Genomic DNA, 66713 nt, shown 5'->3' with positions numbered 1-66713 from the left:
TGGTGGCATGAACTGAGTTTTTCAGGGCACTTGACCTGAGACACCCATTGTCACTCCCTGTCTTGTGAGCAGAGGTTTTGTTTGCTCACAATTTCTATGTTCCACCCACTTATCTTCAATGAATATCTTGGAACAAGAAGGACAACAAGCTACTTGGTGATTACTCTGGGTCTAGTCCCAGCTCTGTCCCTGGCTAGCACTGGAAAAGTCCTTTATTTATTTATTTTTTCTGGATTTTGGCTTTCTAATTTATACAATATATGATGGGGAAGGGGAGAGGTGGATTAGCCAAGGTATGTTTTGTTTCTAATTGTATGTATGTATCCACATCTGATAAATCACTTTCACAAAGCAAACTGTTTAGGAGTTTCTTTTTCTATATTTGAAATACCACACATTCCAGGATCTCCCAGGCTCAAAGAAGTCAAATCAGCTGCCAAAGTTTTCCCCTGTTAGTAAGCTGTGAGCCAAGACAAAAAACTAACATCTGTCTCCAAAAGCAATTTGTATTTTCTGATTCCCCATTGCTCAGATTTAAAACGTTGGTTAAAAATAACTTAAACAAGTTAGTGAAAGTAGTTAACGTGACCCAAATTAAATAAACTCAGCACCCAAATTAAATAAGTTGCTTAAGTAACTTAATGTATTTCTTTCTGGTCCAAATCATAAAAGCCGAATTATTTTAGCCTGGAAATTTTTTCTCTATGAAATCATCAACTTGCATGCAGTGATAAATATTTATAAAACCACAGTGGTTCTTTCACTTCTTCCACAGTATTATGAAACTTAAATTAGAGATGAAATACATATTATTATTTTTTGTTTTTATTCTTATCAAATAATGCAGGGTCCTAATATCATATTAAGTTAATTGATTAAACTAAAACGAATTGAGAAATGCTGAAATCCATGACCACACAACATTTTGAAAACTGTCTTGTTTGGTTTTACATGGTAAGACGCTGGGAACACTTTTTAGAAGAGCATGTAGCCCCCATCCCTAGCATGGAATGTACGTCCCAGACAGCAACCATGGTAAGCAATTTCTTGTGTATTCTCACAGAAATGTTCTACCAACAAAACCGTTTGGATAAACAGATTTTAAAATCCATATCAGTTATATCCAAACGTAATGTTAGCTTTTTACTTATATTTTACATATAAGTAATAGAAGTTATGATTGTTGTGTTTTTTTTTTTTACAAAATAGTATGTGTACAAACCATTCTGCAATGAAAATAACAAGTATAACCAGAAAGTAACTTTTATTAGCCCATTATCTTCTGACAAGTGTTTTAAAGAAAACTACTTAAGAAAATTAACCATGTGTTTATTTCCTATCTACCTACCTACCTACCTACCTATATATCATCTATCAAACCTTTACACCCAACATGGGGCTTGAACCCATGACCCAGAGGTCAGGAGTCACAAGCTCCACCAACTGAGCCAGCCAGATGCTCCTATTTCTACTTTTAAAGTATAAAAGAGCAAAGACCATGAAATATTTACCTTGACATGCAAAAAAAAAAAAAAAAAAAAGAAAAAAGAAAAAAAAGAAAAGAAAAAAAAGGAAAAAAGGAAAGAAAAAAAAGAAAAAATTCTTTGGCTATGTTTCTGAATGTATTAAGTATGTTGTTAAAAATGCATATAAAGGAAACTATATAAGAAAATATCAAGAGGTGTTATATTGGAGTTGATTTAATGCTAGGTTGAACTCAAAAAGACCAGGATTCTGGTCTTATTTTATCTTATGTTTTGTTTTGTTTTGTTTTGTTTTGTTTTGTTTGTTTTTACAGGACATATATTCTCTCTGCCTCTGTTTTGTTAGTGTAAATAAACTAGGTTATTTCCCAAATTCTGCTCTTCTGGAATTTATAAAGTTCATGATGACTGTTTAGGCCATTAAAATGATGGTTTCTTTAAGGAACATATTTAACAAATATTTGATGCACTTGGTTCATTTTATTTTACTTCAACTTATTATAACAATCCCACGGAAAATTTCACAACTGACCCATTCAACTGTGTGCATAAGCTTCCTTTTCTAGATGGAGATAATATGAAGTAAGAGAATGACCTGTGTCTCATGCTCCAATTATCCTTTTTATTTTTTATTTTTCTGAGAGACAGAGAGTGAGCACACTTGAGTGCACTGGGGAGGGACAAAGGGACAGAGAATCTTAAGCAGGCTTCATACCTAGCTTGGAGACAGTCATGGGCCTCGATCTCATGATCTGAGATCACGACCTGAGTCAAAATCTAGGGGTGCCTTGGTGGCTCAGTCCATTGAGCCTCAGACTCTTGATTTCAGTTCAGGTCATGATCTCATGGTTTGTGAGATCAAGCCCCACCTTGGGCTCTGCGCTGATAGCTCACAGCCTGCTTGGGATTCTCTCCCTCCTTCTTTACCCCGGCCCTGTTCGTGCTCTCTCTCTCTCAAAAATAAAAATTAAAAAAAAAAAAGACTCAGATGCTTAATCGACTGAGCCACCCAGGTGCCCCTAATGCTCCAACTATCTTAACAACTACTTATAATTCATATCAAATATGATTTATCAATTGTGCTTATACAAGACTTTAATTTCCATTTAACTGGTCATTCTTATTACTCATTTTACTGTTTTCCTCATGTTAATATTGTTTTAAGAATTTAGGAAGTTTGATATTAGCCTTGTTTTCAAATCTGGCTCAAATCAAATCAATCCAAATTAGAATAACTGGTTTTTTTTTTTCTTGCTAAAGCTTAAACTCACTTATGTGTACAAAATACCCTCAAAGTGCACGTATCTCAAATGGTATATACTGCAGTATGTATACTTAACTCATTCTCACTACTGGTACGAGGAAGTTTTGTTGAAGAGCCAAATGCTAAGGCTATGCCAGGAGTCTCTTTTGTTTCCCTGTAATCTTACCTCATTCCTTTTTACCTAGTAATCCATGGTCCTGAAATAACAACTTCTGGAAAGAAAAAAAAAAAAAAAAAAAAGGTCACTCACTGTTGTAGCTGTATAGCCTGTGGAACAGTCATGATTATCACATCCTTCTTCCTAAACCATCTTTCTCTGTCACTCCTTTCTATGATTTTTATCTTATTCCAACTTCTGCAGATAATCTGTATTTTTTTAAGTTTATTTATTTATTTTCAGAGAGAAAGAGTGCAAGTGGGGGAAGGGGCAGAGAGAGAAGGAGACAGAGAATCTCAAGCAGGTCTGCACTGCCAGCACCAAGCCTGACGTGGGGCTCGAACTCATGAAACCATGAGATGATGACCTGAGCCAAAACCAAGAGTCGGACACTTAACCAACTGAGCCACCCAGGTGTGCTGACAATCTGTATTTTTAAGCAACACGAATGTTACCCTACTGTCAATTTATTCCTCAATTAAGCTAATAAGAATTCTGAATTATCCAATATAAAAAGTATTACCCTTTCCTGCTTTTAATTGAACACTTAGTCAATTAAATTGTAGAGACAATTTATTAGTTGGTATGGCAGTTTCAATAATAAACAGAGCGTCTGGCTTGGGGAATTTACAATACAGAATTGAGATCAAGACAACCATACCAACTGTAATAAGAGAAAGCAAAGCGATGTTAAATGAGTTAAAAGATTTACAGAATACTCTTGGGATGGCGTGAGGGACAGAGAAGATAGTTTTTAGTGAGTCTCAGAAAGGAGTAGGATTCAAAAGGCTGAAGTGAGTTAGAGAAGAGGACATTTCAGGTGGAGAGATCAATACGACTAAAACTGCAGAAGGTGGGGAAATGGGGTGTCATGTCAGTGGTCATTTAATAGTTAAGTTTGTTGGCTACAGGAAGTCTCCAAGGTTTATTATAATAGAGGACATTTGCTCATTTGCTCATCTCTATTCTAAGTGATTTTAAATTTTCATATAAGAATCCATCCTATGCTCTCATTTTATACATGAAAAAAACTCATGATGTTCAAAGAGTTGAAGTAGAAAGTGGACAAACCAAAGCTTTAACTTAGAATTATCTGGCTCTCAGATCTATTTCCAATTGTTAGAGATGTTAGTTAGGACCATGCATGTAGAGATGTTGGTTAGGATCATGCGTGTTACTAAGTGCCATAGCAAGGACTCTGTATTTTTTTAATCAGGGGGGAAAATATAAATGGAACACTTAATAAACATTAATTTGCATCAAACTGCACATGGAAAAACCCTTGAGATGGACCACAATTAAACAAGTAAAACAAGTAAAATATATAGTATGCTAGATGGTGGTGGGAGCTATGGAAGAAAATAGAGTGGAACACAAAGACAGGCAGTGCTGAAGGGGTGCTTGGAAAGGAGTTTTATAATTTTAAACAGGGGAAAAGAGCTTCTGCTGAGGAAAGGGTAGTTTATCCAATAGTTTATCCTGGAATCCCTTAATACCGAAAGCATGTCTATATGTGATAGAGTGTGTTGTTAACCATGCAGCCAGAGATCCGGAGTCTGGACCTGAGAAACTTGCCAATTCACTTCTCTGAGCCTGGATTTCCTCTATTTCAAAATGAAAGGGTTGAGCAGGAGTCAGCAGATCTTTGCTGAGCATTTACTACCACCAGAGTAGGAAACCACTGTGCTAGGAGCCAAACTTGGGACCACATTGACATTCCCTTCCAGACCAAATAAAGATAATTCTTACCTTGTTTTTAAAATGGATGACAGGGGTGCTTGGGTGGCTCATTCAGTTGTGTGTCTGATTTTGGCTCAGGTCATGATCTCAGTGTCCGTGAGTTCAAGCCTCGCGTTGGGCTCTGTGCCGACAGCTCAGAGCCTAAAGCCTGCTTCAGATTCTATGTCTCCCTTTCTCTCTGCCCTTCCCCTGCTTGTGCTCTCTCTCTGTAACTCAAAAATAAATGAGTATTTTTTTAAAAATTTTCAAAAAATGGATGACAATCAGTGTGCCTGGGTGGCTCAGTCAGTTGAGTGTCCAAATCTTGATTTCGGCTCAGGTCGTGATCCCAGGGTCCTTGGATCAAGCCTCATGTCAGGCTCTATGCTGTGCATGGAGCCCGCTTAAGATTCTCTCTCTTTCTCTCTCTCCCTGCCACTCTCCCTCTCCCATAAGTAATTAAAATAAAACAAAAAGAACAACAATTAGCATTTCCTTGTATTCTGATCACTGACATATCCAAAAATAGCACTGTACGTGTGGGATAGGATAAGGAAACAGTAACAACAAAAGTAGTTTCCAAGTTGGGGTAATTAACACTCATCATTTGTTACAGAAACAGAGGCAAATTATCTTAGTCATTAGCACAAAGGTAGTGAGATTTGGCTTATGTCAACTCAATAAGATGCCAGGAGGAAACTGATTAGGAAGATGATGCAGAACAAAGCTATTTTTCTACCATTTTGCTCTTACGCTGCTATAGGAAAAAGGACCGTATTGGTGACAGTCTTCTTAGAGATGGGATGGAATAGCACGTATCTTAAAGGATTCTGGATATGCATCTAGTTCCTTTCTCAGTAACACTAGTTAACACTTATTGGGTCTTACTGTGTGTCAAGTGGTACACTAAACGCCGTAATCACTCTAGTGTAATATTTAACCCCAAGTAAAAGGGGATAGAACCATTATTCTTTCTTTCCTACAGCAGAAGAAACTGAGATTTAAAAAGATTAAGTAACTTATCCAAAGTCAGAGAGGCAGTGAAGTGCCAGGGCCAGAACTTTCTGGCTTCTTATGACCTTTCCTCAGGAACTGCGCTGCGAGATCATGATCTGAGACCGTCACTTACCCGACTGAACCACCCAGGCGCCCCATGAAACAGTAGGTATCGTTAAAGGAAAAGGTCAATCAAAATTCACTGTACTAAACAGTTGAAGAAAAACAGATTTATACATTATCACATCCCAGTTTTTATTTAAAGTTTATATTTATAAATTTAAAGCTTTACATACATGCTTAATAGAATTCTTATATATGACCAAAAACTAGTACTGTCATTAAAGCTCAAGATATTCCAAGGATTTTTTTTTTTTTCTTATGAAATCACACAGCCTCCTTTGAGCTCCTTGAAGGGATTTTTGTCCTCTGGGATACCCTTTACTAGTGGATCTTCGCCAGATCTTTCTTCAACATAATCCCTTACTTCTTCACAACATTTGGAGACCTTAAAGGAGAAGAGAAAGAAATGACACATTTGGTTCAATACAAATGCTGCAGAATCCAAGAATGTATTTATTATAATTTTTGTGTTCTTTTAAATGTGGTTCTGCTTTCCGCCAATGTGTATGTACTTTCTAGGAGAGAAGAAGGAATAGTTGTTCACCAGAGAGAACACTGATTGAATATTTTTCCTCCTTCCAAAAATGTGACCTGTAAAGGTGGAAGGGAATGAATAATTGTTAAATTCCAGGCTTATCACTGCTCCTGGATTCTCAGAAGTACACACATGTAATGTTATTTTAAATTTTTTTTTCAACGTTTATTTATTTTTGGGACAGAGAGAGACAGAGCATGAACGGGGGAGGGGCAGAGAGAGAGGGAGACACAGAATCGGAAACAGGCTCCAGGCTCCGAGCCATCAGCCCAGAGCCTGACGCGGGGCTCGAACTCCCGGACCGCGAGATCGTGACCTGGCTGAAGTCGGACGCTTAACCGACTGCGCCACCCAGGCGCCCCTGTAATGTTATTTTAAACTCATTTACAATGATTGATGATGACAGTGCATTAGAAGGTGACCTCCAAAAGGTCAGGGACCTTTGGCTGATTTGTTCACATGTATCGAGAACACAGACTGCATTTAGTTGGTGCTCCATAAATAAGTATTTGTTGAACTGAGTTTTTTTTTTTATGAGATTGATCTTCCCTCATATGCACTATTATAATAATGAGTTCATGAAAAATCAGGCTTTAGTACTTTAATGGGCTCAGCCAGAGCCTGAATGATCCATGTAACATTTAACCCACTTTTTAGAAAGAGTCAATGTTCTATAACATATATAAATACAAATGTGTGTGTGTGTGTGTGTGTGTGTGTGCATATGCATGCATATATACACAGGATCAAGTTATCATTCCTTTTAACTTTCAGCTTGTTTCCTTTTCACTTAATACATCATTCATGAAATTAACATGAAACTACTTCATTTCCGGCAGCCCATTAGGTGGCCATTCCATAAGCTATCTAGGTATTGTGTTTTTTTAATAAAATATTTATGCTATTTTTATATGAAAATTTCCAGCAACATTAGATATAAGACTTAAGATTACTTTTTAACTCTGTAAACTCATTATGTACATACTAGAAAACATCATTCCTAACTGAGGCAAGACCTTGGTCAGATGGCTCCTTCAATTGGAGTTTATATACAATTTTAAAATATGCAGTAATTCAAATTCATATTTGTTCTTTCTCAAAACTAAGATTTAGATTCACTTTATATATATATATATTTTTTTAATTTTATTTTTTAATTTTTTAAAATTTATATCCAAGTTAGTTAGCATATAGTGCAACAATGATTTCAGGAATAGATTCCTTAGTGTCCCTTACCCATTTAGCTCATCCCCCCTCCCACAACCCTTCCAGTAACCCTCAGTTTGTTCTCCATATTTGAGTCTCTTCTGTTTTGTCCCCCTCCCTGTTTTTATATTATTTTTGTTTCCCTTCCCTTACGTTCATCTGTTTTGTCTCTTAAAGTCCTCATATGAGTGAAGTCATATGATTTTTGTCTTTCTCTGAATAATTTCACTTAGCATAATACCCTCCAGTTTCATCCACATAGCTGCAAATGGCAAGGTTTCATTCTTTTTGATTGCCAAGTAATACTCCATTGTATATATATATACCACATCTTCTTTATCCATTCATCCATCGATGGACCTTTGGGCTCTTTCCATACTTTGGCTATTGTTGATAGTGCTGCTATAAACACGGGGGTGCATGTAGATTCACTTTTTTTATACTTCTCCGAACACCAGCTTTTGGGCCTCAATCAGATGTCAGGAATAGAGGTTTAACTGCTGTCCTAATTCTGGAGTCAGTGAGGGGTTGGTTTTGACAATGTCTAACTAGGATCTGGGGCTACAAGGATCAATAAATTACCCAAAACCCATGTGAGTGTGTTGTTCAAAATGTATTTCAGTGAAGCTTATTATAAGTATAGATAGTTTAATATAGGATTATATGGCATTGTGGAAAGCATGGACTCGATTCGGGCCACTGAATTTTGGCTCTACCCACTTACCCACAATAGACCCTTAGTTAGGAGAGTTCACCCAAGGTTTAGTTACTTCATCTACGAAATAGGAACAGCAACACTAGTTCCATTAAGTTCCCAGCATACAACAGATTCTCAATCAAATGGCAGCTATTTTTAGCTATTACCACAAAGATTATCTTCAATCTTTGCCCATTGAATCGACATATAGTCATTGCAAATCTGTCCTCTAAAAGTGGATGCAAGCAGTTGTCTTATTCTGACAATAGTGCCTTGATAGCAAAAGAGGTTGAGGCATATTATGAACTAGTCTGGGTCTCAGACTTCAATAATAATTTAAAAAGTAGTAATAATAGCAGAAAAAACTTGCTATGTCCTGGGTATTGTTTTCAGAGCTTTATATATATTATCCCACCCATTTATTCCTCCCAATTGTCCTCTGAATTAGATTTTGTTACTATTCCCATTTTACAGAAAATGTCTCAGGTAAGTGTTCCACAGAGAGAAAGCTGTGGAGCCAGAATCTGAGCCAGGGATATGGTTCCAGTATCTATCCACTGGACCATACTATAAGGATGCTATACCATCCTATTTCAGAAATGTCGGTTCAGGACCTAAAATTTCTGTGTGTGTGTGTGTGTGTGTGTGTGTGTGTGTGTGTGTGTGTAGGTTGTGGGTAGGTGTGTGTGGTTTGGGCAGTGTGGTATTAAATTAGTTTGACTTCCAAGAGCGAGGAGACATTGAGTAGTAGGGAAAAGGAACCCCCAAACCTGACAGATGGTAAGATGTATGTGATGTTTACCCAAAATTAAAAAAAATAAAAATTCCCAGGTGAGCTTGCCATAAGTGAATAATAAACATGAACACAACCAAATTGCCTTCAAAACAATAATCCTGAAGATATAAGTAATCAAACAGCTTTTGGATGTTTCAAGTAAGAAAAAAGAACTTTCCTTTATGCCAAAAGTTTATGTTTCCTAAATTATAAAGATTTTAACTTTTTTGTTGTGAGTTCCAAGCTTTTCATGATATTTATAAATTTAATTTTTTTTACAACAAAATATGTCTTGCCTGTATGGAAAGGGCAACAGGGGAGTTTGAGACAATTATAAAGGGGAAAAAAACCCAAATTCCCATATTTATTGGGAGTAAGAGTTTTGAGCAAAGTACAAAGATAATGCAAACTACTCCCCCTTTTTTTGCTCTGGCTTGATAAAACAAATGTTTGAAAAATATAAAATATACTCTTATTACTCATGGAGGAGTTTTTGTTCTACTTACTTTCCTAAAATGAAGAGATCTAAAATACATATCTACATCTTCCAAGCTTCAGTCACTGTTTGTTTGGAGGAAACTTTTATTCCTTTGCCATTTCTGGTCCTTTTAACAGCAGAGAACTCTTGGTAACCATTTCCAAGATCTGTCAGATGTTTTCAGGAGGAACGAGTGAGTTCTTGTGCTTGAACTCATTTTTGTTTGCAAAGAGGAATAGAATGTACTCCTTCATTACTAGCCATGACAGTGCTGGAGGGGATGAGGTTTTGGCTAAAAGTATTTAAACATCAAACTATTGCATTAAATAAAGAGAAGCTTATCAATTTAGAAAAGTAAAAAATAAAATGCCTATATGTATTGCTTCACTTACTGCTTAACTGAATATGGCCTCTGTCTCATCTTCTTTCTTTCTGCCTCTTTCTCTTCTTTCTTTCTTTCTTTCTTTCTTGTCTTCTTTCTTTCTTTCTTTCTTTCTTTCTTTCTTTTCTTTCTTTCTTCTTTCTTTCTTTTCCTTCCTTCCTTCCTTCCTTCCTTCCTTCCTTCCTTCCTTCCTTCCTTCCTTTCTTTCATTTTTAAAACAACTCTATAAAAATGGTAAAAAAAACATTTTTAGCTTAGTGGTCATACTAAAACAGGCTAAGGCTGGATTTGGGCCCATGAAAATAGTTTGCCAAATCTTTGATTTATAGTCTAATCAAGAGATAATTATGATTACTAGCTTTCTTAATCTCTGATGACTTTTTACCCAAACGATTTATTTTTAACTACATTGAGCTTCTCCAGTAAATGGTGTGGGGAGGACAAATAATTTCCCCTCTACTCTTTTAGGTTCTTGGCTGAGACACCCCTATAATAAAAAAAAGGCAGATTGACAGGATAAAAACGCACAGAATTTAATAACGTGTACCTCCGTGTATATATGGGAGAGACCCAGGAGAATGAATAACCTCTCCAAAATGACCTAAGATACCCCCTTAAATACCACCCTCCAGCTGAAGACAAAAGATGTTGGGGGATATGGGGAGCAGGCCAGTTATGGGAGGTTTCCAGGAAAAGCAGTCATCCAAAACCCACTTAAATCAAGTGGACTTAAGTCCTTGCCTTCTCTACTGATATGAGTTTCTAGAGATTTAGAGTCTTCTCTAAATCCTAAGTCTCTAAATGCCTTCTCAGAAGAAGACACCCTTACAAATGGAGAGTTCTCTTATAACTGTAAACGCTCTTACAAAGGGCAGCTTTTACTTGGTTCCAGAGCTTCTCTACTATCTGCTGTTTCTTAAAATAATCAGCCTAAAATAATGCTTATGCCAAGGAACATATTTGGGGTGGCAAATTCTGCTCCCCTGCAATGGTTTCTGACCCAGTATTCCTACTATATCTACAGTTTAAAATAAAATTCAAAAGAGAACAGCAGTTTACCAGCATTCTTTCCAGTGTTACTTCTTTCTTGAGCTGGTCGACTTCCATCTTCAATTTGTCCTTTTCCGTCAGGTCCTCAATATTGATCACTGGCATCTTTTGCCTGCTGAAAAAATAGATAGTTCGTGCATCTGAATTGCTGGCCTTTGTTTAAAGCCAATGTTAGCCAACACTTCCCTCCACTCTTAACTTACTAAGTGAATTCTTTCTTTGTTTAGTTTTCTGTGATAATGGATTTCTTATGAACGCTCTCTGACAATTCTAGCACTACACGCTAGCCTTGCAATTTAAAGCTCCTTATAATCTTCACTAATATGATTAAACCAAGCATTGGACTCTAAACACCTGCATAGTAGGTTTGTGGGGAGAGGTCAGTTTAATCATATGTAATCTTCAACACCAAAAGCCTCTCTTTTCCCCTGTTTTTTTTTTTGACACAATTTAAAAATTTGGGTTTCCAACCTTCTTCTCCAACACCAAAGCCCTCCATCTATGATTTATGCCATTTAAATTAGTTTGAGGTCATTTTGAGGACTGCCCATTAATCCCCTAAATCGCTAGAGTACTTAATCTGGTATTAACAGAGAACCGTACAAAAACTGTTTATGAGTTCTTTATAATAATAGATTGAACTATGAACCAATAGAGTAGAAATACAGCAAACAATCTTATTCAAAAATAAACTAGCATGTTACTCTAAACAATACTTGGAAGTGGGTAATAACTGTCAATGCATTGGATAACAACGATGAGCAAATGGAGCAGGTTAAAGGTAGCACAGTGGGTCTGATCTACTGATGCTCATCATAGAAGAAGGATCTTTTGCACTCTCAGAAATCTCTTCTCCTTGATTTTATCAGTGGGCAAAGGGGAAGATAAGCAACTGTCCAGTTGCTGGAACTGTCCAGTTCCATATGCAACTGTCTGGAAAATATTTCATTGTAGCCAAGTGGCATCACTTATAATCTCTCCTTTTTTGGTCCTCTCTTTTTCTCCTTTGTCTCCCTGGTCCAATTTTTATAATGATATGTTTTTATTAAAGTAGACACAATCAGGTCACATGCTATTTCAGCAAACATTGTACATCTACATAAAAATATTCTGCTAATAATTATCAGAAATTAACTTATTTCCCTGTGCTTACACAGTGTTATCATTTCTAAAACCTTTGAGGAAACATTATTTCCTTTCTCAGTCTTATAATAGACTGTTGTTCTCTGGGAAATTGACATTTTATTTATTTTTTAAGTTTCAGTTTTTATTTATTTGAGAGAGAAACAGCATGAGTGGGGTTGAGTCAGAGAGAGGGAGAGAGAATCCTAAGCAGGCTCTGCACTGCCAGCACAGAGCCAAACGTGGGGCTCAAACTCATGAAACCACGAGATCATGACCTGATTCAAAACCAAGAGTCCAATGCTTAACTGAGGGAGCCACACAGGCACCCCAGAAATAGACATTTTAGTAAGTTTTTAGGAATAAATGCCAGCACAAATATAGAAAAAAACACTCTATCAGTACCCAAAGTTAATGTTTCCTATACTTTTTTTGCTATTTGTTCCTATTTTAAGAAACAATGACGACAAAAAGTTGTTCCTTCCTAGGTAATTATTGCCTCATATTCAAGAGCCCATGCTCTAGTTTATTCTCCCCTTCCTTCTCACTACCTTTAGACTGTCTATAACCATTCACAAGTGTATCTATCTCTGCTGATCATTTTCAGCTGTTGACATTGGCCTTTGCACAACTTTTCTCCATTTTGGAAAACTAATTCCATTTGGTAATGGCTCTGACACTTCAATGTGTGTAAAAATCACTTTAGGACCTGTTAAAATATGAATCCAATCTAAGAGGTTTTGATTTGGAACAGGGTTTAGAATTTAATTTTCTCTGTTCTAGAGAATCCCTACCATATTTTTGCCAATGAAATAGTCACTCATTGGCTCTTGATAGGTGTGTGGCCCTGATCATGTTACTTAACTTCTCTGTGCCCCAGTTTACTAGGAAATAGAAGCAATATTATTACTTACATTGTAGATTTCTTGAGAGGAATAAAGGTTACATAGAGTATGTAGTACAGAGCTAGTGCTCAGTACATGTTAGCTGGGTACCTCCAGGTTTTCAGACTGTGTTATCCTACATGTCATTTGCTGATAGGTAGCTTTATAAGTGCTTTTAAAGGATATCATGTGGACATAATTTCACTCATTTAATATCATGCATAGCAGACACTGTTGGTACCCTGCCTAGATCTCCCTTTCCAGGGTGGGGTATTCATCTCCCCAACACCTGCAGGTGTTGACTGCCAAGGGTAAGCCTTCCGCGTAAGTTTGTTCTTGGCTGATGGAAAGCACTTCAGCTGGTGATGTCTGGGAGATTATGCTTTCAGCTGGCCCGTGTAGCACATGGCTGGCTGAAGTGGGGTTCTAATAGCTCAGACCACTTGCCTCTGGGCAGAACAACCTTATGATTGAGAACCTTCCAGAGCCCCCCATGGGATCAGGATCAGCTAGACATCTGAAACTACAACTTTGCTTAACTTCTGCTTCATCATGCTTTCCACCCTCCTTCAGAGGTTTCTCCTGAGAGCCCACCCTTGATAAGTCACTTGAACAAGGAAAGCCTTAGGCTCTGCTTCTAAAAAATCTAAGGCACAATGGGTTGTAAGGACCTTTATAAGAGCATTCATATCTTTCATAACTTTTATGTCCTTTCTCCTGAATCGTTCAATACATAAAAGAGGATCTTGAAGTTGAAAAAGTCACTTGCAACCTATGTCATGAAAATTCACCTAGACACAGAGAAAAGTGCAAAGTTCTAACATTATTAACAAATGATCTCCCAACTCTAAAACGCTGTGATTCACGATATTCAATAATATTTTAAGTAAAACACATTTCCTTTGATGGAGGTGAATCTTAGAAGATGTGAGAATGCTTGCCAAATTTGATGCCACAGGACTTGCATGAGAAAACTCAAAGAGTGAATATCAAAACTCGAACCTCCCTCAAGGACACCCCAACACACAGAGAAGGGCAGTGTATATTGTCTGCATGGAGACCAAAGGCTCAGAGTTGCACTGAGAGGTTAGAATGAATTTAGATGTGGCATCATCTAATCATGCCTTATCCCATTTTACAAATGAAGCAAATGCAGTCCAGAGATTGAAGTGCCCCAAATCATACAATGGGTGGCAAACGAGCTGGGGTTATAACACAAGTGTTTGTTTTCTGGTCTGGGGTATTTTCGACTCCAGCATACTTATCTTTGTTTTTGTTTTCAGCACACTGTTACCCTTCTTCAAATTAGTGTAAAAGAATAGATTTGTTTTTTCATACTCTAGAATTACACAGAAAGAAAGCACAAAATTGAAAACAAAGGGCATTAAGCCCACTCTGCCATACCCCCCTCTCCTTCCCCCCCCCCCCCCCCCCCCGCCCATACCTGGGTCACTTATATTTAAAGCTTCCAAGTTGACTCACCTGTCTATGGAAAGTCCTAAGAGGGGCTAGATCTTATAACTGCCCCTGCCCCTATTACCAAGCTCACCTATTACTCTCCCCATCTTTACCAGAATATAAAAGGGAAGGACAGAAGACACAAAGCAACAAGCTAAGGTAGCAATTTATGGCTAACTCAGGGGAGAAACATACCCTAGTAGAAGATATTTGCCTTTTACTTCTTCTTCATCCTTCACTACCATCAGAAGAAATAAGGTCCAAACCAGCAAAGGGAAGAGAAGAGGAAGGAAGTATCTCAGAGTTGTGCCCATCAATACAGCAGTGTTCTCAGTGGGGCAATACTGCCCCCTCCAGGGCCTTTTGAAAATATGTTAGGTTGTTAATGCTTTTCGTTGGTTTTGTGGGTGTGGGGAGGGATGTAGGGAGGATAAATCTGTGTAGAGTAACTTAAGTGTCTCACGCTTAATATCTTCAGCGTTTCCATTAGGATTCTTGCTGATTATTCTAGAATTAAAGTGGGCTAGTATAAAGTTCAAAATCTACCTGTTTCTGTTTGTTTTTACACATTATAGATAAGCATATTTTGAAGTAAGGGATCCTGATAAAATATTTTACTTATGGGGAGCCTGGGTGGGTAAGTCAGTTAAGCATCCACTCTTGGGTTTCGGCTCAGGTCACGATCTCACAATTCGTGAGTTTGAGCCCCACATCTGGCTCTGCACTGACAGTGCGGAGCCTGCTTGGGATTCTCCCTCTCTCTCTCTCTCTCTCTCTCTCTCTCTGCCCCATTCCTGCTCTCTCTCTCTCCCTCTCCTCTCTCCCTCCCTCTCTCTCTCTCACACACACACACACACACTCCTCTCCTCTCTCTCTCAAAAAAAAAACTTAAAAAGTAAAAAAAATACAATAAAATATTTAACTTATAAGGGCTATATTAGGGGGAATTATTGAAATTACTTATAGAAGTCCCCCATTTGATAGAGGACCAATCGCACATTCTTTGAAATAGAAATATTGCTAGCACACTTTAATATTTTTGACTTATAAACATTGAATTTGACACTTTTTCAGAAACAAATCCACTGTATTATGTACAAACAAATTTGTAATCATATGGCTATAAATTTCTTATCTTGTACTATTCTTTTTTGTCCTGACATTATACTTGGGAACTATAAAAATAGCTAACATTTATTCATTCATCAGCAAATATTTACTGAGTGCTATTATGTGCCAGATGCTTGAGGGGTAGAGCAGAGAAAAATATAGAAGACACTGCCCATGAGGAATGTACATTCTAATGAGGGAGAAAGACGATAAACAAGATAAAATGTACCATATATTAGATTGTGATAAGTGCTAGGGGAGGTATAATAAGTAATTTGTTTATTTCACAGACATTTATAAGCTCCTACTTTATAAGTCTTGCTCTTAGCACTGGGATGCAATGGTGCATACAACAGGTAAGTTCCCTGCTGTTGCAGAGCTTAGATATAATGAAAAGACAAGTAAAACAAAAGGAACCAACATAGTGATATCAGATAATAAAGGCTATAGGTTATGATAAAGAGTGACCGCTATGTGAAGCAACATCATATAGAATGGTTAGAGGTAGTGTCAGTGGGACCAAGACTGTCAAGAAGAGCCAGTAAAGATAAGGAGATGAGCATTCATGCAAGGAGAAGGCTAAGCAGAAGGAAGATCTCATGCAAAGGACCTGAGGTGAAAAAATTTGTTGTACTAGGAGAATAGAGAACACAGTGTAACTTGAGGGAGATTCGATGGAGAGTGAGGGGGTGGAGGTCAGTAAGGGAGATAGCAGTCAGATCACATACGTCACTCAGAGGAATGGTGAGGAATAAATGAGAAGCTAATGAAGGGCTTTTAGATTTATCTTGAAGTGAGGTATTGTGACATGCTCTGATATGTTAAAAATACCCTGCTGTGTGGGGCTGAGTGGGGAACAAAAGTGGAAACTGGGAATTTATGTAAGAACTTAACACAATGGTCCCTTAAGAACAAATAGATTTGAACCAAATTGGTGGCCATGGATATAAAGAAATATGGGCAGATTAAAAATGTGACTTACAGGTAGAACCGACAGGACTATTGATGGGTTGGGTGATGAAGACACGGCATGTCAAGAGTAATTCCAGTTTTGGGCTTGAAGTCTACATAGAAGTGTCATTGACAGAAAGAAGGAAGATCAAGGTTATGACTAAGACTTCAGTTTAAGAACACATAATATTTGAGATGTCTATTAGACATCCAAATACAGATATTAAGTAGAGGTAAGTGTTTGGAATTCAGAGGTGAGATCAAGGCTATACACAAATACGTATATGGTGTGTGGGTGTGTGTGTTGTGTGTGTGTGTGTGTGTGTGTATGAATATACATTTTGAAAAAACGTACAGTTAGAGAAGAGTTCTCAAGGTTGAGCTTTGGAGTCACCCCAACCTTTAATGGCAGGGCAGAGGAGAAGGACAGATTGAGAAGGAATACCAAGTAAATAGGGGAAAAACCAGAGAATGTGGTGTCATAAAAACTAAAAGAAAAGCATTTCAAGGATGAGGAAAGATTTGAAATTGTTAAACATTGTTGAGACAAAAGGTAAATGGAAAAAATGTGGTCCTTGGTGACCTTAGGGGCAGCTGTTTTGGTTGTCATATGAATTGAGAGGTCCAGTAAGATGTGGAAACATAATGAGGTGCCCTTGACAGGAGTACTTCCTGTTCTTCTTCTTCTTCCCGAAATGGAAGTTAATTGGGAGTGCAATGTGGAAAGACAGGAAGATAAGGAATTGGAGCAGATAGTGAAGAAAACATTTCTGGTAAGTTTTGCTGGAAAGGGAAGCAGTGAAATAAGGCTCTAACTGAAAGGGATAGAGAGTTAAATATGAACTTTAAGTTTGGGATGAAAACAGTCTGGGATGAAGCACCGTTGTTACAGAAAAAGTGACAGGAGTCAAGTCCTTGAGAAGGCAAGAGGGGAAAAGACCCAGAGCAGTTGCTAAGGGGCTGGTATCTGATTGGACCAGGGCATAACTTCTATTGTAAGAGACAGGAAGACAGAGAATGCCGGAGATCCCATTGACCTGTAGGAACAACTCACACTTCTCTGGCTCCTTCAGTAGACCTGGTCCGTGCCATTCTACTCAACTCCCTCCTAATACAGACCTTTCAGTTTGACTCAGTGTTTTCCTTGGCTAATAGTCAAGAAAGAAAAAAAAAATTAGTAAGGAGTCTAGGAGATGTATTGCCCTTTCAAGCTGCAACTACCCGCCCCCCCTCCCCCACCCCCAAATGGCAGGTTGTCCTTCCTGTGTGATTTAAGAATACAAAAGCTTTTCCACACAAACCAGAACAAATGAACATTTGAAGGGTTATGGCATTTTAGTAAGTAATGTGTAACTAACATGAGATTTGGGTTAGAGCATAAAATGACATATTGTTGTAAGAAAGAGTTGTCTTTATACTAGAAAGGTCAAGGTCCATTACTTTCTGCTAAATATAACCCTTAAAATAAGGACTTTAGTGAATTAACTCTCTCAATCCTCTAATCTGATTACTAACTTTGGCAGATGTTTCTCTTAGAGCATTACAGCAATGTATTAAATTGTATCTATTTGTATTTAAGTAATCTATTGTTTTCAGTGATAAACTTTATGTTTGAGTAAAAGGAAATCTGAGATAAACTTGCCCAGGTACTGAACTAAGGTCATGAGGAAGTGTTATATATGATAAGCCTGACATGGGTCCCCACTACTATGTAAGAAAAAGAAAAGTGCACACAGTGAGTAAGAACATGGGATCGGGATTCAGACTGCCTGAGCTAGCTGTATAGCTTTGGCCAACACACATATTCACCTGAAGTTTCAGTGCTCATTTGCAGAGTGAGGAGAGAATAAAGTATTTCCCTCAGTGGTTACTGTGGGAGATTTAATGAGCTAATGTATGCAAAATACAATGTATACTCTCAATAAACATCACATTCATCATTATAGTTATTGCTATTGAGGTTCCCACATGATATTCAGGAGTTAGAGACAATTTTCTCTGTCTTCCCCACTTCCTGACATGCCACTCTCTGATGGATTGGTAGCCCAGGCTAGAGTTTTGGACAGATGGTGAGACTGTACTGTGCCTGAAACATCTTGGATGAAATAGTCCCAAATTTGTCCCAACCTTCTAGATGCCCTACATAGTTAAATATGTAGCACCCTGAGCAAGAGAAAAGATGGTCTGCTCCTAGATAGGCATGATAGCTGAGGGAACATACATCTGGGTAGAAGAGAAAGGGGGTTTCTGAGATTCTACCTTCCTACAGAAGGCAACGCTTTGCTAGAGCCACAGCATCTTTAAAAACCAACCAAAAAAGCTAGCTGTTGAAAGAATGAGTCTCTGTGTCCCATAGGCATAGAAGATACAATGTTTAGATGTTTATATGGATTGCCTATTATTTTGAATTGAGCTCTTGCTAAAATGTTTATTTCCCTCCTCTATGATCCCATAAAACCTAGTACATAATTCAATATTGTACCAAAAATACTATATTGCAATTTGGTTATGTGATATTCATCTGGTCTACCCTATTATGCTATGAGATCCCTAATGTGTTCGTCTTTGTATCCCAAACACCTAGCACAAGGTTTGGCACATGTTAAATATTAATTCTGCTTATTTTAAAAATAGGTGAATGCGGGGCGCCTGGGTGGCGCAGTCGGTTAAGCGTCCGACTTCAGCCAGGTCACGATCTCGCGGTCCGGGAGTTCGAGCCCCGCGTCAGGCTCTGGGCTGATGGCTCGGAGCCTGGAGCCTGTTTCCGATTCTGTGTCTCCCTCTCTCTCTGCCCCTCTCCCGTTCATGCTCTGTCTCTCTCTGTCCCAAAAAATAAAAAAAAAAAATAATAATAAAATAAAAAATAAAAATAAAAAAATAAAAATAGGTGAATGAAAAAATGACCATGGTACAAGACATATTAAATACTCCATTATCTCGTTCTCCCTAAGGAGAACAAGAATAATAAAATTAGGCATAGGGAAGGTTTCATCCGCTTATGTGGCTCCATCTTATTATAGAAGACTCACAGATGCACTCTATGTCCGACAGAGGGCGCAATAGAGTAAACATTTCGTATGTGGTCCAACTCTCGAGAAAAACGCCTTCTTGGTGGAGGAGTTGCCTAAACCTTTAACAAATCCTCGTGATCCCTAATCTCTCAGAAAAGATTAACTGCCTTTCTTATCAAATGTGTAAACTTCTTGTTAGAGCCAGCTGGATTCATTTCAGATTTTATTTGTGAGGGCTTAAGCTAAAAGACAGCAAGAATTTTGTTTACTAAGGAGTTATCAGTGTAATTCCTTAAGTGACTATGGTATATAATACATATCCCCCAAATCACTGGACTCAATTAATTCTCCTCATTCCTTCATGAGCTAACCATGCCACCTCTCTCTAAGGTGTCTGACAGAGAGGAGGACCATCTGCCTCAATCCTTTCCTAAAATTCATGATGACAGTCCAAGCATGTGTGGCTCTCAAAAGACAGAACATCATACTTCAGGACTGGGAATTCTAGGAGCTAATGTGTTCCAAATCAACTTCATATCCATTTTTACGGGGTCGGGGGTTGGTGGTGGTGGTGAGAAAGAACAGAAGCAAGGATCTGACACATGCACAGTTGCTCCTGAAGTCACTGTAGCTTCTATGTGCTTCAATTCTGGTTTTTGGTGTTTTCCTCCAATGCCTTGTACAGTAGAAAGAGCCCATGTATGGGCTTAGAAAGAATACAGGGCTGCGTATCAGAACTTGGATTCTAGTCTCTGCCAACAACTAAGGTAAATAAACATGACCAGCCATTTTCTCTCTCCAGGTCTCAATTTATAATTCTGTGAAGTGAAAATAGTGGAATAGATGATATTGATAGTTCCTTTTAGCATTCAAATGATAAGAATTCCATGCCTTATTTTACAGAACTCCAACTATTTTGAACCTCTACTTTTTGGCCACAGCTACTAAAGCTATTACTTGGTATAACAATGACAAATCAATTTGGGTGACTGTTCTTCCCGTTCCTCCAGCCTTGCACTTCCTGTTGACTTTGGATAAAGGAATTCTTTTCCTTTGCTATGTGGTAACCCTTGGCCTAGATACTAGTTTAAGGATATAGAAGTAATATGACGTCCCTATGGAGGCTGATTGTCGTAGTCATTGGCCCTTCCACATGGTCCTAAGTATAAATTCATTAATTTAAGTAGTCCCAGGAAATTTAGATTCCCCTTATATTGGAAGGTATCTTTTTCATGGATATAAAAGTACTGAAGTGTTTTGCAATTAAGAGGAGTAATTTCCTTCCTGATAACCTGGCTTGAAAAATCTCAAACTTCTACTGTCTTCACTTGTTCAATTCTCCTTCCCTGTCTCTGCTCAGTGGTCACAGGGGTGTTAAAGATGCATCCTATGGGGCGCCTGGGGGCTCATTCAGTTAAACATCTGACTCTTAATTGTGGCTCAGGTCATGATCTCAAGGTTGTGAGATTGAGCCCTGCCCTGAGTAGGGCCTTGCTGATAGCATGGAGACTGCTTGGGATTCTTTCTCTCCCTCTCACTCTGCCCCTTCTCTGCTTGTTGCTTGCTCGCTCTCTCTCTCTCTCTCTCTCTCAAAATAAATAAATAAACTTAAAAAAAAATAAGAGATGCACCCTACAGCACACAGAATAAAGGAAGGAATTAACATTTCTAGAATACCTCTGAACTCGAATTTTGACCTGTGTCCACAGACTCTACACCACAGAGGGGTAAAAGCCTGGTTTTGGCCCTTTCCCCTTCCCCTCCATGTGTTTGTAACACAGCATGTCTGAGTACTTAGCAGGACTAAGTACACTGCTCTGGCTGAAAGAATCCTGAGGCTCATTTCCCCAGAAGAAACCATCATGGATAGATGCCTGATTGTGTGACACCTTCCCAGGCAGAGGGGTAGCCTCTGAACTCAGCCAAGAGGAGAGCTGGTGGGAAACAATGTCACAGGTTTCAGTCTTACAAGGCCAGTTTTCTGATTGTATTGCTGTTTTGTCTCATCATGTTGCTGTTTCCTGATTATGGTTGATACTCGATCTTAAAGTTTTGTGCCAAGGTTTTCTATGGGAGTCCTGGGCCTGTGTGTGAGAAAGCTGAAGCACATCTCTTTGCGTGCCTACACACTTGCCTTTAATCCTTATAACACACATGTAAACAAGAATAGTCATTTTACCCATTTTACAGATAAGGAAACTGAGGCTCAGAGAGTTTATGTGACTTGTCTGAAGGAGCAAGGAATAAAATTCATTTTCCCATTGCAGCATGCAATTTCCCAAACAATCTGCCCTAATCCAAAAGATTCCTCATTTATATGAAGCAAAAGATGATCAAAAAGTACCAGCACCTGAGAACAAAGAACAGACGTGACACAGCCTTGCTGAATGACAAGTTTGAATCAGTCCTTCAATTTAGTTTAGTCCACGTGTGAGATCTATGTAATCATACTCAGAAGAATGAAAATAGATAGATTTGAAGTTGAATTTTCCCCTGGATGTGATACTGGCTGTTTGGTAAAATTTCTGTCTCCTATTAACATTTGAGAGGTACAGAGAGGGTCTAATCTGCTTCTCCTAGAAATGTGTCTTTTTCCCAAACCAGCTGGCTATTTCAGTAGTTGGTGTGCTAAAGCCAGTTCACACTGGCTCTGGTGGGTTGACTGTACCTATCTATTTCCAACTCTGGTAGTCTGAAACTGGCCATGATGGGAGCATTATACCATGGAAATCAGTAACTATACACACCAAAAACACCCCCCCCGCCCACCCCTCCCGGTATTCCCCTTCCTGAGAGCTGGTTGTTAAACATTTATCTTTATATCTTGAACTGTCAGTCTTAATTAATCACAGATATTTGGTAATCTGACAGCATCAGTAACACTGAATATTTCCAGAAGAGGCTAGTTTTCTTAAGAATATGATCCTATGGGGCGCCTGGGTGGCGCAGTCGGTTGGGCGTCCGACTTCAGCCAGGTCACGATCTCGCGGTCGTGAGTTCGAGCCCCGCGTCGGGCTTGGGCTGATGGCTCAGAGCCTGGAGCCTGTTTTCCGATGCTGTGTCTCCCTCTCTCTCTGCCCCTCCCCCGTTTCATGCTCTGTCTCTTCTCTGTCCCAAAAATAAATAAACGTTGAAAAAAAAAATTTTAAAAAAACAAAAAAAAAGAATATGATCCTATGCTGTGACATCAGGATAAATGAAACTGGCACGAGGGATTAGTGTGCAAAATGTCCCAGACTGTTAAGTGTGAGCATAGTGTTTCTCAGAAACTGAAGAGAACTCCCGTAAACTCCGTCCAGACCCTCAGGAGAAGCCAGATAATTATTCTCTTGAAAATATTAAATACAACAAGAGGAAAAAGGGGAGGAAGGGAAGACACATTCATCAAGAGAACCATTAAAATATTCTCCAAAAATATCTTTCACGTTTTATGTGAAAACCGAATGTGAATAATTGTTTTGTGTAAATAAAAGGTTAGACTGGGGCTAACATGTTAAAGGAGCAGTGAACTTTAATAAAGACGCACTGACAATTAGGAAATGTGCAGGAAGGGGCGAATCTGTGATCCCCTAAGCCCCACTTCTCTTTGGACTTCGATGTTCCAGCTCAAAAACATAGCTACAATACTTACACGTGGCTGGGGGGGGGGGTATAAAATGGTATATCAATTTGGAAAGTGGCAGTTTTTAACATTCATAAATATTTACCCGAGAGTAACAAAAGCTGTGTGTGCACACAAAGTAGCTTTATTCCTAACAGTCCCAAACTAGAAACAACACAAATGTCCACTAACAGGACATCTGTAATATATTCAAACATTGGAAGAATGGACTCAGCATTTAAAAGGAATGAACTATCAATAACATGGTGTGTCTTAAAAACAGTAGTGGAATCCGGATGGCCAACAGGCACATGAAAGATGCTCAACGTCGCTCCTTATCAGGGAAATACAAATCAAAACCACACTCAGATACCACCTCACGCCAGAGTGGCCAAAATGAACAAATCAGGAGACTATAGATGCTGGAGAGGAGGTGGAGAGAACGGGAACCCTCTTGCACTGTTGGTGGGAATGCAATTGGTGCAGCCGCTCTGGAAAACAGTGTGGAGGTTCCTCAGAAAATTAAAAATAGACCTACCCTATGACCCAGCAATAGCACTGCTAGGAATTTACCCAAGGGATACAGGAGTACTGATGCATAGGGGCACTTGTACCCCAATGTTTATAGCAGCACTCTCAACAATAGCCAAATATGGAAAGAGCCTACATGTCCATCAACTGATGAATGGATAAGAAATTGTGGTTTATATACGCAATGGAATACTACTGGCAATGAGAAAGAATGAAATATGGCCCTTTGTAGCAACATGGATGGAACTGGAGAGTGTGATGCTAAGTGAAATAAGCCATACAGAGAAAGACAGATACCATATGGTTTCACTCTTATGTGGATCCTGAGAAACTTAACAGAAACCCATGGGGGAGGGGAAGGAAAAAAAAAGAGGTTAGAGTGGGAGAGAGCCAAAGCATAAGAGACTCTTAAAAACTGAGAACAAACTGAGGGTTGATGGGGGGTGGGAGGGAGGGGAGGGTGGGTGATGGGTATTGAGGAGGGCACCTTTTGGGATGAGCACTGGGTGTTGTATGGAAACCAATTTGACAATAAACTTCATATATTGAAAAAAAACAGTAGTGGAGCCAAAGAAGTACAAAACTTTATAACGTACATACTTTAGGATTCCATTTGCATGTGATTGAAGAACAGGCAAAACAGACCTCTGTGGATCAGAAGTGGTTGTCCCTGCCTGGGATGGGAAGGACTGACTGGGAAAGGGTATGAGAGAATGCTCTGGGGTGCTGTAAATGTTCGAATTCTTGATTTGGAATAGTGCTGTACACTTGAGATATTATGAGCCTTTTATTAAATGGAGATTAGATCTTGACTGAAATGTGTACATACATATAAATGTAAATAAATATACATACTCAAATTTCTAATCTAATGAAGGAATCTATTGCAATGAGCCAGGCTCCCCTCAGCCCAAAGAATTTCACACTCTCTTTCTGCCCTTGCAGTACTTGGATTTCGAGCTTTCAGAACATGGACTCAGGCTTCAGGGTGATGCTGCAAGTTGGAAACTTGTGCAATCACCCCCAGGTCATTTCCCTCTAGCTTGCCGACTTCCCATCACTGACACAATGCCACACTCTGGCCACCCCCGCCAGGGCCGCGAGAGGAGAAAGTTTGGGAGAGGCAGGTTCAACCTGGTGGGGAATTCCTCTCACCCCGCACACTTTCCAGCGCCCTGCTGTGGCGGGTCACACCCAGCCCAGTAGGGCATGAATCAGCCTCCCTTCCAGGCTCCGCATAGGCACGCTCCGCCCCGTCCGGGTCGGAGGCGGCTCACCCTACTACATAAAGCAAGCAACCCAGCACCGTCGGCAACCAGGCCGCCTAGAGGCTGGACTCTGTGCACCCTTTTCCAACGGGAACTTTCAAGGAACGCCTCGCCCCGAGGGCCAATTGAACCGGACACCATGGACCCTACTGGACTCTCGGGCTGTTACTTCTGCCGTTGCTCCTGATGGGGACCGTGCTGGGAGATGGTGTTCAGGAGGCACCAGGTATGGGCTGGTCTGGGACACCCCCTCTTTGCGCCGGGCTTCCGCTCAGGTAGGCAGTGAGGGCGCTGCGGCAGTGGGGCCCCCAGCACCCGCCCTCTCCACCCGGATTTCCCCGGGCCCCTGCCGCACAGGGAGTCTAGAGCCGGGGAAGAGGCACTCCCGCCGAAGTTTGTACTTTCTCTCCTGCAAACCCCCCCTCTGCTCGGAAACAGAACTCCCCCGGGAAGCCTCTACCTTCCCGGGAGACGGGAGACGTGGCTGACCTCCTTCCCTCTTCTCAGGCTCTCCTTTTGACCCTCCTGTAGGAAACAATGCGGAGATCTGCCTCCTGCCCCCGGACGAAGGGCCTGCCGGGCCCGGATCCCCAGTTACTACTACGACAGGTACACACAGAGCTGCCGCAAGTTCATGTACGGGGGCTGCGAGGGCAACGACAACAATTTCGAAACTTGGGAGGCCTGCGATGAAGCTTGCTGGAGGATAGAGAGTAAGTTGTTGCACGCAAGCTCAGAAACTCTTGCGCGCTCCTTGCAGGGAAGGGCTGGTGGTAATTTAATTTTATGCCTCCTTGAAGACACTGTTTCCTCATGTCGATCATCCATCAATCTGAAATACTTTCACCGGATTTTATTATTAAAGTATGATTTAGCTAACTATAAATTTTCCTTTTGTCCCTGGATGCCCAAACATGTTTTGGCTTGTACAGGGATATTGTGGAGATTCATGGTAAGTTTTCTATTTTACTTTAATTATATTTATTGTATCTGTTAAGGCCAGTAACAGAACATGGGACTTTGCAATTCAGGGAAGTAAGCCAAAGGAAAATACCCATCCGTGTGAATAAGTTTAATTAACTTCATGTGTAGAAAAATCAGAACACCCTGTGAGAACAGAGAATTCCCACTACGTTTGGCTGACTCAGGTCTGGAGCCACTGTTACAAAAAAAAAAAAAAAAAAAAAAAAAAAAGCAAGCTAAAATAACTGGATTAATGAAAAGTCTCTTGGGGATTTACTATCCCAGTACTAAATGTGATGCTGTTTTTCTCCCCAGTTGTTTCTGAAAATATAGTAAAGTTTTGATGTAATACTAAGATAATTTTTGACTAACCACTGTTTTATGCCCTCCTTTTCCTAGAAGTTCCCAAAATTTGCAGGTTGGAAGTCAGTGAGGGGCAGTGTGGAGAGCCCAGAGAACAGTATTTCTTCAATCTCAGTTCCATGACATGTGAAAAATTCCTATCTGGCGGGTGTCACAGCAATGAGAACAGGTTCCCAGATGAGGCTACCTGTATGGGCTTCTGTGCACCAAAAAAAGTAAATACTACTTTTATGGTGTTTCTATTTTGTTTCTTTATTAAGACTTTAGGAGTAAAAAATCAACAATTTGATGTGGAATTCACATGGCTTGTGTTCTGGTGATTTCACATATAGTATGATATCGATCTTCACACAATGCCCTGTGAGGAAGTAGAATTATTCCCATTTTTACATATGAGAGGACAGGCTACCAGAAGTCATGACTTGCCAAGTTCTCAGGGCTGGAAAGTCACAAAGCCATGCATGATTTTAGTTTTTGCTTCCTCTTCTGGATTGTTTCTTTAGAACTATTTCTTATCTACTTAATTTACACATAAAAATTACAGTATTCTGAATGTCATGACCTCAGGTTTGGATTCACTTATTATAGGAGACAGTGGAATATATACAGACTTAAGATGGTGAAACTCAAATTACTATCTAAAGTTTTTGGCTAGATTTCTGTATCCTTTAGTAATTGCAAATTGCAGGACAAAGAGATTTCTATCCTTCTTTGTTACCCTTCTTTGTTCTTACCTACATCCTCACCCCCTCACTCCCTAAAAATGATGTGTTACTAGGGCAGCATTTTGTAGAGAGAGACAATACAGGCATTTTCCCTCGGCATAGCAGACATACACAAATATATACAAACTTAACAAACAAGGAAAACTTGCTTTGGCAGAGATTTGAGGGAGCTCTATAGCTATTTGCTGTGTTCAAAATGTAAATCTTGAGTTAATGGACAGATGGTGGTTGCTGGTGTTTCCTTAAATTTTTTGTGTAAATGTAAATGTTCCAGTGGCTACTTGGGAAATAGATACATGCATTCTTGATTAATAGTGGAAGGAGAGCTGATAAAAACATTTAAAATAAACCTACCAACACAAGAAACTTTACTAAAGCATGACATATATCAGCCCTTGAAACATAGCCCATTTCTACCAGACCATATCTGTTCTTTGGGTTTAATTTTTTTACACGTTCAAATGATACAACGACATAGCTTCAGAAGAAATTCTCTCCAGTTTATGAAAATTTTAGATTTAGCAAAGTATAGCATGTAAGCTTTCTTGAAAATTGAGACACGCTTTTTAAATGGTTTAGTATAATATTTTGGATTCAGAATGAAGCTTCTATGGGATTAGATTTTTCTTCAGTTACTTCAGTAATCACAGCTTATTAATTCTGGTATTACTGCATTTCTAATTTTATTTTCTTTTTTATAAAGGTCCATCATTTTGCTATAGTCCAAAAGATGAAGGACTATGCTCGGCTAACGTGACTCGCTATTATTTTAATCCGAGACACAAAGCTTGTGAGGCCTTCACCTATACTGGCTGTGGAGGGAATGAGAATAACTTTATTAACATGAAGGACTGCAAACATGTTTGTGTAAAAGGTAGTGATTTTTTTCTTCATTCCATTTTTTAAACTAATTTTATAAATAATTTATAAGCAAATTTATATTTTTATGTATCCATTTTCCTAATAGCATATTGACATTTCAAGACTACGTCTACATAAATAGCATTTTAGTACTGGTCAGTTTTGTCAAATGCTAATGCTGTCTAGCTACAATAGACAGTAGCTGTATCCTTGCATTTTAAAGGTAGAAAGTTACTAACTTCAGTGGATAGTGAGTAAAACTGACTTTATAATCATTAAAAACAGTTGAGGTGAGCTGGTAAGCATGTCGGCACTGTTGATTTAAAGTGAGTGTATGGGCTGGAGATATATGATATTTATTTTTACTTTGTTGACTTTAGCTTTGAAGAAGGAAAAGAATAAGAAGATGCCAAAAACTTTTCTTTGCTAACAGACGGCTGAAGATTTGGAAGAGGCAATTTTAACTTTTTTTTTCTATATTTCATTTTGTGAATGCTACTGCCTTTACGGTTATATCTGAATAATATATGATAACATGGGTAAATGAATCATTAATGATTTACTTGCCAGTTTTTATTGCTACAGGTTACTTTTTTTGTATATTTTTATACATAACCAGCTGCTATTCAAATGTGAATCTATTATTTTTAAGTTACTGTTCACCTATATGAGGTTGAATTCTTACTGTGCGTAAGATATAAAAGCAAATATGACTCACCCAGTTCTTGGGGTTGTTCTTCCTGAAATCAGAAGGTGATAGCAATTGAAAAGCAGAAGACAGTATAATCGTGTTGTCTTAATACACATGATCATAAAAAGGACCAGCAAATACATTTCATTTTGCATTTAAAAGTTGAATTATAGTTTTAGGTCCAAGGAAACAAACCTGCGGATTTATCAACACTTGAGAAAAATATACAAGTGCTGTTAGGTAGACATGATTAACTTCTATTTCTATTGTGTCATTTAAAGATAATAAAATAACTTTTTTGACTGAATAAAAAGTTTGCAAATTATTAAATCAGAAATGTTTTCTTCTGGGGATAAAAGTCTCTCTCTCTTTAACTGTGTTTCCATCCATCATCCCCATTCACATGTATATATGTTTATACATATAGAATAGATGGCTTTTAATAATCTATCGTTACCTACTTCCTAAGACATAATAAACTGGAGACCACTAAAATTGTTAAATTTTTAACTGTTCAAGGTGTTTATTTATATTAAACCAGAGAGCATGCATGAATTTAATAATTTAAGTTCCACTAATGAAATATCTTGATAAATATGATCATTCCAGTTTTAAACAGTTTTTTTTTTTCTGTAATGACTTTTTTTTTTAATTCCTACATTTTCATGGCAAGATTAATATGTTTAAAAGTATTCCCCTAATCTAGCAAAATTATAAATGCATTTGCCCTTTGCTTGAACAATTCCTCTTTTAAAATTCTAGCCCAGGGGACCTGGGTGACCCAGGGGTCACAGTTGATCATCCCACTCTTGATTTCAGCTCAGGTCATGATCCCAGGGTCATGGGATCAAACCCCTTATCAGGCTCTGCGTGAGCATGGGGCCCTGCTTAAGATTCTCTCTCTCTCTCTCTCTCTCTCTCTCTCTCTCCTCTCTCTCTCTCTTCTCTTCTCTTCTCTTCTCTCTCTCCCTCTGCCTCTCTCTCACTCAAATAAAATCAAAACAAACAAATCTATCCCAAAGGTATTGTGAGAAAAGTACAAAATGGTATAAGCCTGAGGACATTCATTGATGTATTATTCGGAACAACTGAAACTGGAAACAAACCAGATAATCATCAATAGGGATTGGTTGAAGAACTTATGGATGAAAAAATGAGCAAAATATCTATATATGGGTATCATCTATCCTCCGAATACATTTAAAAACAGGGTCTAGAACAATATGAATAAAATACACACATCACAGAGGACATAAGTATATTAAAAATAGTTGCCTATACCAGGAAGGAGGAAACAGAGGATGGGACAGGTATGGAGATATTATGTAGTTTTGATCTTATACCACGCAAACACTGCATAATTTAAAACCAAAATTAAAAAGAATAGAAAGCATTCCTTCTGCAATTAGAAATAAACTAAAACAATTGAACCCAAATGAATATCAGATGGTGGCATAACTATACAAAGAATATGTAATTGTTTCCGGTGACTTTCAAAGCCAGTATTTTGACTATATGTCTTTTAAAGGCTATGATCTAAGGGTCATATAAATTCTGAAGAAATCTGAAAATGCAGATTAGTAGTCATTAGTAATATTGATACTGTTATTTTGAACCTATCATATATAGAAAATATATTTCTTTAGAAGTCAAGATTTTCAGTGTTAAGAGAAAAAGAAGTATGAAATTAAGAAATTAAGAAAAGCCTTTAACTTTTAAATTGGAATTACAAATATTAGTATGAATTGAAAGTATATTTTCTCTTTTAAAAAATAAAAGTGTTTTCCATTTAAAAGTCCTTGAAGCAATGATAATCCAGTGGCAGTAAGTACACCTACCAGGGTTCTGAGGAGAAATCACCAACTCCACGTCTAGAACTGGAAATATGTAAGATGAATTTAGGCCATCTTATTCCAGATAGCGAGGAAGCTATCAAAGACTAATGAATCAGGGGCACCTTGGTGGCTCAGTTGGTTAAGCATCCAACTTTGGCTCAGGTCATGATCTCACAGTGTGTGGGTTTGAGCCCCACATGGGGCTCTGTGCTGACAGCTCAGAGACTAGAGCCTGCATTGGATTCTGTGAATCCCTCTCTCTCTATTCCTCCCTCACTCAGACTCTGTCTCTCTCTCTCCCAAAAATAAAAGAAACATTAAAAACCATTTAAAAAGAAGACTAATGAATCATATCATAAAAACAGGAGGGTAACAACAAGGGCCTTTCAATGATCTAAATAAGGCAATATGAACATCAAAACAAATAATGACCACAATATATATAAATATATAAAAATGAATTCATAATTACACACACATGCACGCCTCCTTGGTCACATTTGGAGACTGCTAGGGCACTCTCCCATTACTTTGAAAACTGATAAGTTAACAGAAAGAATAAAGTATTTATCCTTTTTTATTTATCCTTAAATTTATACCACCGGGAAACTAAATAGTGTATAAAAGTTATTCATAGAAGAGTCTCACCTTATACATGCATGAAGATGTTAGAAGATACCTCTAATGAAAGTATGCATCTGGGTAATGATCATCTGTGGATGCCGAAGCCGTGGCTCAAAAGGATGGAGGAATTAGGCTTATGTCTCTGAATCCATGGATAATTTCAGTGGCAACAGACATTCTTTGCTTCTTGATATGATGAAGTAGCACACACCTCCTCCCCATGAAGAAATCTTGAAGAAAGAAAAAAAATTGAACCCGAAGTTAATCAAACCTCTAGATCTATCATTCATGAGGCAATATTGGGGATAAAGGAACAAGTTGGAAGAAACCAGGGGAAGTCAACCAGCCAAATCCATAATGTTGGCCACCCTACAGGAAAAATACCTTACGTTTTCCAACAAACCAATGAACTTTTTAAAAGGAGCGAGAGGAGGAGCCAATGCTTTTATAGCTTTTATATGGGATGCAGCATGTCATTAAAGGTTTTGGTGGAATAAGACCTGTATTTGTGACTACTCTTGGTGGTTTTTGAGAATGATCAGAGCAAAAGGGTCTTATGTACTGAGGATCTTATGTACAGAACCTTTGGGAATTCTGGGGATTCCGAGTGCTACAGGGAAGCTTGATTTGGTATTTGCTGCCTTTAACTCCCCTGCAGCCAGAGCCCTCAGGAGATGGCTCAGCCTACATTCAGCTACAGCTGCAGCTTTCTGTCCAGCTTGGGTAGGAATTTTGAAAACAATTTTCTAATACGCCAAAACCTCTGCCATTTTATTTTAATGAAGAAGTATATAAAGCTGTTGTAGGTCATCCTGCAGTCTAAGTGAAATTCCTTCTCGCCACAGCCTGAAGACAAGTCACTGCTGTGGTTTCACCAGACAGCCTGATTAAAAGGAATGTCTCGTTCTAGGTACAAAAAGACACAAAATAGAACAGGCTGGCTTTAAATAACATAGTCTTTTATTGAAAAAAAAATTATTCTGGACCGCCACTCATTCCTGCTCTATGCACACACACTGTCACATGTTTAACCATACAAACTGCAGTGGAGCCTTTAAAACTGCCTGGATCACAGCATCTCTAGATATACGTGCTATCTCTGCCAACAGTCTTGTAGACATTTAGCTAATGATGTAACTCCGTAATGTTCTTTGGAGTATCTGTTCCTGTATTGTAATAGTGGCTCCAGTAAAATATGGGTCTTGTGATAAAAACAAGGAAAGGTGGAAAAGTGGAGTTTGTAGTTTTAAGAGATTCTTCGTCTAGGTATTTAAGCCTAGAATGAAGGCAAGCAAATGTGGGCATTGGAACCATCCAAAATATTTTGTCTTCACTCAGTATTCAATTGGTAACCAAGTATATCTGTTCAAGTCTATTCTAGTGCTGCTTATCTTATTCCAGGAAAACTAAAACATTTTCCCAAATTTCCACCCAGCCTGTCTGCTCCCTATCCAATCATCCACACTGATGCCAGGGTAATCTTTTTGAAAAAAAATCTTATCAAGATTTACTCCTTTTAAACTCTTCAGATGTTTGCTGTTGAATCTTCATGTTAACTGCCCAAGCCCCTAGTGTGTCATTTAAGGCTTCTTAAAAGTGGGCCATGACATTCCTCTCCAGATGTATCTCCCCCATTCCAACATCACCAGTAAGCTACAACTCAGTTGCACTAAATTATGTTCAGTTTCCAAAGAATGTGATACTGCTTTGGCTTTTTTGGTAACGTAATTAACGAATTTTGCACATGAGAACCATCCAGGGAGCCAGTTATATGGCAGGCTCCTATGCCCAATGACTGGGGGTTTTGATTTAGTGGGTTTGAGTTAGCAAAGATGTACATGACAGACAATGACTCCAGATGATTAGAAGGTACACTTGCGCACACTTTGAGGAACACTATTTTATGCCTCAGTGTAAGTTTTTGTTTTCTTTGAAATGAATAGCCTTCCCTCTTTACTAACCGCTTGGTAAGCTGAATCTTCTTATTGGCGGCATTCCTTGAGTTACCTCAACCAGGTTTAATCATTTGTCCTGTGGCTTCGCTATATCTAATACAACTTCCTAGTTGCACTAAGATAGCATTTAGTTATTTTCCTAGGATTTTTGTTGTTAGGGTGTTCAAGTTTTTCATGCAAAACTAATAGGTTATATTTTGATTTTAAAATATGTTATTATACTCACTGTATACTATATAGAAAATTAAAAGTATCTATAAAGATAAGAATAAAAATAGTCCAAAATTTCATCACTAATTAACAACCACTCTTCTGTTCCCTTGAAGTGGAAGTAACTTAGTCAAGAGGTATGAACATGTTAATGCTCTCAGTATATGCTGACAAATTACATTACAAAGTTCTATCAGTTTATCTCCATCTAAGAATCTAAGAATGTATGCAAATGCCCAACACTCTGGGTTTTAAACGAGCAGAAAAATAAATTCACTTCTTTGTCATAATAAAATTATATCTCATCATTATTTTAATTGGTATTTCCAGGATTATTACTAAGGTTGAACCTTTACAAATTTTATACATTTTCTTTCATTAAAGGTTAATACTTCCTTTAAACTCAGCTCAAAATTTTTAACATAAAAATAGAGCTTAAATTTTACAATTTAATTTTAATCATGAAAGGTTTCAACTGTACAGAAAATTACAGAAAACTAGTATAATTGACCCAGTTTAGAAAAGATGTCAGATTTGTTTCAGGAGCTTTTTCTATTTTAATGGAGCTCAATATTCAAAATGCACCTCATCCTATTTTCCTCTCTCATGAGAAGTAACTGCTCTCCTGATATTGGAGTGTATACATTCTCTGCATATTTCTTTTTAATTTTTTTAATGTTTATTTTTTGAGAGACAGAGCACGAGTGGGGGAGGGGCAGAGAGAGGGAGACACAGAATCTGAAGCAGGTTCCAGGCTCTGAGCTGTCAGCACAGAGCCCAACGCTGGGCTCAAACTCATGAACCACGAGATCATTACCAGAGCCAAAGTCAGATACTTAACCACCTGAGCCATTAAGGTGCCACAATTATCTACATATTTTAATGCTTGTATTATAAATATAATAACTCATAGCAACATGAAGTATTGTTCTATGTGCTTTAAAATTACTCATATGGTGTCACACCATATATATCCATTGTCATCATGCATTTTTACTATTGTTTTGGATATACCCTCTAAATCCATTTTGTTTTATGAAGATCTGCTTCATTTATTTTTACTACTCTATAGTATTCCATTACATAAATATAGCACGGTGTGTTCATTTCCCTGTTGATGGATATTTACTTTATTCCCAAATTTTGGTTATTATAAACAATAATGAATATTTATGTACATATCTCATTACACACATATATTTGCATAAAAGTGAAATTGTCAAAGACAAGTTCATTCAACCTATTAGATTTTGCCAAATTGCTCTCCAAATACTTGTAGCCAGCAATGTATACAAATTTATATTTCTTCAAGTTTTTGCAACATTGTGCATCAATGATGTCTTTATTGACATTCATATAAGTGAGAAGTTATACCTCATTATTGTTTTCATTTTTATTTTCTGATTAGTAATGGGATTGAAAATTATTTTTTCACATTTTATTGGCTATTCTTCTATAAATTGCCTCTTTATACTCTTTTCCCATTTTTCCATTTGACTTTGTGTCTTTTATAATTAACATATTTTTTATGCATTCTGGGTAAGAATTCCTTGTTAGTTATATAATATAGAGATACCTTCTTCCAATTTGTGTAAACAGTGATGTTGTTTTATTTTCCCTTTGCCTGTTGGATTATGATGTTACATTATTGCATAAAATGTCAGAAATCTGGGTTAATTTAGCACTTTCTCAACTTTTAAATTGATTATGTAGCCTCATTACAAGAAAGCAGGAAGTATGATGTTTGTGCCAAAGCCCAGATCATGTGCTACTTCCTTAGTAAAACAGTAACATTTGAACAAAGAGATAAGAAAGGTTTTATGTATTATAAGAAGTATTATATTGCATATAAAAAGAAATATTGGAAGAAATATTGGCTAGGAATTTCCCCAAACTAATTAAAGACATGACTATACATTCAAGAAGCTCTGTGTACCCCACATAGAAAATAAAACAAAACAAACAAAACCAACTAAGCACATCACAGTCCAACTTCTGAATGCTAAAAACAAACTGACAATCTTCATATACCTAGAAAAACAGAGATAATACCTCCAAATGAGCATCAAAAAGGCTGATGATTGACATTTCCACAGAAATTATGGAAGTCAGAAAATGACAGATTAACATTTTAAAGTGCTAAAGAAAAACAAACAAACCCTGCAAACCAATATTCTATATCCAGCAAAAAATCCTTCAGAATCGAAGGATAAGTAAAGATGTTTACAGTTAAACACAGCTGAGAGGATTTGCTGCCAGCAGATTTGCACTACAAGTAACATTATTGGGAATTCTGAAGGAAAATGATTCCAGATGGAAGCACATAACTGCAAAATGGAATGAGAACACTAGAAGATGTAAACATCAAAAACTATAAATGAGCCCATCTCTGCTGCTGCTCTCACAGTGCGGAGCTGGGACACATAGCTGTGTTGGAGATGCCACCCTCAGGCCGCAGGAAGCCACACCTGGAGAAGCTGCTGTGGGGGATCACTTGAAGCCTAGAGTCACCCCCAGGTGTGACAGAAAGTCACCTGCTGAACATCATATGGGTTTCTCCATGGGAACAAAATAATAACTGCATGCTGAGGATGTGAAGAAATTTTTTCCTGATGACCAGTGGCTGCCACATGACATGAGTGTGAAGCTGGACGAGCACACCATTCCAGTGGGCAGCATGGCACCTAACAGCATCTCCAAGCCAACTTGACTCAACCAGTCTTCCATACATTCACTCCCTAATGCACCACCTTGTCAGGCCTGGAGGATTGATGCACTTGAAGCCAGTGAGAATGTCCAGAGAAGCCTCACTTTGATTCTTACAGTGTGATATTGAGTTGGATCCTTGCAATGGGAAGGGAAGGTTTGCCTTGCCTACAAAAGGGGGAAGCCAGCAATAGCACAAGATGCTGAAATTTGGCTACTAGATAGAGAGTTATACAGGCATTTTCTTTTTTCTTTTAATTTTTTTTTAATGTGTATTCTTGAGAGAGAGAGAGAGAGAGAGAGAGAGAGTTGGGGAGGGGCAGAGTGTGAGAGGGAGACACAGAACTGAAACAGTCTCTAGGCTCCAAGCTGTAGCCCGATGGGGGGCTTGAACCCAAGAACTGCTGGATCATGACCTGAACCAGAGGTGGATGCCCAACTGACTGAGCCACCCAGGCGCCCCTATACTCGCATTTTCTCACAGATACCTTTACCACTTACTATGTCCTGCTCCTCATGTATCTGGGCCTGCCACAGTGGCAGTATGACTTCACCAGCTATGGCATCCCACAAGTCAAGCAATGGTTCAACATTTATAAACCCATCACCTACAACACAAACCAACTCACAGAAGAAACCAACTCCTTCATGAACAAGCTGGATCGCAGCAAAGTGTTCAAGAGCAAGAACAAGACCTTAATCCCCCAAAAGAAAGAGCCCAACCAGCCTGCAGGTGGCCAGAAAGGGCCCTCAGTTCCTTCCTTCACCTCTAAATTCTCTTGTAGCCCTGGAAACCCTGTTGGAAATGAGCATCCCCACTTCCCTGCCAGTTCCACAGCGATGATTTCCATGCACAGATGGCCCAAGCCTCTTCCCATCTGAGTGAGGCAAATCCTAGGCCTTTGACTCCTGTCAGCATTAGCCAAGAGTTCAAGGGCATACTCAGGTCTCCCCCAGAGTCCTTTCCTTACCCTCAGCTTTGGAGAGCTGTGGAGTTTCAGAACTTAAGTAGCTAAACAGATCTGTAAAGAGCTTTCCTTTCTCTCCACTCCCAACCCTCTACACTTTTCAGCAGTGATTAGAGAAGGGCTCCAGAGAAACCATTGGTTTTGACCCATGAAGCATTAGAATGGTGCTGCTCTGTTGGTAACTGTTAGCCACATGTGACTGTTTATATTAAAAATTCAGTTCCTCAATTACATTAGTTATGTTGTGAGTATTCATGTGGCTAGTATTATCATCACAGAAAATTCTCTTGGGCAGCACTGCATCAGAATATTTTCATGCTGCCCTTTCCCAGATTAGTTTATTTTTGTTAGAGAATGTGGATATCTCAATTTGATGGGTATCATGTTGCATTAAAATTCTTTAAAAATTTTTTTTTATGTTTATTTATTTTTGAGAGAGAAACAGAGACAGAACATGAGTGGGGGAGGGGCAGAGAGAGAAGGAGACACAGAATTGGAAGCAGGCTCCAGGCTCTGAGCTGTCAGCACAGAGCCAGACGCGGGGCTAGAACCCATGAACTGTGTGATCATGGCCTGAGCCGAAGTCCAACGTCAACCGAGTGAGCCACCCAGGCACCCCCCTGTTAAAATTCTTGAAGATACAATTGTATATGTGCTTTTTGTCTTTCATAAGTAATTCTCACTCTGCTCCTTTTCTCAGTTTCCTATAAAGTTTGTTGTTTCCAGTAAAGGAAAAAAACTATAAATGAACATTCTGTTTAAAAGCATTGAGTATTATATCTTATGCATATAAAAGCTTACATTTAAAATATATGAAATTGATGGCATCAAAGGTGTTTTGATTAATGGAATTAAACTATTTTTGTTTCTTGTATGCTTTGGGAAGTATTACAACTTACCGTGTAGAACTCATACAGTGACTTTAAGAATAATCAATGAAATAATAACAAAATATATATAGCTAAAAAGCTAATAGAGTAATGAATGGAATAATAAAAAAATAAAACAATGACCAGAAATAAATAAATAAAAGAAAGACCAGAAAAGATAAATGAAGAAACAAAGATGAAACAATTAGAAAACAATGGCAAGATGGTTGACTTAAACTCAACCATCTCAGTAATATAATAGGTAATAGGTAACTAGAAATTAATAGGAGATTATTGGAAAATCTCTAAGTGTTTAGAAATTAAATACACAGTTATATAGCACATGTGTCAAAAAAGAAATCACAATGAACTATGTTTTAAATTGAATGAAAAAAATGTGACATGACAAAAATTCTGAGAAACAGTTAAAGTGGTGGCCAAAGGGAAATTCTTAGCTCTAAATTAGTATACTGAAAAAGAAGTTGAGAATCAATCTTCCAATCTACCATCTCAAAGAACTAGAAAATTAACTACAAATTGAACATATTTAAGTACTCCCTAAGGAAGAGAAGAAAATGTTTTAAAAGCAGACATCATTGTATGAAAGACCTAAATGTAAGACAGGAAGCCATCAAAATCCTCGAGAAGAAAGCAGGCAAAAACCTCTTTGATTTTGGCCACAGCAACTTCTTACTCAACACGTCTCTGGAGGCAAGGAAAACAAAGGCAAAAATGAACTACTGGGACCTCATCAAAATAAAAAGCTTCTGCAGAGTGAAGGAAACAATCAGCAAAACTAAAAGGCAACCGACAGAATGGGAGAAGATATTTGCAAATGACATATCTGATAAAGGGTTTAGTATCCAAAATATATAAAGAACTTATCAAACTCAACACCCAAAACCAAATAATCCAGTGAAGAAATGAGCAAAAGACATGAATAGACACTTCTCCAAAGAAGACATCCAGATGGGCAACTGACACATGAAAAAATGTTCCACATCACTCATCATCAGGGAAATACAAATCAAAACCACAATGAGATACCACCTGACACCTGTCAGAATGGCTAACATTAACAACTCAGGCAACAACAGATGTTGGCGAGGATGTGGAGAAAAAGGATCTCTTTTGCATTGTTGGTGGGAATGCAAGCTGGTGCAGCCACTCTGGAAAACAGTATGGAGGTTCCTCAAAAAACTAAAAATAGAACTACCCTACATCCAGCAATGGCACTACTAGGCATTTATCCAAGGGATACAGGTGTGCTGTTTCCAAGGGACACATGCACCCCCATATTTATAGCAGCACTATCAACAATAGCCAAAGTATGGAAAGAGCCCAAATGTCAATCGATGGATGAATGGATAAAGAAGATGTGGTATGTATGTATGTACATATGTATATATTATACACACACACACACACACATACACACACACACACACACACACACACACACACACACACACAATGGAGTATTACTTGGCAATGAAAAAGGATGAAATCTTGCCATTTGCAACTACATGGATGGAACTGGAAGGTATTATGCTAAGTGAAATTAGTCAGAGAAAGACAAAAATCCTGTAACTTCACTCATATGAGGACTTTAAGAGACAAAACAGATGAACATAAGGGAAGGGAAGCAAAAATAATATAAAAACAGGGAGGGGGACAAAACAGGAGAGACTCATAAATATGGAGAACAAACAGAGGGTTGTTGGAGGGGTTGTGAGAGGGGGGACAGGCTAAATGGATAAGGGGCAGTAAGGAATCTACTCCTGAAATCATTGTTGCACTATATGCTAACTAATTTGGATGTAAATTAAAAATAAAATAAAATAAAAAAATAAAAAATAAATTTAAAAAATAAAAAAATAAAATAAAATAAAAAGCAGACATCATTGTATAGAAAATGAATACATCAAAAATTATTTCTCAAAAAATCAAATATTTTGTTAATAGCAAGATATTAAAGAAAGATAAAGAATATAAATTATCAATATCATAAGTGGAAAAACAGACATTACAAATCCTAAAGATCTTGAAAATAGAATGGATATTAACAAATTAATACCAATAAATTTGATAAATAAGCAAATACCTTTAAAACCACACATGACAAAATAAGAATAACTATATCATTTGAGAGGTCCGGTGCAAAATGAGAGTTTCTTTGTTCAAACATTGATAAAAAATTTAAATATGGTGACAGTAAAGCATTAAATTAGTGCAAGACATTTATAAGTGCATGTCATTTCCCAGATTATATGACCATGGGCTGGCCTTGCTTCTAAAACTGACATACAAATGAAAATTCTGATCACTTATATATCCATTAAAGAAAATGAAGCCACAATTTTCAACTTCCCAGAGATTTAACATGAAATAATCCCAATTTGCAAAATCACTTTCAGCAAATAATAACATTTCCTATTTTTCGAGTCTCTAATAGGGTAATAATTGGCAAAAGCATTAAATGACAAATATCATACCATCATCTTAATAGATGCAGAAAAGATATCTGATAAAATTGAACAGCAATTCATGATAAAAAAAATAATCTCAACAAATAGGAATATAAGAGATCCTCTTTCATCTGAAAATGGAAGTCCACAAAAACCTATGGTTAATATTGTAACTAAAAATGAAATATTGAATACTTTCCCGGTGATTTGGAATAAAACAAATTGGTCCAATACTATCATTTCTATTCAAATTTTACTGGAACTCCTCAACACTGTAAAATTTCAAGAAAAGGACATAAAATCTATAAATATTGGACAGAAAAAAGTAAAATTATCATAATTTTCAGTAACATATTTGAATAGCTAGAAAATATAAAGGAATCTACAAATTATATCATTTATAAGTGAGTTCGGCAAGGTCACTGGATACAAGATCAATATAAAAATAAACTGTATTTCTATATACCAGAAACAAGCAATTAGAAAATGAGATATAATATACAAGTGCCCAAAAAATCAAATGCCTAGGAATAAATGTAGCAAAATATGTACAAGAACTCTACCATGAAGATCAAAGTCATTGCTGAGAGAAATTAAAGATCTAAATAAGTGGTGATCAATCAATTGGATATCCATGTGAAAAAAAAGTGAACCTTAATGTCTACTTCACACAATAAACAGAAATTAACTGGAAATAGGGCATAAATTGAAATGTGAAAGGTAAATTATAAAGCTCTCAAGGAGAAAATGTAGGAGAATATCTTTATGACCTTGGAGTAGTCAAGGGACATAGGACCGAAAAACACACTATAAAAGACATTGGTGAATTGTACTTCATAAAAATTAAGATGTTCTTTTCATCAAAAGAGATTTTAAAAGTAAATCAAACACTGGAAAAAGTCAATTTCAGTGTATATATTGGACAAAGAACCCATATCCGGACTATAAAAAATTTCCAACAAATCAATAGGAAAAAAAATCAATAAAAAAATAATGGGACACAAATATGAACAGGAACTTTACAAAACAGAATGTGCAAATTGCAGATAAGCATATGAGAAGGTGATCAACAGAATTAGCCATCAGGAATACATTTGAAAGCCATAATAAAATACTACTATCTACCCATAAGCATGACTAAAAGAGCTAACAATATCTAGTGTTGGCAAGTATGCACAGGAACTCTGGCTATCACACATTGTTCAAAAGAGTGTAAATCGATACAACCATTTTAGTCAATTCTTTGGCAGAATCTGCTAAAACTGACCATACAGGTACCATATTACCCAGCAATTATACTTCCAAGTACATGTCCAACAGAAATATGATGCATATGTCTATCAAAAGACATGTAAAAATGGTCATTTTAGCTCTATTCCTAATAGTAAAAATCTGGAAACATTTCAACTATCCACCAACTTAAGAGTGAATAAATGAAATAATACACAGTAGTGGAAAGAAAAATCTACTACTGAACACAACGGCACAGATAAATTTAGCAGAAGTAATACTAAGACAAAAAAACCATACATATTGTATAGTTTCATTTATATGATGGTCAAGAATAGGCAAAACTAATCTATTGTGATAAAGGTCAGAAGATAAGTTACTCTTTATTTTGTTAAAGGTCAGAAGTGAGTATATTAACCTTAAAAGGAAATGAGGTAGGCTTCTGGGGTGGTGATAACAGTCCATATCTCAATCTGGATGGTTGTTATATAGGGACATAAATTAGTAAAAAAAAAAAAAAAATCACTTTTTGTACTTTCTGTAAGTTATAACTCACTTTCAAAAAGCATTATGAAAAAATATTTAAAAAACTTTTTTAATGTTTTTATTTATTTTTGAGAGAGAGACAGAGCGTGAATGAAGAAGGGGCAGAGAGAGAGGCAGACACAGAATCTGAAGCAGGCTCCAGGCTCTGAGCTATTAGCACAGAACCTGACATGGGGCTTGAACCCAAAAATCATGAGATCATGACTTGAGCCAAAGTCAGATGCTTAACCAACAGAGCCACCCAGCTGCCCCCAAAAATATTTTTAAAAACAGAAGGGTGAGACTTTTAAGATGAGAAGTTAGAATTCATGCCAAGGTTTTGTTATTGTTTTGTTTTGTTTTTTAGCCTAGAATCTGGAAGAATAGCATTATCATTAACTGAGATGGGGAAGGGTTAACCATATGTTAACCCATATGTTATGGGTTAGACTGAAAGCTCAGTGTTGGACATGCTGCATGTGGAGATACCTATTAGATCTCCAATTCAATGTGTAATTGGTAATAGGGATCTGGAGTTCAGGAGCAAACTGTCCACTGGCATATAGATGACATTTTTAGCTTTAAGACTGGATGCCATCACCAAAGGAATAAGGATAGACAGAGAATATAAGCAAGGATGGATCTCTGGTGTGCTGTCATGTCAAAGAGGGGGAAGAAGGGAAGTGGAGTGGAATGCAATGCAATGCAATGCAATGCAAACTGAGAAGGAGCAACTAAAGAGGAGGGTTATGTCCTAGAAACTGAATAATGAAAGTATATCAAGGAGAGGAGCATAACTGACTGCATCAGATGCCATTGATAAGTAAGATGAGGAATGAGAATTGAATATTAGTTTAGCAATGAGGATATCATCGAGGACCTTGGAAAAAGCAGTTTAGGGGACCTAGAGGGAATGCAAATCTGGATGGAGTGAATTTGAAAGAGAAAGAGGGGCACCTGAGTGGGGGCTCAGTCCAACTTTGGCTCTGGTCATGATCTCATGGTTCGTGAGTTCAAGCCCCACATCGGGCTCACTGCTATCAGCACAGAGCTCACTTTGGATCCTCCATCCTCCTCTCTCTATCTCTCCCCAGCTTGCATTCTCTCAAAAATAAATAAAGAAAAAAAAAAAAAGAAAGAAAGAGAAAGGTGGAGTTGGAGACATTCCTATAGACATCTCTTTTAAGAAGTTTTGATGCAAAGGAGAGGAAAGGAGAAGTTATGCCACGTAGAAGTAGGATCAAGCATTTTGCTTTTTTTTTATATAGGTTAGGAGAAATAACAGATATTTATATGCTGAGGGCAATGATCTAGTAAAGAGCCAATATGGGAAAGAAAAAATTTGGAGCTATATTTTTGTATAGGCAACAGGAGATGGGATCTAGAGCACAAGTGAGGAGATTTGCCTTGGATTGGCTCATGGGTGGTTGATCTGTGGCAACACATGGGAGGGCAAGGTATGTTATGTAGATACTCGGAAGTGAGAAGATGTGGTGGCAGGCGTCTGTGGAAGTTATCTTCCAATTGTTTGATTTTCTCAGTAAGGAAGCCAGGTATCAGTCGAAAGTGAGGAAGGGAGAGGAGGTTGAGGTGGTTCGAGGACAGAAGATAATATATGAAATAGACTTTCAGGAGAAGGTAAAGATGAATGGCCTTATGGCATACACTTTGATGGTCTGACAGCCTAGCTGGCTGGCTTGAAGTGTGTTTTCACGAATACGGTTTTGAATTTTTCTACAGTTATTAACAGCTCATGGGCTGACATAAAGCAAGTGGAGAGATTAATTTAACCAGGGTTGTAATTTTTGTGATGTTAGCACAATACTGAGGAATGCACAGAATGGAGTTATGGAATTGAGAGAAGAACAGATGCAGGATAAATGGAAGGATATGACTACAATTATTATCTATGAAATGTAAGCTAGATGAAGAGAGAAGAGAAAGCATCAGGGGAGAGCATAAAAAGTGGTAGGACCAACAGACTTTCAGTCTATTGTACATTGCTGTTGAAATATATTGCTGAGAAAGAAGGTAATAATAAAGGTAATAATAAAGATTAGAGAAGAATTAAGTGATATAGAGACTAAAATAACAATAGAACAGATCAATGAAATCAGGAGCTGGTACTTTGAAAAAAGTCAATAAAATTGATATCCTCTAGCCAGACTTATCAAGACATAAAGAGAAAGGACTCAAATAAATAAAATCACAAATGAGAGAGAAGAAATAACAACACCACATAAATACAAACAATTATAAGAGAATATTATGAAAAACTATATGCCAACAAATTGGACAACTTAGAAGAAATGGATAAATTCCTGCAAACATATAAACTATCAAAACTGAAACAGGAAGAAATAGAAAATTAAAAAAAAATTTTAACATGTATTCATTATTATTATTCATATTATTCATCCAGGCTCTGAACTGACAGCACAGAGCAGGGCTTGAACTCACAAACCGTGAGATCATGACCTGAGCTAAAGTTGGACACTTAACCGAGTGAGCCACTCAGGTGCCCCTAGAAAATTTGAACAGAACCAATAACCACCAAAGAAATTGAGGCAGTAATCAAGAAACTCCCAACAAACAAAAATCCAGGACCAGATGGCTTTACAGATGAATTCTACCAAACATTTAAAGAAGAGTTAATACTTATTCTTCTCTATTCCAAAAATAAGGAAAAAAAGGAAAACTTCCCAATTCATTCTATGAGGACAGTATTTACCCTGATACCAAAGCCAGACAAAGACAACACTAAAAAAGAGAACTAGGGTCAATATCTCTCATGAACATAGATGCAAAAAATCTCAATAAAATACTAGCAAACTGAATTCAGCAATGCATTTAAGTAATCATTCATCACAATCAAGTGGGATTTATTCCTGGGTTGTAAGCGTGGTTCAATATTTGCAAATCAATGTGATACATCACATCAATATGAGAAAGGATAAGAACTATATGATTATTTCAATAGACACAGGAAAAGGCATTTGACAAAGCACAACATCCATTCATGATAAAACTATCAATAAAGTAAGTTTAGAGGGAACATACCTCAAAATAATAAAGGCCATCTAAGAAAAACCCACAGTTAGCATCATCCTTAATGGGAAAAACTGAGAGTTTTTCCCATAAGGTCAGGAATAAGACAAGGATATCTACTCTCACCACTTTAATCCAACATGGTATTGGAAGTCCTAGCCACAGAAATCAGACAACAAAAATAAATAAAAGGCATCCAAATCAGTAAGGAAGAAATAAAACTTTCACTATTTACAGATGACCTGATACTGTATATAGAAAACCCAAAGACTCCGCTAAAAAACTGCTAGAACTGATAAACAAATTGAGTAAAGTCACAGGATACAAAAATCAATGTATAGAAATCTTTTGCATTTCTACATACACCAAATAACGAAGCAGAATTAGGATAAATTAAGAAACAATCCCATTTACAATTATACCCAAATTAATAAGATACCTAGGAATAACCTAACCAAAGAGGTGAATGACCTATACTTTGAAACTACAGAACACTGATAAAAGAAATTGCAGACCACACAAAGAAATGGAAAGATATTCCATGTTCATGGATTGGAATAACAAATACTGTTAAAATGTCTATATGACCCAAAGCAATCTACACATTTAATGCAATTCCTATCAAAATACCAACATCATTTTTCACAGAACTGGAACAAACAATCCTAAAATTTTTATGGAACCAGAAAAGAACTCAAACAGCCAAAGCAACCTTGAAAAAGAAAAGCAAAACTGGAGACAACACAACTTTGGACTTCAAGTTATATTACAAAGCTATAGTGATCAAAATAGTATGGTATTGGCACAAAAACAGACATATAGATCAATAGAATATAAAATCCAGAAATAAACCCACAATTATATGGTCAATTAATCTTCAACCAAGCAGGAAAGAATATCCAATGGGAGAAATACAGTCTCTTCAACAAATGGTGTTGGGAAAACTCAACAGAAACATGCAGAAGAATGAGACAAAAATAAATACACAAAAATAAATTCACAAAATGGATTAAAAACCTAAATGTGAGGCCTGAAACCATAAAAATACTAGAGGAGAACATAGGTAATAACTTCTTTGACACTGGCTCTAGCAGCTTCTTTCTAGATATGTCTCCTGAGACAAGGAAACAAAAGCAAAAAATAAACTATAGGAACTTCATCAAAATAAAAACCTTCTGCACGGTGAAGGAAACAATCAGCAAAACTAAAAGGCAACCTATGGAATGGGAGAAGATATTTGCACATGACATACCTGGTAAACAGTATCTGAAATAAATAAGGAACTTCTAAAATGCAACACTCAAAAAACAAATCCAACTTAAAAATGGGAAGAAGACATGAACAAACATTTCCTCAAAGAAGACATACATTTGGCCAACAGATACATGAAGAAATGTTCATTATTTATGATCAGGGAAAGGCAAATCAAAACTATAATGAGATATCCCCTCACACCTGTCAGAAAGGCTAAAATCAGTAACATAAGAAATAGGTGTTGGTGAGGAAAAAGGAACACTCATGCCTGTTGATGGGAATGAAACTGGTATAGCCACTCTAGAAAATAATACAGAGTTTCCGCAAAAAGTTAAAAATAAAACTACCTTATGATCCAGCAATTGCACCACTGGGTAGTTACCCAAAGAATACAAGAACACTAATTCAAAGGGATACATACACCCCTATGTTTATAGCAGCATTGCTTACAATAGCCAAATTATGGAAGCATCCCGAATGCCCATCACTAGAAGAATGGATAAAGAAGATGTGGTGTGTGTGTGTGTGTGTGTGTGTGTGTGTATGTATATGTGTGTATATATATACATATATATATATATATATATGTAGTGTGTGTGTGCGTATACACACACACACACAGTGGAGTAGTATTAAGTCACAAAAAAGAATGAAGTCTTGCCATTTGCAATGACATAGGTGGAGGTAGGGAGCATAACGCTAACAAAATAAGTCAGAGAAAGACAAATACCATATGATTTCACTCACATGTGGAATTTAAGAAACAAAACGAATGAGAAAAGGAGAAAAAAGAGAGAGAGAGACAAATCAAGAAACCGACTATTAATTATAAATAACAAACTGGTGGTTACCAGAGGGGAGGTGGGGCGGGGGGGGGGGGGGGGAGGTTGGGTTAAACAGGTGATGGGGATTAAGGAGCGTACTTGTCATGACGGGCACAGGGTGATGTATGGAAGTGTTGAATTACTATATGGTATACCTGAAACTAACATAACACTGTATGTTAACTGGAATTATAATAAAAACAAAAAACATCAACAACAAAAGAAATGCATTGCTGGCATTTTTTCCCCTCTGTGACAGTCTTTTTGCCTGAAGCCCCAAAGGGTTTTCTTTCATTTTAGACTCTATTAATTTTACTAGGTAATATATCATAATTGATCAGAATTTAAAGATCTGTTTTCATAGTTGTTTTTCTTCTTGCCACATACATTTAATTTATACACACACACTACATGTTTTGCTTATTTTCTGTGTCTAGAATTTTTCTTTTGAATACCTTTCTCTCTCTCCCTCCCTCTCTCCCATTTTGTGTATGTTCTCTTGGCTCTTTTAATTCCTTATTCAAATGTTCCTTATTTTAATGCCAAAGCTGCTTTCTGTTGAACAGTTTGTAATTATCTTGAGTTCCAAAATGATTGTTTTCCATTTCTTTCCTGAGTTTAGTCAATTCTAATTTTTTCTGTCTTTCTATATTTTGTCATCTTTATTATTTATTGTTATTCAAGTCATTTTTTATTCTTATTTCTTAGCCTTTATTTTATGGTGTGTTCTCTTATCTACCATTGCTGGTTTAATATTATGGATTTTATATTTGAGCACTGGGTTATAATTTTATAATTTTTCTCTGCTACATTTTTAGAGATATTTTTATCCCGTGAAAAAATTAAGTCTTTTCTCTTTATTAGAGCTTCATAAGAATGTTGTTTGATTCTCTGACCATTTTTAAATGTCTTGGATTTTTGTGCATCAGTAACAGCCAGCATCCCTATGGAGAAGGATGAAAGGTTTGGGTGATTACTAGGTTTCTTAGTTCAAGAACATACTCTTCTGTTGGTACTCAGAGGTCTTTAGGAAGTGAGGCCATTGTTGCATGTTGGTGTGTCTTCTACTTTCTGTGATTCTTTTACTTTCTCTGAGATTCTTGCTTTCTATTTCTTTCTTCGTCCATTCACTATCAGATCTTCAAAGGATATTTACTTCGTTAGGGCTGGTGCACTGCCACCTCTGGTTCTACAACTCACTATCCCTTCTCTTTCCCAACTCCTTCAAAGGCTGTGGCTTTGATCCACTAGGCTTCACACTCTCATTGAGGTAAAACCCTCTTTTTTGGGGGGTTACATCATCACACTTCACCAACTGCAGGATCCTACTACACTCTGCTTTCATGCATAATCTTCACATTTTTCCCCAGTTACATGTAAATAAACGTTTGTGTGTTCCCTTTCTCTTAGTTTCACTCTACATATAAGTTGTGGGTGATTTTATTAGATCTCTTTATGAATCTGTACAGTCTTTGGAGGGTGTGTGGAGAGATTACTATTGAAGTATCCACAATTATCCAAGGGAAATCTGAAGTCCAAAATAATGTTAAAACTAAAATAATATTTTGTTTTAAAAACCGTAATTTTCCTTTCCTCTTTTTTAAACCTGCTTTGATTCTTACATTCACATCTCTTACTGCATACAGAATATAAATTATATGTTGACATTACCTTCAAAGCCTAAGCTCCTTAACCCATGAATGAATTTGTAACTTTAGCTTATTTAGTATTTGATGCTAATAGATTCTTCAGCAAAGACGCAAATTGATATAGTCCTAGACTACAGTTTTGCATCAGAGGCCAGCAGTTCCCCTCTGAGACTAAAATGGAGGTTAAGCTTATATTAATCTTGCATGTTTTACTTAGACGATTCTTTTGATATTTGATACTGAAGAGGTCTGCCCTTTGTTCTTAGCCATCCTCCCCTGGAAATTTTTCATCTGAATCACAGTGCTATAATTCTCATGACAAATTGATATTCTGCATTGTGCTGTAATCTTTTCAGATAACTTATAAAACATTGTTTTTTACAGGAATAAAAAAATAGAGTTGTTCAGCTATAATTTCAATATATTCTTAGTCCTTTTATATTTCTTGAGTTTACTGGAGCTACATGAATGATGGTATATCATCAGTTTAATTATTACCTGCTAAAAACAAACTTTTGTTGCAAATATAGTCTACAATTTCAAATGAACAACCAAAGCTATTTACAACTTTCTAACAAATATTGCTGTCTGTAATAAAATGTGGTAAAATGTTATTTTTTAAATCAAACTTTGTATGTAAATGTCACTTTTCATAACTAATAATCAAGGGTGGCTTAATATTACGCATTATGCTTCAAGGAGACAATTATCTTTAAAATCAGGATATTTCTATGTTAGGTCAATAGTCCTAAAGTGTATTAAAGCATTTAACTGCTAAAGGCCAGGTATTTGCCCTTTTAAAAAACAGACAAATGGTTATTTCTTGACTTTCTTTTCTAAGGATTTGTGTCAATTTTTATAATAATGTAACAGTATTTTATTTCTTTTTAAAAGTAATTTCCTCAAGATGGAAAAACATTCCATGCTCATGGGTTGGAAGAACAGATATTGTTAAAAAGTCGATACTACCCAAAGTAATCTACATATTCAATGCAATCCCTATCAAAATCACACCAGCATTCTTTCACAGAGTTAGGACAAACAACTCTGTAATTTGTATGGAACCAGAAAAGACCGTGAATAGCCAAAGTAATGTTGAAAAAGAAAACCAAACCTGGAGGCATCACAATTCCAGACTTTAAGCTGTATTACAAAGCTATAATCATCAAGACAGTATGGTACTAGAACAAAAACAGACACATAGATCAATGCAACAGAACAGAGAACCCAGAAATGGACCCACAAACATATGGCCAACTGAACTTTGACAAAGCAGGAAAGAATATCCAATGGAAAAAAGACAGTTTCTTCAGCAAATGGTGTTGGGAAGACTGGACAGCGACATGCAGAAGAATGAACCTGGACCATTTTCTTAAACCATACACAAAAATAAACTCAAAATGGATGAAAGACCTCAGTGTAAGACAGGAAGCCATCAAAATCCTAGAGGAGAACACAGGGAGCAACCTCTTTGACCTTGGCTATAGCAAGTTCTTACTAGACATGTCTCTGGAGGCAAGGGAATCAATAGCAAAAATGAACTACTGGGACCTCATCAAAATAAAAAGCTTCTGTACGGTGAAGGAAACAATTAGGAAAACTAAAAGGCAACCGATGGAATGGTAGAAGATATTTGCAAATGATATATCAGATGAAGGGTTAGCATCCAAAATCTATAAAGAACTTATCAAACTCAACACCCAAAAACCAAATAATCCAGTGAAGAAATGAGCGAAAGACACGAATAGACACTTTTCCAAAGAAGACATCCAGATGGCTAACAGACATATGAAAAGATACTCAACATCACTCATCATCAGGGAAATACAAATCAAAACCACAATGAGATACCACCTCACATCTATCAGAATGGCTAAAATCAACAACTCAGGCAACAACAGATGTTGATGAGGATGCAGAGAAAGAGGAACCCTTTTGCACTGCTGGTGGAAATGCAAACTGGTGCAGCCACTCTGGAAAACAGTATGGAGCTTCCTCTAAAAACCAAAAATAGAACTACCCTATTATCCAGCAATTGTACTCCTAGGTATTTATAGAAAGGATAGAGGTGTGCTGTTTTGAAGGGGTACTTGCACCCCAATGTTTATAGCAGCACTATCAACAATAGCCAAAGTATGGAAAGAGCCCAAATGTACTGACTAGTGAATGGATAAACGAGATGTGGTATATATATGTGTGTGTGTATGTATATATATATATATATATATATATATATATATATATACATATATATATATATACACATATATATACCACATCTCGTGTATGTATGTATATATATATGTATGTATATATATATGTATGTATATATATATGTGTATGTATATATATACCACATCTCGTGTATGTATATATACATACATATGTATACATATATGTATACCACATCTCGTGTATGTATATATACATACATATGTATGTGTATATATATATGTATGTATATATATACCACATCTCGTGTATGTATGTATATATATATGTATATATATACATACACACACACATACATATACACACACAATGGAATATTACTTGGAGATCAAAAAGAATGAAATCTTTCCATTTGCAACAACATGGACAGAATTAGAATGTATTATGCTAAGAGAAATCAGTCAGAGAAAGATAAATAGCACATTTCACTCATACATAGATTTTAAGAAACACAACAGAAGAACATAAGGGAAGAGAAGGCAAGCAAAAATAAGATAAAAACAGAGAGGGAGACAAACCATAAGAGACTCTTAAATACAAAGAACAAACTGAGGGTTTCTGGTGGGGTGTTGGGCAGGGAGATGGGCTAAATGCATGATGGGCATTAAGGAGGGCACTTGTTGGGATGAGCACTGGGTGTTATATATAAGTGATGAATCACTAAATTCTAGTCCTGAAATCATCATTATACTATATATTAACTAACTTAGATCTAAACAAATTACAATCTAAAAAAATAAAAAAATTAAAAAGTAATTTCTTCACTATTTGAATATATTTATTCAAGTTAATTTTAGAATCTGTTTTTCATGTTAAAAACAATCCCATACCAGTAAGTGCATTTGCATAATATGTATGCATATATAACACAAAGGATAGAATTAGGGTCATATTTTCATCTTCTTTATTTTATCAAATTATATTATGATGTTTTTCTAGATCCTACTATCAAGACAGGTGGAAGGTCCAGTACCAATCTACGAAAATTCTTTCCCTAACTTGTGATATTTTAAGACTATTGGGAGCTAAGAGGCTTCTTCAGTCACAAATGATATTTAGAGTCAGGGAGAAGTCACCTTTCTGTCCATGGTCCCTATATGTCCTTTTATGGAACAGGATGCACTGTCAGCAAACATCTGCACCTCCGCTTTGCTTCTCTGTGACGCAACTCCTATGAAGGAGTTGTTTTACTCAGCCACTTGACCGAATCAACTGGTCCTACAAAGGAGAGTAGGCCCACATTGAATCCATATCCTGTTTACTAATGTTGAAGTCAAGGATACTCCTCACTCAGGCACACCCTGCCCTTACTGACTCATGCATAGTCACCTTCTTCTGAAGATGTTCCCTGGAGGTGTTGTCTGAATGGAATCAGACATGTTTCAATTAGTATGTGTGTAACACTTGCCCTTTTGCCTGTGCCAGTAATTCGTCAGAATTCCATGCTTTATTTATTACACTCTATGGAAATAAAAGGCTGACAAAACTCTCTTTCCTGTAATGCAAGGACAGCTACCATAAATCCATGCATCTCACTTCTTTTTAGTGATGACAATCCTAAATATCAAACTGCTTCTTTCTTTTTTTGTTGGTAAGTTCCATGCCCAGTACAGAGCCCAATGTGGGGCTTGAACTCACAACCTTGAGCTGAGATCAAGAGTCAGATGTTTAACTGACTGAGCTACCCAGGCACCTGAGACCTGCTTCTTTTAAAGATGAGCTACCTTGACTATTTTAAAGATGAATACAGGGGTAAAACACACATGGACTTGTTGGGAATTATATTAGAATAACAAAAAAATACTCCTTAGTACATCATGATTCATTTAAATCTTTTCTATTTAAATTTTGTTTTTCATTTTTAAAAAGTTTTGTTGTTTGTGTCAGAGGAACTGTGTTATAAATTACATATTCTAACTGGTAATTACTGTTAAGTTGAAAAGCTATTATTTTGGGACTAGTTATTTTCTGATTAATCAAATACTAAATATTTCTTAACTGAAAAAATATTTTAACATGACTTTTAAAGTTTTTCCACAGAGTAAACCACAAAATTTGCAAGTAATAATTATATTTCCTGTTGCCAATATCTAAACAACTGGTTCTTTTTCTTGTCTTGTTGCATTGGCTGAAATTTTCAGAAACAGTGACACATAATAGTGAGGAAAGTACTTCTGTTTATTTCTGACTTTTATCAATATACTTTTTGTGTTTTTTAGTTAACTATGACATTGACTGTAGGTTTGAAATTAATATTTATCAGATTAATGAAGGATAATCTTCTTCCTAATTCACTAGGAGGTTTTTCCTTATATCAAGAATACATCATGGATCTAGCTTGACATATATTCAGCATATAAATATGGTATTTTTCTCCTTTGATACTTTGATATGATAAATTATCTAATAGATATATCAACATAGGTTTATCAATAAATCCTAAAATATAACACTTATATTAATATTAAAAATTTTAACAGTGCTAAACTTAATTTGATAATTTTTATAAAAATTTAGTCTAAATTCTGTAGTTTTTCTCTAATGCTCTCTAAAATGTTGGCATTAATGGTATGTCAGAAAAAAAGTATATTCTAAAATATTCTATCATTTCTCTATGCCCTGTTTTTTTTTAATCATATTATCAGGTTTATTTATTTGGTTTTTGGAGGATTTTAATAACTCATACCTTAAATTGTGTGAGCCTAGCACTGTGTTAAAGAAAGTTATATAAAATTTTCTATCTTATTTATGACTTTTAATTTATTCAGGCTTTCTATATCTTCTTGGGTTGCTTTTGGTAATTAAAATCTTCCTTTAAAGTAATTTGATTTAGGCTTTTGAAGTTTTTAACATTAAATTTTATATCACATCTTTTTAAGGAAAAAATTCATTATTTTATCCTTAATTATGGCTTTCCCTATTTTATTACACTTTGTTTTGTTTTTTAAAGTTTATTTATATTTGAGAGAGTGAGAGAGAGTGTACACACTAGCATGGGGGAGGGGCAGAAAGAGACAGAGAATTGGAAACAAGCTCCAGGCTCTGAGCTGTCAGCACTGAGCCTTACATGGGGCTCCAACTCACAAGCTGTGAAATCATGACCTGAGCTGAAGTCAGATGTTTAACTGACTGAGCCACTCAGATACCCCTATTACACTTTTAAATGAACAAATTTTCAATGAAACATGATTCTGTCATTTGTAATATGCTAATAAATCAATTTTTGGTTTATATTTATTAATTTCACCATCTTGATTTTGTAAGTACATAGTTTTCTTTCCTTAGTTGAAAGGGCTTTATATGAAAGATTTGAAAAGTAATAAGAAATTAAATGAAACAGCATAAATCTGTGGTTAAATTTAAATAAACTCATGCAAAAAACCCCAATAATACTAATTTTAGGAGGAGTTAAAATAATAGAATTAGATTGAAATATTTTATGTAAGTGGAAAAGAAACTGCGATAAGAGTATTCTAGGAAAGTAAAGGTATTTACTAATATTTTATTTTTTTAGGTTAAGTAAGATTACTATAAAATATAGTGTGTGGTTTTCAAATTATCAAAGAGAAAAAAATGAAATTAGAAACAATTCACATGAGGACAAGAGCAAAAAAGAATCAAAAGATACAAAAGCTAGGACAAATAGCATAATAAAAGCTGATAGAAACAAATACAATGATGATTACATTAAATGCACTTGGAAAATATTTTAAAGACAAAGATTATCTTCCTGAAATAAATAATAAATTTAGTTCTTTGCTGCTCAACAGAGACAAATCTAAAACATAGACAAATAGGAAGTCTGACTAAAAAGTATTGGAATACATCCCAGGAAGATACCAACCAAAAAACGTTAGTATATCTCTATTATGTAAGGCCAAAATTTCATCTACTATTCATATTTTAAAAATAAATTCAGTAGGAAAATATAACTATTCTAAATTTCTGTGTACCTAAGAACAGATTATCTATGTTTATCTATGCATAGCAAAACAAAAATTTAACAGAATTATAAGGATAAATAAACAAATATACCAACATAGGTGAAAATGTTGATAGACTTATCTCAATAATTGGTAGATCAAGATACAAAAAAAGAAATCACTAAGGATATGCAGACTGTTTAAAAAACTCAAAATTAATACAGTTTGTATCCAATGGACACATGACACACTGCCCCAAAACTACAGAAAACACATACTTTTAAAGTAGCAGTGACCAGGGGCACCTGGGTGGCTCAGTCAGTTAAGTGTCCAACTTCGGCTCGGGTCATGATCTCACGGTTCGTGGGTTCAAGCCCCACATTGGGCTCTGTGCTGACAGCTCAGAGACTGGAGCCTGCTTCTGATTCTGTGTCTCCCTCTATCTCTGCCCCTCCCCTGCTCATGCTGTCTCTGTCTCTCAAAAATAAATAAATGTAAAAAAAGAAAATTTAAAGTAGGGGTAACCAAACTTTCTTTGCAAAGGGCCAGATGGTAAATATTTTAGGCTTTGCAGGACATACAGTTTGTTTTTTTGTTTCTTTCTTCTTTTAGTTTAAATTCAAGTTAGTTAACATACAGTGTAGTATTGGTTTCAGGAGTAGAACCCAGTGATTCACCTCTTCCATATAACACCCAGTACTCAATCTGAACAAGTGCCCTCCTTAATGCCCATCACCCATTTGGCCCATACCCCACCCGCCTCCCCTCTAGTATACCCCAGTTTGTTCTCTGTATTTAAGAGTCTCTTATGGTTTGCTCCTTCTCTGTTTTTATCTTATTTTCCCCTCCCTTCCCCTATGTTCTTCTGTTGTGTTTCTTAAATTCCACATGAGTGAAACCATGGTATTTGCCTTTCTCTGACTGACTTATTTCGCTTAGCATGATGTATTCTAGTTCCATCCACAATACAGTTTCTACCACAACTGCTCAACTCTACCACTGTAGTATAAAAATAGCCACAGACAACATATAGATAAGTTTGACTGCATTCAAATAAAATTTGATTTGCAGAAACAAATGGCTGGCTGGCTTCAGCCTTTGGGCCATAGTTTGCTGATTCCTGTTCTAAAGCATACATATAATATCAATGAATATTACCACCTAACCATAAAGCAAAACTCAACCATTTTTAAGGTATGGATATCATATAGGTAACATTCTTTGAAAAGACTACAGTTAGGTTAGTTATCAGCAATAAAAAGTTAACTAGAAAATTACTTCTGTTTGGAAATTTAGAAAAACCCTCATGGGTCAAAAAGAAATAATGGTAAATTAGAAAATATTTTGACCTGAATAATAATGAAAACATACCTATCAACACTTGTAGAAGGCAGCTAAGAAATACTCAGAAAAAAAGGTTTGCATTTAATGCATATATTAGAAAATATGAAAATTTTAACTTAATAAGTTGAGCATCCAAGTTAAGAATCAAGATTAACAGAGGGGCGCCTGGGTGGCGCAGTCGGTTAAGCGTCCGACTTCAGCCAGGTCACGATCTCGCGGTCCGTGAGTTCGAGCCCCGCGTCGGGCTCTGGGCTGATGGCTCAGAGCCTGGAGCCTGTTTCCGATTCTGTGTCTCCCTCTCTCTCTGCCCCTCCCCCGTTCATGCTCTGTCTCTCTCTGTCGCAAAAATAAATAAACGCTGAAAAAAAAATTTAAAAAAAAAAGAATCAAGATTAACAAAAATAAAAGAATTGGTGCCAAAGTAATCTTAAGAAAGAAAAACAAAGCTGGATATATGACAATCCCAGACTTCAAGATATACTACAAAGATAAAGTAATCAAAATAGTATGGTACTAGGACAAAAACAGACAAAGATCAAGGGAACAGGACAGAGAGCACAGTAAAAAGCCCATACTTATATAGTTAATTAATCTATGGCAGAGGAGGCAAGAATATACAATGGGGAAAAGACAGTCTTCAATAAATGGTGCTGGGAAAACTGGACAGCTACATGCAAAAGAATGAAACTAGACTTTTTCTTACACCATACACAAAAATAAACTCAAAATGGATTAAGGACCTAAATGTAAGACTTGAAACCATAAAACTCCTTAAAGAAAGCATAGTCTCTTGGATATTGGCCTTAAAAACATTTTTCTGTATATGTCTCCTCAGGCAAGGGAAACAAAAGCAAAAATAAACTATTGGGACTATACCAAAATAAAAAGCTTTTGAACAGCAAAGGGAACCATCAACAAAGCAAACAATTTATTGAGTAAAAGAATCTACTTGCAAATGGAATATATACTGAGGGGTTAATATCTAAAATATATAAAGAACTTACACAACTCAACACACAAAAACAATCCAATTAAAAATAGGCAGAGGACCTGAACATTTTCCAAAGAAAAAATGTAGATGGCCAACAAACACATTAAAAAATGCTCAACATCATTAATCCTAAGGGAAATACAAATCAAAACCACAATGAAATATCATCTCTTACCTGTCAGTATGGCTAAAATCAAAAAGTAAGTGTTGATGAGAATGTGGGGGCAAACGGAGCCCCTTGTGCACTGTTGGTGGGAATATAAACTGGTGCAACCACTGAGGAAGAGCATGGAGAATCCTCAAAAACTTCAAAATAAAATACCATCTGATCCAGCAACTTCACTACTGGGTTTTTACACACACAAAACAAAGTCACTGATTTAAAAAGATATACGCATCCCTATGTTTACTGCAGCATTATTTACAATAGCCAAGATATAAAAGCAACCTAAGGGTCCACTGATAGATGATAAAGAAAATGTAGGATATACATACAATGTAATATTACTCAACCATAAAAAAGAATGAGATCTTTCCAATTGTGACAATACAGATGGACTTAGAAGGTATTATGGTAAGTAAAAGAAGTCAGAGAGAGAAAAATGCCATATGATTTCACTTATATGAGGACTCTAAAAAACAAGACAAACAAACAAAAACAGAACTGGTGTTTGCGACAGGGGAGGAGGCTAGGAGGATGGAGGAAACACGTGCAAGGGAGTCACAGGTGCAAACTTCCAGTTACAGAATGGGGAAGTCACGGAGATGAAGGTGCAGTATGGGGAATACAGTCAATAATGGCTTTGTATGGCAACAGATGGTGACTGCACTTACTACAGTGAGCATAACTTAAAATATGGAGTTTTTGAATCCCTGTATTATGCACCTGAAACTAATATAGCATTGTATGTTAAATATGCTTCAATACAAAATAATTTTTAAAAGGATTGGATTGTCATAATAAGACTGACACAAGTAAGAGACCAAACCTTATTAATGGTATCAAGGATGCAAATAATCAAAGAGCATAGTTAACCCATAGAAAAGTCTAGTACTTTTAGATGGGCATTCTCAGGTCTTTTTTTAAAACCGTATTGGAAATTCTCTGGCCCAGAGCACCCATATTGGAGGAGCTATTTAGGTCATAACCCATCTCTGCTTTATACTCAGATAGTTGTAGCTTACATGATGTATTTCAGGCAATCATGTCCCATAAATCTATAGATTCCAGGTTCTTTATTTTAAGCAATTCTAAATGGCCAGGCACACCCTGCTAAAAGCCTTTCATAATAAAGTCTTTCCTTCTACAAACCATTTAGTCTATTTGCTATGAGGTCTGTCATTGGTTTGTTTACAAGGAGATTAAACTAGAGCATTTGCCTTCTTTCTTTTCCAGGGCAACTCCTCCTCTGGTCAGGAGAGCAAATGCATTGCAGACCTGCTGTTTTAATCATTTATTTCTGAAGAAACCAGTCAGAACAATGGAATAAATTTAAAAACAAACCAACCCCCCAAAACTCAAAAAGTGGAAAGCCATAGAAGGATTAATGGTGTAGAAACAAAGGTAAATGGACAAAATACACAATGCCAAACAAAGAAACCTTTGTTAATTGAAAATATCAATAAAATCGACAAACTTCAGGCAAGATTAACAGAACAAAAACAAGGAAACAAGGCAAAAATAATCACTATCAGAAGACATCAGTACAGATATGAATACAGGTTACAAGGATAATACTCTATTTGCTACAAAAAAGAGCCTATTTTTATGCCAATATATCAAATCTTAAATTGAATGAACATAACCCTAGAGGAGAATCTTCAACCATGCAAGTAATAAAGAGAAACAGGAAAAGGATTGATTGGAGCTCTGAATGTCATTAACGGTAGAATTTAAGACTGAAAAGAAGTGAGAACAAGGGTAACAGAATGGAATGATTTTTGTTATATGCTCAGTCAATGTAGAAATGAAACACCTAACAAAAATCAGGAGGCAGAGGAAAGAGAAGGTGGAAAATGGAATCAGCTGTGGTAGGACTCAGAGGAAACCACTTATAGCTGAGACATCAAGTAGTTGGAATAATAGCATATTCATAAATATAAACACTAACGTCACCCTGTTGAGTAAAATTATGCAATTAAATTACCAGGGGAGGGTAGGAGATTGAGTTAATTTTATTGTAGTTCATAGTAGGGAACAAATAGTTAAGGGCTAAAGAAAGAGAGAACTGAGGGCATTTTATAAAAGTAAAATTGCAAAGTACCCAATAAAAGAAAAGAAATACAAAGAAATATCAGAAAGCTGGAATAAAAAGCAAAAAACCTAGAACACCTAGTGAAATATATATATTTAAAAAACAGAAGAGACTTCTGGTTTCCAGTCTGACTCTTATAAAAGCTTGAAAGTTGTCATTCTGTCCTCCCAACAACAAAAACAAACAAACAAAACCAACAACTCTTCTTAGATCCATCAGATAACTGATGTCACAGGGTAAACTGCCAGCCTGAAAACTAAACAGGTAAATAACAGAGAATCACAGCTTACCAGGAGCAGAGCCCCAGGAGCAGCTTACAACAGAAGCCAGGAACGGATAGGAACACGGAAATGTAAATCAACTTAATTGCTGGAAACTGAGCATGGGCTAGTTTGAGAGATTAAGAACTCCTGGGGACCCAGCTTTACAAAGGTAAATGTAATTTTACCATACAACCCGGCATTCATGCTCCTAGAAGTTTACCCAATGAGTTGAAAAGTTATGCCAAGGGATGCCTGGGTGGCTCAGTTGGTTAGGAGACTGACCAGCTCACGTCATGATCTAACAGTCTGTGAGTTCGACCCCTGTGTCAGGCTCTGTGTTGACAGCTCAGAGCCTGGAGCCTACTTCAGATTCTGTGTCTTCTCTTCTCTCTACCCCTCCCCTGCTCACGCCCTGTGTCTCTCAATAATAAATACATGTTAAAAAAGAAAAGTTATGTCAAAACAAAAACCTGCATGCAAATCTTTATAGCAGCTTTATTTATATTTGCTACAAGTTGGAAGATGTGAATGGATAACAGGTGAATGGATAAACAAACTGTGGTTTCATTCCACAGAATGGAATATTATTAGCAATAAAAAGAAATGAGCTATCGAACCACTAAAAGACACAGAGGAACATTTATTAAATGCATATTGCTAAGTGAAAGAAGCCTCCTAGAAAAGGCTACATCCTGTATGATTCCAACTATATGACATTCTGGAAAAGACAAAACTGTAGAGACGGTAAAAGATTCGGTGGTTGCCAGGAATTTGAGGGGTGAGAGGGAGGGATAAATAGGTGGAGTACAGTGGATTTTTGGGGCAGCGGAACTATTTTTTCTGATGTTCTATTGGTGGATACATAACATTATATACTTGTCAAAACTCACAGAATGTACAACACAAAGAGTGAAACCTAATACAAATTTTGGACTTTAGTTAATAATAATGGATCAATATTAATCAATTGCAACAAATATACCACACTAATGCAAGATGTTGATAATGGTGGAAATTGTGTGTGGGAGAAGAGGGGATATGTGGGAACTCTCCATATTGTCTGCTCAATATTCCTATAAACCTAAAGCTGTTTTAAAAAAAATAAAGTCAATTAATTAATTAAAAAGACAAAACAATGTAACACACTATAAAAGAACTCAAACATACCTGTCTTATCAGTGGTATATTCCTGTGGTATAGCATTTTTTGCTGTTTGTTTTACTTTGAGTCTTTAAAGCTATCTTCCTTTACCGTGAGTTTATAGTGTGGTTTCATAGATCCTATGCTGGTTGTACACTCTATGCCTGTTGGTATGAGAAGAAATCACTCCAGCCCATTAAAATAGTGTGTATAGGCTTCCCTTGTTCTTATTCACTGACACTCTGTCTAGTGTCCAGATCTCTACCTCAGAGCTGCAGCTAGAGATGGACTGACATGCAGAGAACAGTGATCAGAGTTCAGCAGATAATAAACTAACACAGATTTGCTAGATTGATTTATTGTATTCTTATGTTCCACTCTAAAAGGCTTCCTGACACTCTGAACTGGAATAAAGCAATAAAGACAAAACAGAAAACCTCAGACGGTGGCTCTTCTCCTCTCAGGCTAGTCAATAGCAGTTGTTTGTAAAACCATAATTCCTATGATCCAATATTCTGTGATCATCCCTCTTCTCCCTTCTCCATTTCCTTCTGCATTGTTTACTGGGAGTCACACTCTCTAATTGGCTACATATAAAAAGAATGCTACTGATGAGAGATTATGATATTCTGCTTCCAAGATAGCCCTAATAATACTCTCCTGCTTTCTGGTATTTCTCCCTGTTGTGCAGCTCCTTCCCACACTGGATCAGGATTGGTCTGTGAAACCAACAGCATACAGCAGAGGTGATGGCATGTAACTTCTGGGATTCCAAAAGCTTCCATCTTGAGCATTTTCTTACTCTCTTTCTTTCTCTTTTCTGGGTTATTCCTTCTGGGTAAGGCCAGTTTCTACATCTTCCAGACACGGAGGTAGCCCATGGAAAAAACCATTTGGTGAGGAACAGAATTCTCCAGAACCAGTCAAGCGTCGAGATGACTGGCGCCCTGGCTGACATCTTTACTGTAATCTTATGAGAGCTGCTGAGCCAAAATCACCCGGATGAGTTGTTTTCAGATTCCTGACACTCAGGAATTATGTGAGATAAGAAATGGTTGTTGTTTTAAGCTGCTCAATTTTGATATAATTTGTATGTTTGTCAAACATTAGTACTCACAAAGTGTACGGATTGTTGATGAGTTCTGTGGTGGTTTAGCCAAAAAAAAATTTTTCCCCCTAAAATATGAAACAGACAGTAAAGGATCTTTCATTCAGAAAAGGAAAATTTCTCTTTTTTCTAGCATGGCTGCACAAATGGGCAGGAGTTTGTTTTAATTTAATTCCTTTAGTTTTGCAGTTAGTTCAAATGTCTTTCAGACCCTGGTAAGAGATTTCCTAGCAATTTTAGTTTTCACATCATTATGAGTTTATTTTTCTGTATCTTCATACATATTTTGTGATCATTTGGTAAAATATATAATAGAATTATTAAGCCAACTTAATTTTGAACCAGAATCTTGAACCTATAATAAAATTAATTACATCTGATTTCAATTATTTTATTTATTAATGTTCATTTCATGGGTCAGGTTCTGGTATCTTGGTAAACGTTCCCCAACTATGATTGTCAATTTTTCTGTTTCTTTTTTCAGCTCCATCAATTTTTGCTTCATTTATTTTGAGACTCTTTTGTTTGGTGCACACATTTAGCGTCATTACATGTTTTTGGTAGATTGATCCTTTTATCATTATGTAATGTCCCTCTTTATTTCTAGTAATTTTCTTTTCTCTGAAATCTATGTGATCAGACATTAATATAACTCTTCCTTTTTAAAAAATTAATGTTTATAATAACAAATGGTAGTTACACTTGTGATGAGCATAGCATCATGTTTAGACTTGTTGAATCTCTGTGTTATATACCTAAAACTAATGTAATATTGTGTGTCAACTATCCTTCAATAAAAAAATAGATTAAAAAATAAAAATAATGTTTAAGTTTTTAACATTAAGTTTCCCACATTTTTAACTTTTAACCTATCCACATCATTGAATTTGAAGTGGGTTTTTTTTTTTTTGAAGTGTTTCTTGTAAACAGTGTATGGTTGGGTCATTTTTTAAAATCTATCCTGTTTTTTACTCAGTGTATTTAAGTCATTTACACTTAACATAATTATTAACATGCTACAACCAATCTGCCATTTATCATTTGTTTTTCTGTTTCTTGTTTTTGTTTATCTATTTCTCTTTTCTTGCCTTCCTATGGAGTATTTCAATATTGTTTTAAGATTCCACATTGATTTATTTAAGGTATTTTGAGTACATCTCTTTGCATAGTTAACACAGTGGTTGCTTTGAGTATTACAATATACATAGTCTACTGATACCAACATTTTACCACTTGAACCAAAGTGTGGAAAGTTCACTTCCAATTGAGTCCCTTGACTTTTTCCACTTTAAAATATAATTGTCCTGAGTATCAGGTAGTATTATAGGTTTTATTTCAATCATCAAATATAATTTATAAAACTGATGAGAGAAGGGGCACCTGGGTGGCTCAGTCAGTTAAGTGTTGAACTCTTGGTTTTGGATCAGGTCATGACCTCATGGTTTGTGGGTTCAAGTTCCGCATCAGGCTCTGTGCTGGCAGTGTGGAGCCTGCTTGGGATTCTTTCTCTCTCTGCCCTCTGGCTCCACTTGTGCTCTCTCTCAAAAAGAAAAAAAAGTGGTGAGAGAAAGAATAGGCTATTATATGTACACCTATTTCTTCTCTTTGTGCTATTCCTTCTTTTTTCCTGGTACCTAAGGTTCTTTATTTTATAATTTCCTTTCTGTCTGAAGTACTTGCTTTAGCCAGCCTTTAAAGGTAGGCCTGCTAGCAAAAATAAACAAACAAACAAAAAAACAAACCTTTTAGTGTTCCTTTATCTGAGATGTCTTTAATTCTCTTCAATTTCTACATGATAATTTCACTGGATGTAGAATTTGCAGCTGAAAGTTATTTTATTTCAGCACTCGAAAAATGTCCCAATTCCTTCTGATCTCCATGATTTCAGACAAGAGATCATGCAAATTGATATTCCCTGTGGGCAATATGTCCTTTTTCTCTAGCTGCATTCAAGATGTTTTCTTTGTCTTTAGTTTTCAGAAGTTTAATTATGATGTGTGGATTTCTTTAATTTATCCTGTTTGAAGTTTGCTTAGTTTTTTGAATTGTGGCTTTATTCTTTTTCCACATTTGGGAAGTTTCCATCTATTATTTCTTCAAATACTCTTTCAGACTCCTACTCCTCCTCTCTTTCTGGAATTCTTATGATATGAGTGTTGTTATCTTTTGTTATGGGCCTATAGGTCTCAGGCTCTGTTCATTTTCTTCCTTCCTTCCTTTATTCTTTCTTTTCTTTTTTCTTTCTTTCTTTCATCTATTTTCTCTCTGATTTGAAGATTGGTCAAATTCTATTAATCTGTCTCAAGTTCGCTGATTATATGTTCTGTCATCTCCACTGTACCACTGAGTCCATGCATCATTTTTGTGTGTGTGTTTGTTATACGTTTCAGTTATATAATTTCCCTAGAAGTCACTTAAAGTTGGCTGATCAATTCTCCTTGGTGGTGGTGTCAGGCTCACCTAATGTCAAAGGGGTTTCCATTAAGCTCCACAGGGGAATGAGCCTATGTGGGCTGCCTTCTGTCGCTAGGTTAGAGGTCAGAGAATAATGAGTCTGCTTTGTCTTTTGTTTGATGGAAGGGACATAAGATTCCCTGTTGCTGTATCATTCCACTAGTGCTGGATTCCCAAACCACTTTCCTTCTCACCGCCTTTCAGAATTTTCGTTTGGTTATTGCTTACGTTATTTCCAGGGATTGTATTTGTGCCTCATCAAAGAGGAGCAGGGAGAAATGAGTCTATGCCATTTTATTAGTCTCATTCATCTATTCTTGATTTCTTGACAGACTTCCCTTGACATGGTACTTGACATAATCAGTCCTGAGTATAGTTGAAACTCTACTACCTATTTATTTAGAAAATGTGCAGTGCTGGGTGATTCTTTGTGTAGAGGTGGCCACTGGTTAGACCAAAGCATATTATATAAGAAAGAACAGTCTAGTTACATGCTATTGATTATTTATTGGTCCAAAAGAAAGGGCACTGCTCAGTGATGGAAATTTCCTAAATCAATCAGACTAGCTTTTATCCAAAAATTCTGAACAATTTATTTGTATAAAACTGTACAAATAGCAGTAAGAAAAGTCAATGAGGGAGATCATGAGGAGACAGAGAGAGAGAGAAGGAGGAAGGGAGGGTAGAAGGGAGGGGAAAAGAAATGGAAAGAGAGGAGAGAGGAAAAGAGATACAGGGAGAGACAGAGATTGGGAAAAGTTCATTTGCAGAGTTACCTAGAAAACTAATTATCTTTTCTTTCCAGTTACCACTGATGTGTTCATAGACTAAGCACCCATCCTCTGTAACCTCCATCTCCAGAATGTGGCTTGGATAAGTGTTTGTCCCTCACAAAGAGAAGACTCTCATTTATATATCAGACTACCAAAATAATGCACAATACCCAAAACTTCTAATGGGATGTTATTTGGAAATATAAGCTATTCTTTTTTCTTGATCTTTCTCTCCATTCAGGGAACTAGACTGTGTGGCAATCCTCAGGAATGGGAGTTTACAACAGAAAATTGGCAAAAGGTTTTGTAATTTCAAAAGCCTGGGCCTTGAGATAACTTGGAACATAGAAAAAGGATGTGGTGAAGCAGCATTAGATTGCCTACTCCTAGAAGAAACACAAGGCTTTAGATGGTCTCCTATATCATGGGAGCAGCTTGGTGATTCCAGTACATCCAAGAATGAGACTGAAATGTCAGGAACAGAGCAAAATCTGGCAACACCTTACAGATAGGACTGAAGGATGATTCAAAGGGATCTGTGTGGCTGGCAGTTGGAGACCAGAATAAGAAAGTGTCAGAAGGCATATACACGGTTGTTGATAAACATGGAAGTCAGATGTGCCCCTCCTGATGCTCTGGAACTACAAGAGCCCTCAGAATCTTAGATATAACCCCAGGGAAATTTAAGTGAATTCTCATTTGCTGAGATTACATTTTTATGGCATGGTTGGAGAGAAAGTTAAAAGAAAATGTTGCCATTAACTTTGAAGTCTCCATGTGCCTCTTCCCTCAGATGTAACTACTTTTATAAGGCTGTGTTCATTATTTGACTGTTTTCCTTTTTAATTTTACCACATATATATACATCCCTAAATAAATTTTTAGTTTTTCATATTTTTGAATTTTACATAAATGTAAGCATACTGTATCTATTCTTCAGTAAAGTTTTTCGTTCAACATTTATGTTTCTGCATTTCATCCAAGGTGAGGCACTTGAGTTCATTCATTTTCACTGCTGTATAGTATTCTATTATATGACTACATGGCAATTATTCATCCGTTTTCTTTCCAGAGAGCATGTGAATCATTTTCAGATTTTAGTCATTATGAATGATATTACTATTAACTTTCGTAACATGTCTCCTCATGCACATATGAAAGAGGTTCCCAAAAGCAAACCTAAGAATGGAATTACTTGGTATTCATAAGGCTGGATCAGCTGCTGATAGAAACCATTCCAAAATCTCAATGACTGAACACTATCAACATTACTTTTCACTCACTCCAAGTTACATGTGAATAGTGCTGGTTGGTTCCCACCGGCAGATTGCTATGCGTGGTACTGCTGCAGTCTTCTACCCTTGGCCCTACAGTGGCCTCAGAAAGGATCATGGGAAAGACAACAGATCACCATTCTGGTTTGGGAATGCCACTCTCAGATTCTGTTCACATTCTGTGGGCCAGAACTAAGCATACAATCAACACTAGGTACCAGGACTCTAGGGGCTTCTCATCCCTGTCCCAGGCGAGCAGCAGTGGCACTACTCGTACACTGTGGAAAGGGAGCATAAATCTGTAGTGGTTCTGTTCTTAAGTTCTGCTACAGCTACGTTGTGAAGTGTGCTTACGTTCACTTTTGGAAGAGAATTGCAATTTGTTT

At 36.8% G+C, this 66713-nt stretch overlaps 2 protein-coding genes and 1 pseudogene across 2 annotated transcripts; 2 read left to right on the top strand and 1 right to left on the bottom strand.

Moving 5' to 3' along the window:
- Window positions 1–5999: 5999 nt before the first annotated feature.
- On the bottom strand, window positions 6000–10971 carry GNGT1 (G protein subunit gamma transducin 1). The gene is made up of 2 exons (XM_030307962.1): window positions 10876–10971; window positions 6000–6128 (listed from the first exon to the last, which is right to left on the bottom strand). Exons 1-2 carry the CDS (start codon window positions 10969–10971, stop codon window positions 6000–6002), a joined length of 225 nt encoding a protein of 74 aa, XP_030163822.1.
- Window positions 10972–24747: 13776 nt separating this feature from the next.
- Window positions 24748–28729, top strand: TFPI2 (tissue factor pathway inhibitor 2; the record flags this gene model as incomplete). The annotated part of the gene is given in 5 exon segments (XM_030296701.1): window positions 24748–25028; window positions 25334–25515; window positions 27557–27727; window positions 28095–28126; window positions 28128–28729. Coding segments are annotated over 5 exon segments (717 nt in total), but the record flags the coding sequence as incomplete, so codon positions are not given.
- Window positions 28730–29706: 977 nt separating this feature from the next.
- Window positions 29707–36617, top strand: LOC115501582 (annotated as a pseudogene).
- Window positions 36618–66713: the final 30096 nt, after the last annotated feature.

Source organism: Lynx canadensis, chromosome A2, assembly GCF_007474595.2.
Source record: "Lynx canadensis isolate LIC74 chromosome A2, mLynCan4.pri.v2, whole genome shotgun sequence".
Lineage (NCBI taxonomy): Eukaryota > Metazoa > Chordata > Mammalia > Carnivora > Felidae > Lynx > Lynx canadensis.
The sequence above is the reverse complement of the archived record's forward strand: the minus strand, read 5'-3'. Positions and strand labels throughout refer to the sequence as shown.

What these genes read in the sequence shown, in the direction of transcription:
- GNGT1 (XM_030307962.1), bottom strand. Translation starts at nt 10,971, where the DNA reads ATGCCAGTGATCAATATTGAGGACCTGACGGAAAAGGACAAATTGAAG. An exon ending in TAACACTGGAAAGAATGCTG is followed by an intron (nt 6,129 to 10,875) that starts GTAAACTGCTGT and finishes TTCTCCTTTAAG; the next exon opens with GTCTCCAAATGTTGTGAAGA.